Source organism: Pseudophryne corroboree, chromosome 1 (assembly GCF_028390025.1).
Source record: "Pseudophryne corroboree isolate aPseCor3 chromosome 1, aPseCor3.hap2, whole genome shotgun sequence".
NCBI classification, from domain to species: domain Eukaryota; kingdom Metazoa; phylum Chordata; class Amphibia; order Anura; family Myobatrachidae; genus Pseudophryne; species Pseudophryne corroboree.
The window spans coordinates 536,566,370-536,638,458 of NC_086444.1; the positions used below are offsets into that span (position 1 = coordinate 536,566,370).

A 72,089-nucleotide genomic window follows, 5' to 3' on the forward strand; every position below is an offset into this window, starting at 1 on the left:
AGTGCCCTTGTTTCAGCAAGGGTGTAATGCAAAATTCCAGTGAAAATATTCTTTTATGTTGCTAATTTAGCCAATTTTTTTTATAACATACTGTACTCTTTAAAATAAGTTACAACATACTGTACACTTAAAAAATAAAGTTTGTGATAAATAGCCAAATTAGGGGGTTATTCAGAGATGGACATAGGTCATTGTATTTGATCTGTTTCCAACTCCTCACGTGCTGGGGACCGCCCAGCATGTGTGGCGCTGCTTCACGATGCATCTACAATTTCATTACGGACGCATCAATTTAAGGTCGACCCCAGCATGCGCAGCATGGCTGCGCTGGCAGGGGGTCTGCCATCATTTTGTGTATCAGAGCGGCTGTGTGTAAATTCACGCAGCCGCACGGAAAATGCTTGCGACATTAGGGCTGGACTGGCCATCTGGCACTTCTGGAAAATGCCAGAAGGGCCCAATGGGCTGGTGGTCTGGTCTGGTCCACAGAGAGCACGGAAGGCTGCACTCAGCGCAGCTCCCGGCTCTCTGGTTTGTCCCCCGCTGCCGCCGCCACTGCAAGTCGTGCCCCGTTGCTAAGCAATATGGGGGCGTGCTGTGAGTCCATGCCTCCTAACTTGTGACACACCCCCATGTGCAGTGTCCGCACGCCATTTACATGGCGCCCGTGCCCCCTTTCTCATGCGCATGTATTTCTCGTGCGCACGTATGCCCCCTTTCTCGTGTGCACATATGCCAGGGCCGGATGGAATCCCCAGTCCATCCCTGTTTGGCCACCACAACCGTGGAATTGCAAAAAAAAGCCACCCCCAAACACCCGCCACTGTCAATCACCTTGCAGCCACATCCCTCCAGTATGTGGCCACGAGATATTATTTTCTCACAAGGAAGGTGTTTTGGTTTACAATCTCTTGCATCTGCCAAATGGGAGAGTGAGATGAATTTGATAGTCGTTATGTTCATCTGAGATGCAATTGCTTCGCAAGTGCAGGGAGGAGTTGGTATGCACCTTCTCCTACATTTGTATTGCTAACCTGTAAGCAGCTTTGCATTTGCAATGCTTAATGAATCAGGCCCTTACTCACATAATATATGTGAATTTTTCAAATAATTTAGTTTAAAAAAGATTAATAATAATAACAATTTTTATTAATTAATTAAGTTATCTTTTCTGTAGTTAAAGAGCGAGTAATAAAAATAGATTGTGGGGGGGATTCAATTACCCATGAAAACTTTTCATGGGTAACAAAGGGAGGTCGCCTCGGGCATTAGTGCTTGTGGTTATTCAATTGCACTCCCTTTTTCACTCGACAACCTTGTTAATGCCCATTAAAGCAGCGTGTTAATGGGAATTAACACAGGTTAATGGATGTTAACACACAGAATCTGTGAAAAGTTCATTGATTTGTGTGTATACAGGGTCATGACACCCGTTAAACCACTAGTAATCAGGGATTTTTTTTTCTAGCTGCTGAGCAGATGAAAAAAAAAGCCCTGATAACGTATGGCTTTGGGGCTAATTGGAAAGCCCTGGGGGATCAATTAGCCTGCAATAATTTACAGAAGGTAATTTAATTTCACTGCAATTTACAGTAGATTTCAGTTTAAACACTCCCCACCCAAATCTAAGGTGGACATTTACTAAGCAGTGATAAGAGCGGAGAAGTGAGCCAGTGGAGAAGTGGCCCCATCAACCAACCAGCGTCTCTGTATCATTTAATAGTATACAATTATAGATGTTACTTCAGTGCTGATTGGTTGCCATGGGCAACTTCTCCACTGGCTCACTTCTCAGCTCTTGTCACTGCTTAGTAAATGTCCCCCTTAATCTCTCTGCACATGTTACATCTGCCCCACCTGGAGTGTGACATGGTTTTGCCCAGTAGCTTGCATTATAGCTTTGCTTACAAACATGAATCAGGCCTTCTGTTGGAGTGTACTGAATACCAGTGTTACAGTGAGTGCGCAATAACATATCACAGTATTGTTTTGCTATTAGATTACAATATCTCTTTATCATGTTAATGTTAGTTGGATAATACTACACATCCTCCAATTGCACAAAATACATCCACCAAGCAGATTGTGAGTAGGGAAAATGTGTTTTTAAATTGTGATTATGCCTTGAAATAACTATCTGCATTTCGTAAAGAATTATAATTTAACAGTTGTTTATATATAATCTTGAAATGATATAGCACCCATATTGTATTTTTTTTATATACTGTAATTATACTGAATAGTTATGTATTAACAGTATTTGTATTTATATTCAATTGTATCTGATTTTTGACTGAAAGAACCATTCCTCTAAAACAGTGCTTGCACAATTTTTGGGATAGTGGAAATGTATTGTGAGAAGTTTCCTTGGCTAGTTGTTTCTCAACACGTCATTTGCACTTTATTGCTACATTATGAATTCATAGAATTGGCAAGTTCTAATGGAATAATCTATGAAGACTGAACTAATTATAGAATTTGGACTTTACTTTTTTGAGGTAATGTCTTATAAAATACAAAATGTTCTTGCAATAAAGAATAACAAAAACCTGTGAATAAGATGCCTGGGAGAAGGTGCTTGCCGCAATGGCTCAATGGGCATAAATATTGGATGGGAATAAAGAACTGATTGGAAAGCACTTTGTGATTGTGATGGTAAAAGTGTTACCACAAATTTTGTTAAATGACTTCCCATACAAGGAAAGTCTAAACTGGCAGGGGTTTCTACTGGCAATACCACTGTTATCACCAGGAGTAACCCTTTGATGGGAGGAAAAGCCTGAATGATTTATTAGAAGAAATTGTGATTATCTGCCACCTTATTTATGTGTATTGATGGTCTTGTGTTATGTGGCACCCAATCATAGCTGCCACGAGCTGTAGTGTGACTTTTGTGCCCCTTCCCCTGCTGAATGCATCCCTGACTGGACACTATTAAACTTACAGCAGGGATAGTGCTACCTTTGCATTGAGTGCTGTGTCTGGCATGGGGACACTGACCAATAAGCAAATGGCGTATTGATCCCAGAGAGAGAGAGACAGCTTGTGCTGTGGCAGTTGCAGCCGTCTTCAGAGACAGTTGGCAGTTGGGCAGCAGCCATCTTAAGGTCCGTACACACTGGTCGATATATCGGCCGTTCTCTTGAACGGCCGATATATCGCGGGACCGTCGGCTAGTGTATACGGCCGATACGTCTGTGAACTCCGTCGTTCACAGACGTATCACGTCGGCCATGCAGCACAGCCGACGGCCAATATATCTACCGATATATTGGCGCGTCGCTGTGTGTGTACGGGGCGGTCGGCCGACCACCCGTACACATGCTGCGGCGGCTGGCGGTGATTGACAGCTGAACTGGGCGGGTGTGTGTACACGCCCGCTCAGTTCATGACGTCAGTCCCCGACGGATTGGGCAGTGTGTATGCTGAACACACTGCCCGATCCGTCCATAGATATATCTGCAGATCAATTGAACTGCTGATATATCTATTAGTGAGTACCCACCTTTAGATGGACACAGAGCAGCAACTTGGAGCAGAGGCAGCTGCTGGTATGTGACAGGAGTGCTGTACAGCTTATGAAAAGGCAGATTCTATTCCTGGTGACCGGAGATCTTCATTGTAGCAGCCAATCAGTAATATCAGCCTCCTGTGGGGATCCCACTGCTTCCACTGTTGTTGGCTGACAGGTATCTGACAGAGAAAAACAGTGATGGGCTCTACTGACTGTGTAGCTGGAAACTAGGCCACGCAGCCTATCCTCCCTTTTGAAGGACAGCCCTGGAGGTAACCCTTCTTTGGAGTAGCTGATGGTGGGAGGAGCAGAGACAGTGTGTTGCTGCAGCTGCAGACAGAGGTCAGCATATGATGGTTAATTGAGGCCAACCTAACCCTAGTAACACAGGTCGGTAACACTGCTGCACTAGCCACACATCACAAGCTTCCTCAGGGATAAAAGACAGTTCAGCTGCTTACATTGTATCTTAGCTCAAATGCTACAGGCAAGTATAGTTTTGGAATATAAAGCTGCATAAGTACTTTATAAATGCAAATCCAATCAGCAGCTAGTTTTATCCAAGGACATCATTAATTGACTACAGTTGTTAATCTGCAGTTAAAGGAGCATCAGCATTGCAGGGAACATAGCGATACAGTACTTCCTCTCTCTCGACTCGCAATTTATAGACGTCACTGTCACACAGCTATACAGGGAAACTGTCAGCTAAGGACAGATACTTTTGTCACAGAAGTTATACGCAGGTAGTTACAGGGTAGGAAGACTGTCTGACTGGCCTTGCTCTTTGTATTTCAGTCAGTCTAGTCCTGCAAGAGCTACACATGTTATAGAAGACTGTGAACTTTCAAAACTGTGATCACTGAATAAGGAGCTATAGCTATTATGACTGAGTTCTGCAACATGAACTATTTAATGGACATAAACAAGTACATGGGTCCTCACTAGTAATGCAATATGTATGTTATTACTTTTGTTGCTGTTTTTAGTTCGTTAAGATTGTTGGTGATGGATAATACATTCTGTAATGTTTTGTGGTAATGTGTATTGCATGCACAAAGTGTTATTATAAATTGTGATAACTACTTCTAAGCTTTACAGTAGAGAAAACCTGTAAATTTTAACTTTTCACGTGATACTTACCCCAAGTGTCACATTGTGGCTGTATATTGGGGGTAATTCCAAGTTGATCGCAGCAGGATTTGTGATAGCAATTGGGCAAAACCATGTGCACTGCAGGGAGGCAGATATAACATGTGCAGAGACAGTTAGATTTGGGTGGGTTATTTTATTTCTGTGCAGGGTAAATACTGGCTGCTTTATTTTTACACTGCAAATTAGATTGCAGATTGAACACACCCCACCCAAATCTAACTCTCTCTGCACGTTATATCTGCCTCCCCTGCAGTGCAAATGGTTTTTCCCAATTGCTAACAAAAATCCTGCTGCGATCAACTTGGAATTACCCCCATTAAACAGCCAGTCCTGGGGATGCAGGGCAGAGGCACATACGGGGAAGGTGCAGAAGGACAAATGGGAAATAGGACAGTGGCACAGCTGGGAAAGTAGCTAGAAGCAAACTGGTAAAGGAAGCTGAGGCACATGGGCAGGAGGCATCAAAGGCAAAGATGAGGATTGGACAAAAGGTCACATGGGTGGGGGGTCAGAGGCACAGCTTAGGGGTAAGGACGGAGAAGAAGCATAGCTTGTGAGGGGAGCAAAGGTTGGGAATGCGGGGCAGCGGCACACATGTAGAGGGAGATATTTAGCTGGGAAACGTCTGCAAAATGGAGGTGGAGACAGAGGTGGTCCGGCTTATGCCCCCGTCTAAATCTGTCTCTGCATCCCTGATGATTTCAGTCTGACAGGGGTGCCTGCCAGATCCATGATACCAGACAGTAACTGCTTCTTCTTCACAGGCAGACATCACTCAAATCAATCACCTGATGAATGTCTGACTGACTGCTGAGGTACAGAGATAACAGGATACTTCGCCTTCCTTCCCTTCATAACTACCTGTAGACTGCTACTATGAAGGTTTTGGGAAAGAGATTAAATTGAAATTGCTAGAAACACTTTTAAAAGGTACAATGAAAAAATATTTATTTAATGCATTTTGTGATAAAGATGGTTCATTTTTCATCTGGATAATGTATATATAGTACTAACTAGAGCATGGCTTTATATATACAGGGCATCTTCTATGTTATTGTGCACCTTCTCCTTAGGGATTCTCACTTTGCTTCTGCATTATCAACTATATATCTTGTTTATATATATTGTACATGCACGACTCTATATAAACTACAGGCACATGCCAATTATCAGAGCAATGGGGAGATTTGCTCTTTCAATAATTTTCACTAACATTTTGTCACGATCCTTGTTACAGGACACCATTATTTACCTTTCAGGTGTCTCCTGAGGCTGGCTCAGCGTTCCAGGGCCGGGTCTCAATCATGCTGCTAAACATCCTTACTTCATATCTCCTCTCTGCCAGTCCGCAGACACTGTCACAAGGAACTCTTATAAGTGGAATGGCGTTTCTAGCCCATCACGGCCTCTGCCGCCATTACTGCACTCTCAGCACTTGGATGGCTCTGCATAGCGTCTCCTGTCAGCCGCGACCTCCGCTGCCATTGCTGCGCTCTCAGCGCTTGGATGGATCTGTGTGGCGTCCCCTGTCAGCTGCGGCCTTTGCCGCTATTCAAAGCACTAATAGGTCTGTGCGGTGCCTTTCGCCCGCTGTGGCCTCTACCACCGGCTCTGTGTGTTTGCTGTGCAGCTTATCATCCACTGTTCCCTGCGGCCGCTTCCGCCATTGCTGCCAAATCTCCATATGGGATTACAAACCAGGTTTCCCTCCAAAGACCAGTATGGGCGCAGCCATGTTGGTTCTGATCACATGACGCTATTTCCACCAATCTACAGCATCGCTGAGCTCTGCCTGATTGCTGATCCAATCCCTGCACTGCTGAGGGTATAAAAGGACTGATTCTGAACCAGGAAGTTGTCAGTGCTTTGGTTGTCATTACCAGTGTATCCTGTCTCTGCTCTCTGTGATTACTATCTGTGTTCCAGGTATTCCAGCTCCTGTGTCTTCAGTTCTTCAGAGACCCGCACCAATCACCACCCTGCGGTGCCTGCCTGACTCCATAGTATCCTCATTGCCTTCTGCTTTTGGCAGTGCTCTAAAACACCGGCTTCCAGCATTTGGCTCCCAGTGGTGTTTAAGCTTCCTGATGTCATCAGTGCTCCGCCATCGTTTCCCTAATGTCTTCAGTGCTCAAATCATCTGTTCTTCAAATTCATCAATCTCTAGCGTCACCAGTGTCATTAAACTTCTCTGCTAACACTGGTTCATCTGCACTTCATCAACAGTTCGTTACCGGTTCCATCCTGCAAAACCGGCAGTCTACGTGTACTACTCACTCTGCAGCACGTTCAGCCTCTGTACAACATCTGCTGACCAGTTCCAGCTTTCATCTACCATACAGCACCTAGGTGATGGTAAAAGGACTCTCCATCTCCTAATCTCCCAAGCTAGCCTTGTGCGGATACCACACCTAAGGGAATACTAACTTTTGCTGTCTCTTGTGGAACTGTGTACTGTTTTTAATCATTTCTCATATATCTCTGCAACTGCTGATGTACCATCAGAACTGTGTTCAATAAACAAACATTCATTTTATCCTTGTTGTCGTGGTCACACCTTCGGGCACTGGTGGTACAAGTCTGTATGTCTAAGAGTCCTATTCTACTGTCCAGATTTATATTCACACCAGCCCCTACAACTGAGGCTGTTTCAGGTCAACCCCAGCCCTCAGTTGTGACAGTAAGCTATGACCAAATGAATCCGGCCGGAGACCAAGATCAAGCGACCGGGCTGAGGCAAGAACATGCAGCCCGCCTTGAACAGCTGGAGGCTGCACTATGCCATGTGATTCAGTGTCTCCAGGACCTCTCCTCTAGGCTGGATTATATACAAACCACCCTCCGTGGATCAGGGGGGTCCAGTGTGCTGACTGCAGTACCTACAGTGGTAACCCCACCCACCATACCCATTTCTGCTCCATGTCTCCATTTACAGACTCCAGCGAAATTTGACGGGTCTCCAAAAGCCTGCAGGGGATTCCTCAACCAGTGTGAAATTCATTTCGAGTTACAGTCTGGCAGTTTCCCAACTGACCGCACCAAGGTTGCCTACATTATCTCCCTCCTCAGTGGCTCCGCCCTTGATTGGGCATCACCCTTATGGGAGAGGTCGGATACTATGTTGTCCTCTTATACAGACTTTGTGGCAACATTCAGGTGCATCTTTGATGAGCCAGGTCGTGTAACTTCAGCCTCTTCCGAGATTCTCTGACTACACCAGGGGTCACGAACTGTTGGACAGTATCTAATACAGTTCCAGATTCTGGCATCAAACTGTCATGGAACGATGATGCTTTATATGCAGCCTTCTGGGGTGGCCTATCTGAACGTATCAAGGACGAGCTCGCTACCAGAGACTTACCTCCAACGTTAAACAAGCTCATCTCTCTTTGTATTAAAGTGGATCTGCGGTTCCGTGAAAGGGCAGTTGAGCGAGGAAGATCCACTTTTACTAAGTCTTCTACTGCTCCTCCTCCTCCTCGTCAACCATCTCCGCCCAAGGACGAACCCATGCAGATAGGTCACTCTTGTCTATCTCCGGCAGAGCGTAGAAGACGTCTTTCTGAGCGCCTTTGTCTATATTGTGCTGCACCATCTCACGTCATAAATGCTTGTCCCAAGCGTCCGGGACAACTTCAAGTCCTAGCTCGTCCAGGAGAAGACCGGCTTGAGGTAGCGAATCTCTCCTCATCTTCAAGTGATTGGAACCTCCCAGTCTCGCTCCAAGTGGCCCAGCGCACTAGGAACATTATTGCTTTGTTAAACTCAGGAGTGGCTGGGAACTTTATGACTGAGGAATACGTCAAGAGGTGATCCCTACCCACCGAAAGACTTTCGTCTTCCATATCCTTGACTGCCGTGGATGGCAGTAGGATTTCTGATGCAGTCATTTCCTCTAAGACTCTACCTGTCCGTCTGAAGGTAGGAGCTCTTCATTCAGAATTAATTTCCTTCCTGGTGATTCCAAAGGCCACTCATCCCGTGGTATTAGGCCTTCCATGGCTTCATTTGCATAACCCCCAGATTGATTGGAGGACGAACTGTATCCTGGCATGGGGGCCCTCCTGCTCCAAGACCTGTCATTCCAAAGAACTTCCAGTTCATACTTTGTCTTACAAATCTATCGATGTTCCACTTCCACTGCACAAAGATTCCACTAGTGCTATTCAAGATTGGCCAATACCTACAACCCTCAAGAGTGTCTAGAGATTTTTGGGATTTGCCAATTATTACAGGAAGTTTATTCGAGACTTTTCCACCATTGTGGCGCCTATCACTGCCTTTACCAAAAATGGTGCTAACCCTTCCAAGTGGTCTAAAGAAGCTGTTTAAGCCTTCCATCTATTAAAGCAAAGGTTCATCTCAGCTCCGCTGTTGAAACAGCCAGATACCAACTCGCCTTTCACCCTTGAGGTGGATGTCTCTTCCATTGGAGTGGGCGCGGTCCTGTATCAAAGAGCCAAAGATGGTCATCTGCATCCTTGCGGCTTCTTCTCCTGGAAGTTTTCCCCTGCTGAGCGCAATTACGCCATTGGTGATCAGGAATTGTTGGCTATCAAGCTCGCTCTGGAAGAGTGGAGGTATTTGCTAGAAGGATCTTCCCATACCATCACGATTCTTACAGACCACAAAAATCTTCTGTATTTGAAAGGTGCACAATGTCTCAACTCCCGTCAGGCCAGATGGGCACTATTTTTTTCTAGGTTCGACTTTAAACTCCAGCTCTGTCTGAGTTCACAGAATCGCAAGGCTGATGCCCTTTCCCGCTCCTGGGAGCAAGAAAATTAGTCTGAGTCAACGGACAAGCATCCTATCATCAATCCAGTGGAATTCTCCATGGTAAGGATGGACTCTATGCCCCCATCAAGGAAAAGTTTTGTAAAGCAGGCTCTAAGGAAGAAGCTCATGCATTGGGCACACGCTTCCCGTTTTACCGGACATGCGGGCATCCAGAAAACCCTTGAATTCATCTCTAGGTCCTACTGGTGGCCAACCCTGAAGAAGGACGTTACTGAGTTTATTGCTTCCTGCCCAAAATGTGCTCAACATAAAGAGCCTCGCCAGTCACCCGCTGGGCAACTGGTTCCATTATCTGTTCCTCATCGTCCGTGGACCCATTTGTCAATGGACTTTATTACGGACCTTCCTACATGTAACAAGTTTAATACCATCTGGGTGGTAGTAGACCGGTTCACCAAGATGGCTCATTTCATTCCTCTTACCGGTCTTCCGTCAGCTTCCAAGTTGGCTCAAGTGTTTATTCTGGAGATCTTCAGACTGCATGGCCTCCCCAAGGAGATAATTTCTGACAGAGGAGTACAATTCGTAGCCAAGTTTTGGCGAAGCTTATGTTTGGCCCTCCAAGTCAAATTAAAATTCTCCACAGCGTATCACCCCCAGACGGCAAAGGAAAATGAAAGAACAAGATTGTCTTTTGTGTTGGTGCACTTGAAAGAAGAGATATATGTATATATTACAATGTAATGATTATTTGGTTAAAACTTAACTTTTATTCTTTATTTATTAAAATATCCTGTTTCATGAAATATAAACATGCATATGTAAATTTAAATCATTACATTTGATTACAATATCATATAGGCTCACTGTGTTGTTATTCCATTATATTGTATTGCTGATTATTATAACTCAATGAATGATTGGTAAATTAAAGTTTATCGTTAAGATTTTAATTCAGGGGATCATTTGTTCTGTGTCTATTAAATATTGTTATTATATTATCATTGCACACAGAAATGTACCTGCTGGAATATGCTGATATCCTTTTGTGTAAAGGAAAAGAAGAAACATGTTTCCATACACCACGTCTATTATGCAAACATATGATATGTCTATTGTCTGCTGACAAGGTTTTTAGATTCCTGTGGATAATTTGATTGGGAGTTCCCTGCAGGGATATATTTTCTCACAAATATTCCACAGTACCATCACACACCTCGTCTAATACACAGACTAGCTCCTGCTAAGGGTCATATGTAGTACCCTAATTGTATAGACCTATAATATATCTATTGTCTGCTGACAAGGTTGTCTGGCTACTGTGAAAGATATATACCTTTTGTGAGTCCCCTTCAGGGGTATATCTTCTCACAAATATTCCACAGTCCAGTCTCAAGTCTTGTCTATTACACAGACTGGTTCCTACTAGAAATAATGTGCAATATTTTAGTGATCAATAACCTTTTAATTCAGGCCACTGTTAATCACACATAAAAGATTCATATCATATTCCTTTATATAGGAACTATCATATAGGTTCCAGAAGGAAAGTTTGCTGACAGTGGGTTGGAGATATATACAGTTTCTTTATCATAAATTCCGTATCTGATTCCGGACATCTTATATATTCGTGTGTGCGTATATTTATTTTTCCAGACTTTAATTGGATCTCTTATTGTAACTCAAATAAGCATATGTAAATGTGATACAAAAATGTACTGGTCAGTGAGAATAGGAACACATGAATACCTGGGAGAATAACTCAGCATAGTTTAACTATGTATCTTATACCCCTTTCACATCGCACTAAAAACCCGGTATCGACACGGCAATATGCAAAACGGGTCAGTATGCGATGTGAAAGCTCCTTTGGTGAATTAGCGGGTCGCCTGACCCGGTAATTCAACCCAGTAAAAAAGAAGGGTAATTACCGGGTTGATTACCGGGTCAGGCGCAGTGTGAATGGGAGCCGTTCCGATGCGACACGGCTCCCATTCACAGCATAGGGAGAGGCGGCGCAGGAGATGAGCTCATCTCCCAGCGCTGCCTCCACCCCCGCCCCTGCTGCTTCTGCGCCCTCCGCTGCTATGGCAACCGACCCGGTATATTGCCGGGTCGGAAAGCCAGCAACGGAGCGCAAATGCCGGATCCCACCCGGTAAGTACACGTTTCTCTTACCGGGTAGGATCCGGCATTTGCGATCTGAATGCAGCATAAGTATTTGTCACAAGGGCCTGTGTTTTAAATTGATTCTCTGTTGATACATTAAGTAAGATTCCTGTATTTGTTACACAGCAGTTATAACTAAAGTATCACTTGTGTTCTGTGTTATACCGGGCAGCTGGTACGGAGTAATAGGAATAATGTCAGTGGTTAATTGTTGGTCATAGGGATCTCAGTTACACAATGATCCTCTGTTAATATATTGAAGCCGGATTCCTGAAACAACTGTACTACAATTATAAAGGAAAATACCACTTATGTTCGGTTTTTCAATGAACACACGGTACACAGTGACAAGGGTGATTCTAATAAATTTAAATAGAGACACCCATAAATTATAGGCTGTTTCAAGTTCAATTAGGTAGATATTAAGTGTGTCTCTTATATTCCATATCACACTGCTGACGTCATAACATCTGCTGCTTCTATTACACTGCTCTTAAGGATACAGATATCGCTATCTGCTGTATTTGAGTTAGCAGCTGATGCGCAGTGATGAAAATAATACTATTGAGTTGGAATAGAGACACACTAAAATCACATGTTGTTTCAAATTCAATTAGGTGATTATAAAATGTGCCTCTTATGCTCCATATATTACAATGCTGACATCCTACTTTCTGCTGCTCATATAATACATATGGTTCCTATTGGTATAGGTTTTTCCAATATATCTCTTATTAGTCTAATATAGGTTGTTCCAGTATGTCTCATACTAGTCACATGAGTTACAATCCCCTTTCCCCAATCATTGTCAAGTGAGTTATATTATTTCATATATTAGCATTTCATTGAACAGTGAGCCTGAGAAACGCCGGCGTGCACGTTTCACAAACAGGCTTCGTCAGGGCGAACCAGATTGCTGCAATCAGTAAGGATTTAAGAATCCACATAGCCAATAAGAGTGAGTGTACAGGTCATCTGTTTACTCTAACCAACGGTACTCCGTCTTGGGCTGTTGCTCAGGGTGCCAGGATATGTAGTTTTATTTCTCTCCGGTCACGTGTTTTTTATCCAATGACGCGACTCCTCCATTCTCTGGCTGGTTACCAAGTTACCGTCGCTGATCACATGGTGCCTATGCGCTCTCGGGAAATGTAGTTTTTACTTATTACTCTTTCTCACTCAACGTTATTCTTGTATTTATGTTTATATATTTCTATTAAGAGATGCTAGCTCTTAACTATTAACGTCATGTGAGTCCTGAAGGTTATGGTGGTAATGTGTATCTCGTCATTCATAATTATAAATACATATCGTAATCTATAATATGTAATACTATACATTAGTACTATTTCAGTATGTAACTTGTGAGTTGATGTGATTAATGTGTCGAGAGTGAAATCATTCTAAAAGTGGATAAATAAATAATAAAGAATGATTAAGAAGATTGAAAAAAACAGTGAGGACAGTGAGTATATTGTCATTATAAAGTCATTATGATGCACTCAATATACTCACTGTCCTCACTGTTTTTTTCAATCTTTTTAATCATTCCTTATTATTTATTTATCCACTTTTAGAATGATTTCACTCTCGACACATTAATCACATCAACTCACAAGTTACATACTAAAATAGAACTAATGTATATTATTACATATTATAGATTACGATATGTATTTATAAATATGAATGACGAGATACACATTACCACCATAACCTTCAGGACTCACATGACGTTAATAGTTAAGAGCTAGCATCTCTTAATAGAAATATATGAACATAAATACAAGAATAACGTTGAGTGAGAAAGAGTAATACAAGTAAAAACTACATTTCCCGAGAGTGCATAGGCACCATATGATCAGCGACGGTAACTTGGTAACCAGCCAGAGAATGGAGGAGTCGCGTCATTGGATAAAAAACACGTGACCGGAGAGAAATAAAACTACATATCCCGGCATCCTGAGCGACAGCCCAAGACAGAGTACCGTTGGTTAGAGTAAACAGATGACCTGTACACTCACTCTCATTGGCTATGTGGATTCTTAAATCCTTACTGATTGCGGCAATCTGGTTTGCCCTGACGAAGCCTGTTTGTGAAACGTGCACTCCGGCATTTCTCAGGCTCACTGTTCAATGAAATGCTAATATATGAAATAATATAACTCACTTGACAATGATTGGGGAAAGGGGATTGTAACTCATGTGACTAGTAGGAGACATACTGGAACAACTTATATTAGACTAATAGGAGATATATTGGAAAAACCTATACCAATAGGAACCATATGTATTATATGAGCAGCAGAAAGTAGGATGTCAGCATTGTAATATATGGAGCATAAGAGGCACATATAATAATCACCTAATTGAATTTGAAACAACATGTGATTTTAGTGTGTCTCTATTCCAACTCAATAGTATTATTTTAATCACTGTGCATCAGCTGCTCACTCAAATACAGCAGATAGTGATATCTGTATCCTTAAGAGCAGTGTAATAGAAGCAGCGAATGTTATGACGTCAGCAGTGTGATATGGAATATAAGAGACACACTTAATATCTACCTAATTGAACTTGAAACAGCCTATAATTTATGGGTGTCTCTATTTAAATTTATTAGAATCACCCTTGTCACTGTGTACCGTGTGTTCATTGAAAAACCGAACATAAGTGGTATTTTCCTTTATAATTGTAGTACAGTTGTTTCAGGAATCCGGCTCCAATATATTAACAGAGAATCATTGTGGAACTGAGATTCCTATGACCAACAATTAACCACTGACATTATTCCTATTACTCCGTACCAGCTGCCCAGTATAACACAGAACAAAAGTGATACTTTAGTTATAACTGCTGTGTAACAAATGCAGGAATCCTACTTAATGTATCAACAGAGAATCAATTTAAAACACAGGCCCTTGTGACCAATACTTAGATACATAGTTAAACTATGCTGAGTTATTCTCCCAGGTATTCATGTGTTCCTATTCTCACTGACCAGTACATTTTTGTATCACATTTACATATGCTTATTTGAGTTACAATAAGAGATCCAATTAAAGTCTGGAAAAATAAATATACGCACACACGAATATATAAGATGTGCGGAATCAGATAGGGAATTTATGATAAAGAAACTGTATATATCTCCAACCCACTGTCAGCAAACTTTGCTTCTGGAACCTATATGATAGTTCCTATATAAAGGAATATGATATGAATCTTTTATGTGTGATTAACAGTGGCCTGATTTAAAAGGTTATTGATCACTAAAATATTGCACATTATTTCTAGTAGGAACCAGTCTGTGTAATAGACAAGACTTGAGACTGGACTGTGGAATATTTGTGAGAAGATATAACCCTGAAGGGGACTCACAAAAGGTATATATCTTTCACAGAAGCCAGACAACCTTGTCAGCAGACATTAGATATATTATAGGTCTATACAATTAGGGTACTACATATGACCCTTAGCAGGAGCTAGTCTGTGTATTAGACGAGGTGTGTGACAGTAGTGTGGAATATTTGTGAGAAATATATCCCTGCAGGGAACTCCCAATCAAATTATCCACAGGAATCTAAAAACCTTGTCAGCAGACAATAGACATATCATATGTTTGCATAATAGATGTGGTGTATGGAAACATGTTTCTTCTTTTCCTTTACACAAAAGGATATCAGCATATTCCAGCAGGTACATTTCTGTGTGCAATGATAATATAATAACAATATTTAATAGACACAGAACAAATGATCCCCTGAATTAAAATCTTAACGATAAACTTTAATTTACCAATCATTCATTGAGTTATAATAATCAGCAATACAATATAATGGAATAACAACACAGTGAGCCTATATGATATTGTAATCAAATTTAATGATTTAAATTTACATATGCATGTTTATATTTCATGAAACAGGATATTTTAATAAATAAAGAATAAAAGTTAAGTTTTAACCAAATAATCATTACATTGTAATATATACATATATCTCTTCTTTCAAGTGCGCCAACACAAAAGACAATCTTGTTCTTTCATTTTCCTTTGCCTTTCAGTATTATTGTCTTAGGCAGCACCCCCAGTTTCTAGATTTGAATTAATAATGACATGAATAATTGGGGATAAACTCATAATAAAACTTGTGCAGAAGTATATTATCCCACCACCCTATTTCCTCCTCTTTCCCTTATGAATATCACCCCCAGACTAATGGCCAAACTGAAAGGGTGAATCAGGACTTGGAGGCCTTCCTCCGAATTTATGTATCCTCCTTCCAAGATGACTGGGTTAAACTTCTTCCCTTGTCCGAGTTCTGCCATAACAACCAATACCACTCATCATCCTCTTCTACGCCATTCTTCACCAACTATGGATTTCACCCTAAAGTTCCAGAATTTCAACCGCTTCCAGCAACTTCGCTGCCAGCAGCTGATATCACTCTTCGTCAGTTTTCAAATAACTGGAAGAATGTCCGAGGGGCTCTACTCAAGGCATCTTTTAGATATAAGAAGTTTGCAAGATTCTGGATTCACGCTTCCGTTATGGTCAACTTCAATACCTGATCGATTGGAAGGGCTATGGCCCTGAGGAATGCTCCTGGACCAATGCTTCAGATGTCCATGCTCCTGCATTGGTTCGGAATTTCCATTTCAAGTTCCCTCAGAAGCCAAAGAAGTGTCCTGGGGCCACTCCTAAAGGGGGGGGGGTGCTGTCACGATCCAGGTTACAGGACACCATTATTTACCTTTCAGGTGTCTCCTGAGGCTGGCTCAGCGTTCCAGGGCCGGGTCTCAATCATGCTGCTAAACATCCTTACATCATATCTCCTCTCTGCCAGTCCGCAGACGATATCACAATGAACTCTTATAAGTGGAATGGCATTTCTAGCCCATTGCGGCCTCCGCTGTCATTACTGCACTCTCAGCACTTGGATGGCTCTGCATAGCGTCTCCTGTCAGCCGCGGCCTCCACTGCCATTGCTGCGCTCTCAGCGCTTGGATGGATATGTGTGGTGTCCCCTGTCAGCTGCGGCCTTTGCCACTATTCAAAGCACTAACAGGTCTGTGCGGTGCCCTTCGCCCACTGTGGCCTCTACCGCCGGCTCTGTGGGTTTGCTGTGCAGCTTATCGCCCACTGTTCCCTGCGGCCGCCATTACTGCCAAATCTCCATATGGGATTACAAACCAGGTTTCCCTCCAAAGACCAGTATGGGCGCAGCCATGTTGGTTCTGATCACATGACACTATTTCCACCAATCTACAGCATCGCTGAGCTCTGCCTGATTGCTGATCCAATCCCTGCACTGCTGAGGGTATAAAAGGACTGATTCTGAACCAGGAAGTTGTCAGTGCTTTGGTTGTCATTACCTGTGTATCCTGTCTCTGCTCTCTGTGATTACTAACTGTGTTCCAGGTATTCCAGCTCCTGTGTCTTCAGTGTTTCAGAGACCCACACCAATCACCACCCTGCGGTGCCTGCCTGACTCCATAGTATCCTCATTGCCTTCTGCTATTGGCAGTGCTCTAAAACACCGGCTTCCAGCATTTGGCTCCAAGCGGTGTTTAAGCTTCCTGATGTCATCGGTGCTCCGCCATCGGTTTCCCTAATATCTTCAGTGCTCAAATCATCTGTTCTTCAAATTCATCTGTCTCTAGAGTCACCAGTGTCATTCAACTTCTCTGCTAACACTGGTTCATCTGCAATTCATCCACAGTTCTTGTTACTGGTTCCATCCGGCAAAACCGGCAGTCTACGTGTACTACTCACTCTACAGCACGTTCAGCCTCTGTACAACATCTGCTGACCAGTTCCAGCTTTCATCTATCATACAGCACCTAGGTGATGGTAAAAGGACTCTCCATCTCCTAATCTCCCAAATTAGCCTTGTGTGGATACCACACCTAAGGGAATACTAACTTTTGCTGTTTCTTGTGGAACTGTGTACTGTTTTTAATCATTTCTCATATCATATCTCTGCAACTGCCGATGTACCATCAGAACTGTGTTCAATAAACAAACATTTATTTTATCCTTGTTGTCGTGGTCACACCTTCGGGCACTGGTGGTACAAGTCATCTGTATGTCTAAGAGTCCTATTCTACCACCCAGATTTATATTCACACCAGCCCCTACAACTGAGGCTGTTTCAGGTCAACCCCAGCCATCAGTTGTGACACATTTCAACTAACTAGGTCGGGGTCTGGTATCCAGTAATAAATCCAGACTGAAATATGAGACAAAGCATCCCTTGATGCTGACTGGGACATAACGGGTGTGGCTGAAAAGATGCATGGAGATGTTGCATCCTATGGGAGTGTCGCAGGCATGTCGCTGAAAGCAGTTGAATGCAAAATGCCGAACAGCTCACAATTAGGCCATGCTCAGATGGGGGATCCGTAACTGTAACAGGACTGGTGCAAGTTTTGATGATGCGACTGATGGTGTGTCTAAATTAGAGATGTGCGGCTGGCACTTTTCATGTTCTGTGTTTTGGTTTTGGTTATAATTCCACTCTTGCGTTTTGGTTTTGGCTTGGTTTTGCCAAAACCACCCTTTCGTGTTTTGGTTTTGGATCTGAATGATTTTTGAAAAAAACATAAAAACAGCTAAAATCACAGAATTTGGGGGTAATTTTGCTCCTATGGTATTATTAACCCCAATAACAATCATTTCCACTCATTTCCAGTCTATTCTGAACACCTCACACCTCACAATATTGTTTTTAGGCCAAAAGATTGCACCGAGGTTGCTGAATGACTAAAAGCTAAGCGACAGAAGTGGACAGCACAAACACCTGGCCCATCTAGGCGTGGCACTGCAGTGTCAAACAGGAGGGCAGATATAAAAAAGGCCCCAAACAGCACATCATGCAAAGAAGAAAAAGAATTGCAATGAGGTAGTTGTATGACTAAGCTAAGCAATACAAACAATTGGCCCATCTAGGCGTTGCACTTCAGTGGCAGACAGGAGGGCAGATATAAAAAAAAGGCTCCAAATAGCACATCACGCAGAGAAGAAAAATAATTGCAATGAGGAAGTTGTATGACTAAGGCAAGCTACAAACAATTGGCCCATCTAGGCGTGGCACTGCAGTGGCAGACAGGAGGGCAGATATAAAAAAAGGCCCCAAACAGCACATCATGCAAAGAAGAAAAAGAATTGCAATGAGGTAGTTGTATGACTAAGCCAAGTGACACAAACAATTGGCCCATCTAGGCGTGGCACTGCAGTGGCAGACAGGAGGGCAGATATTAAAAAAAGGCCCCAAACAGCACATCATGCAGAGTAGAAAAAGAATTGCAATGAGGTAGTTGTATGAGTAAGCCAAGTGACACAACCACCTGGCCCATCTGGTAGTGTCACGCAGTGGCTGAATGTCGAGAGTGGGCTGCAATTGTTCAGTCCACTGACAGCATCTCCAGCACGCTCCAGTCACTTTTAAAAAAATTCTGCAATTGCTGGACTAATACGGCAGTACCCCAGGACTAATACACCAGTACCCCTGGACTCATACAGCAGTGTCACACAGGGTGGCACTTTTCAAAAACTACGCCCCAAACAGCACCTCATGCAAAGATGTCGAAGAGGAGCAATGAGGTAGCTGCATGACTAAGCCAAGCGACACAAACAATTCCAACTGGAATTATACGTCCAAATCACTGGAATTATATGTCCAAATCACTGGAATTAATTGGCAAAATCACTGGAATTATACGTCCAAATCACTGGAATTAAATGGCAAAATCTTGCTATCGCCTGCCTAGTGAAGTGGAATCTAGATGGGATTTGGTAACGGGGACACAATACCTCCATCAATTGTCTAAATTCCACTGCACTAATGGCGGATACCAGACGAACCTCTAACACCAACATAAGTGTCAAGGCCTCAGTTATGAGGGCTTCCATCGCCTTGTGAAGCTGAACCACTAGTCATGAACATAGGCCAGGGCCTCAGCCGTTCCTTGCCACTCCGTGTCTTAAATGGCATATTGGCAAGTTTACGTTTCTCCTCAGACCATTTAAATTTATTTTTTGGGTCTTTTTACTGAACTTTGGCTTTTTGGGTTTTACATGCCCTCTACTATCACAATGGGCATCGGCCTTGGCAGACGACGTTGATGGCATTTCATTGTCTATGTCATGGCTAGTGGTAGCAGCTTCAGCACTAGGAGGAAGTGGTTCTGATCTTTCCCTATTTTATCCTCCAAATGTTTATTCTCCATAATTTTTCTGGAGTTATATAACACAATATGCGGCACAACAGAGTGTACCCCTACACCTCACAGGGCAAAGCCTGTAAAAATTATTTGGATTAAATATTAATAACCCCTTTATTTGGAGTAAATAATGTACAGCACAGGACAGCACCACTGAATTTATATGGCAGCACCACTGGACTGGATTTATACAGAATTATATGGATTTATATGGAATTATACGGCAGGATAACTGGAATTATACGGCAGTATTGCGAGAATTATACGGTAATGTCACAGGAATTATACGCCAGTATTCCGAGAATTATATGGCAATATCACAGGAATTATACGGCAATATCATAGGAATTATACGCCAGTTTTCCGAGAATTATACGACAATGTCACAGGAATTATACGCCAGTATCACGGGAATTATATGACAGTATCACAGGATTTATACGCCAGTATTCCGAGAATTATACGGCAATATCACAGGAATTGTACGGCAATATCATAGGAATTTTACACCAGTCTTCCGAGAATTATACGGCAATGTCACAGTAATTATACGCCAGTATTCAGAAAAATATACGTCAATGTCACAGGAATTATACGCCAGTATCACAGGAATTATACGGCAATATCACGGGAATTATACGCCAAAATCACGGGAATTATACGGCAGTAACATTTGATATATGGCAGTAGAGGACACCACCACTGTGACTGGTCACTGGACTGATGCTGCACAAGACACTTCCCCTGGTCTAATGCAGGACAACACAGCACCACTGAAAGGGACTTATTCAGCTACACTTGATATATGCCAGCAGAGGACACCACCACTGTGACTGGTCACTGGACTGATGCTGCACAAGACACTACCCCTGGTCTGATGCAAGACAACACAGCAAAAATGCAAGGGACTTATACAGCAGCCAGCAGCACTGGGGACATATAGCAGCAGAGGACACCAACACTGTGACTGGCTGTACTGATGCAGCACAATACACTGACTACAGTGATGAGCGGATTCGGTTTTACTCGGTTTTACTCGGTTCTCATAGACTACACTGGACTGGACTGAGCAGCACAACACAGCACAAAACTCACCACCCCACTTTCCCGCCCCCACACTGACACTGAGGACGGAGACACGTCCTCTCACTACACTCTCCGAGACTGGAGTGAAAATGGCCGTGACGCGCGGCTTCTTATATGGAATCCAAATCCCGCGAGAATCCGACAGCGGGATGATGACGTTTTGCCTTGTTCGGGTTTCCGAGTCAGACGGGAAAAGCCAAGCTGGGCTCGGACCCAGACTCGAATGGTGAAGTTCGGTACAGTTCGGTTCTCTGAGAGCCGAGCCCACTCATCTCTAGTCTAAATATGTACTAGTTGTATTTCAGCATCTGCGGATGCTGACTTGGGTGCCTCAGCCCTTTCACAAACAGGCATACATTGTACACTAGGGAAGGGCTTTGAAATGGCATTAGCATAAAAACACAAACATGACTACAGCCAAAGAGACAACTGTGGCTGCTTCTGTATCTGACTCAGAAATGGACCCATTAGCTTCAGTGAGTCACAGGGAGGATAAGAGAGGGTGACATAGGGTGTGACAGCTATAAGCATAGGCAGGTGCAGAGGAGGTTTCCAGTTGCCCAGAAACCCCCGCACTCCAGCTTCTTCTACCAAGTTTTCTGTGTGTGAGTCCTCAATCAGTGCACTGTACCAGAGAGTATCTATCAGGAAGAAGAGACAGGAGCCTTACCATGAGGTGGGAGATGGTGTGCTTAGAAAGTGCAGTATTGGTTCTATTAGGTGTGTATTTATTATAATATTTTAACCTTTTCCTGACCATTTATCTTATTTATAATATTTAAATATGTTTGATACAGTCTATCCTATAGACCATCTATAGTGTTAAATGTTAATACTTTATTCCATGTTCTGCAGAGTGGGAGATTGTGGATTACATTTGGAATCTCCCCTCTAGAAATCCTGCGTTTGCCACTGATAAGCATTTTTATATTATATAAGACATGAAAATGATGCCGGGATATCTGGCCAATGGCACTCACCTTTCCTGTGCCTAATTACCTCTCCATTATGACCCTCCACTTACCTTAATCACTTGCCGGGTGTGGTCACATCCAAATGTATTATACCAGGCTGGGATGGTCACATCTGATGCAACCAGTCAGAAATGCCCTCTGTGCAGCTGCTGGAAGGCAATTTTTCCCATTGCCTGCAGTGCTGCCGATCACGCTAAACGGGCAGCCCGGCAACACCCCCACCCGACCGCTACATATAATAGCAGCTGCTGGGGAAATGTAAAAGATGCAGCCCCACCTTCCTTCTTTCTCTGTGTTCACCCTGCAGATTTTCCTCTGTAAAAAATGTGAAGTCGCAATGGTTGCGATGTCCTGATCATTAGTCGACCAATATATAGGTTATTGATGTTCTGGAAAATCGATATTTTTAAAAGTGTATTTTTTATACAAAATAATGTGGGATAAATTTTAAATATTTGTTATTAACCAAATTTAATTATAAAAATGCCCCAACTATTTCTGAGCATTTTTTGGAAAATATATTAGCCAGTTAAGTGGTTACTGTCTCTTATGTTCTTCTATCTCTCTTCTACTGTATCTCTGTTTGTGTACTTACAATTTCCCTTGTACCTCGTGTCCCTTTAACTTTCAGTAATGTCTCCACTGTGTTTCTTCACCACTATCTTGTATTTTCCATGTTTCTTTCTTCTTACACTTATCGGTTTACTTTTGCTGTTCACTCCCCCATGTGCCCCATCCTTATCCGGATAGAAGACGGAGATCTCCACTGTCTCACTGGACTTTTTAAAAGCCATGGTTATACATTCAAATTACTCTGATTGCCATAGGATGAACTATCATATACAGTATACAGACTCTTGTTCTTGTGATTCTTCACAATAGGAAGTGTAAGCTCTTTCTAGAGATGAGCGGGTTTGGTTCGTCGAGATCCGAACCCCCCTGAACTTCACCTATTTTACACGGTTCCGAGGCAGCCTCGGATCTTCCAGCCTTGCTCGGTTAACCCGAACTCGCCCGAACGTCATCATCCCGCTGTCGGATTCTCGCGAGATTCGTATTCTATATAAAGAGCCGCGCGTCGCCGCCATTTTCACTCATGCATTGGAGATTGAACGGAGAGGACGTGGCTGCGTTCTCTCCCTGAAAAGCTCCGTAATCTGGGTTCAGTGTGCTGCAAATATCTGTGCTCAGTGTGCTGCAAATATCTGTGCTCAGTGTGCTGAAAATATCTACGTTCTCTGCCTGAAAACGCTCCATATGTGTGCTCAGTGTGCTGCAAATATCTGTGCTCAGTGTGCTTTATTGTGGAGACTGGGGACCACCAGTATAATAGTAGTACAGTACAGTAGGCCATTGCTGTATCTTGCAGCTCTGTGTCACTGCAAGTATCCATTCCATATCTGTGCTGCATTTTTGTGAGCAGTATATATAGTATTACAGTGCAGCATTTTGGTGACCAACAGTATATAGTTGTACAGTAGGCCATTGTTGTATCTTGCAGCTCTGTGTCACTGCAAGTATCCATTCCATATCTGTGTTGCATTTTTGTGAGCAGTATATATAGTATTACAGTGCAGCATTTTGGTGACCAACAGTATATAGTTGTACAGTAGGCCATTGGTGTATCTTGCAGCTCTGTGTCACTGCAAGTATCCATTCCATATCTGTGCTGCATTTTTGTGAGCAGTATATATAGTATTACAGTGCAGCATTTTGGTGACCAACAGTATATAGTTGTACAGTAGGCCATTGCTGTATCTTGCAGCTCTGTGTCACTGCAAGTATCCATTCCATATTTGTGCTGCATTTTTGTGAGCAGTATATAGTAGGACAGTGCAGCATTTTGGTGACCAGCAGTATACATATATAGTACAGTACAGTAGGCCATTGCTGTATCTTGCAGCTATGTGTTACTTCTAGTATCTTGATCAGTGCTCAATATCTGCTGCATTGTTGTGACCAGTATGTATACTGTACTGTGCGACGTGTGTTATACACCTGGTGATTACTGATTATACATCCTGTAATCTGTACTGAGCGATGTGGGAGATACACCTGGGGATCATACACCCTATATACTGTGCTGTGTGACGTGTGTTATACACCTGGTGATTACTGATTATACATCCTCTAATCTGTACTGAGCGATGTGTGATATACACCTGGGGGTAAATTTACTAAGGTGGGAGATTTTTAGAACTGGTGATGTTGCCCATAGCAACCAATCAGATTGTATCTATTATCTTTTAGAAGCAGCTAGACAAATGTTAAGTAGAATCTGATTGGTTGCTATGGGCAACATCACCAGTTCTATAAAACTCCCACCTTAGTAAATTTACCCCCTGGTGATTATACACCCTATATTATCATTATTATTATTATCCTTTATTTATATGGTGCCACAAGGGTTCCGCAGCGCCCAATTACAGAGTACATAAATAATCAAACAGGAAAACAGCAACTTACAGTTGATGACAGTATAGGACAAGTACAGGGTAAATAAACATAGTTACATCAGCAGATGACACTGGAATAAGTATCAGGTGGCAGAAGACTGCTGATGTGGTACAGTTAAAGATTATTAAAGTAAGACAAAGGATAAGCACATGAGGGAAGAGGGCCCTGCTCATGAGAGCTTACAATCTAAAGGGGAGGGGTACACAGACATGGGTGACACAGATGGCGTACATAGAGAACGTGGAACAGAGGGTTAGGATGAGATTTGAAAAATGTCATGAGCTGGTTGGTTGGTACTTTATTTCCGTCCACTTTACCTCTCTCCAAGCCTTAGACCCCTAACTGAGATGGTTCTGGTGAAAGAATGGCAAGATGTTGAAAGTAGTTGAATGTGATGAATATTGAGGGCAAAGCAAAGTTAGACTGTTGAAATGTTGGGATGATGTGGAGGGTATAGGATGATTGTGTAGAATGAGATGGATTGTGTGCTAATTAAATTGGTTGGTTGAAATGTATAGGAGTGGGATGTGAAGAGTAAATGCAGTGACTGTGAGATTTTGTGGCCTGATAGGGATTGTGAAGACTTAATGGGATGCAGGGACCTGTTGTGCTACATAATTGCTCAGACCTTCAGTGTTATAGACTGCATGTGTATATTCCAAGTAAAGCATAAATTTGTGAATCAGCTATCTCACACCAAGATAGTGCTGAATTAGCAGCTAGCCATTTGATGGCACACCATAACTGTACTGCACAAAGAACATGTCCATTAAGGCTTCTGGATTAATGTTTATCATTTATTGCTATTCAGTAATCTGCTAATATGATATGCACCGTGGCATTGGGGGCCTAATTTTGAGTTGGACACTGCTCTGACAGTGTTTGAATGTGCATGGACTGAGAAGCCCCCTTTGGGCATCTTTAGATGTAACCATTGGTCACGCCATTGAAACTTGCACCAGCCCATGCTGCTCATGGCATACCCATAAAACAGAACATCTCTATACCTACCACATAGCCACCTCCCTGCCACCAGCCAGGATTGACTATTTTTTTTTTACATTTCTGAGACCAAGGATATGTATAATATCCGTCCCAACTTTTGAAAACCTGGCTCTTCTTCACTGCCACTTTGCTATACAGACTTGCAGAGCATCCCTTACAGAGTGGTCCCTCAACCTTCTCTTCCACCCATGGGACTCTGCGGCCCATGGGTGCGACAGCGGGACAGTGGGCAAAAACTGGGACTGTCCAGTTAAATTTTTGATGGTTGGGAGTATAGATACTCTGGATGCATGCACAGTGTGACTTACACAGATGCATAAAAGAGAAACATAGTTCAACTACATCCGACATTGACATAGCATCAGACTCAGAATCCACCCCGTGTGTTTTTTCATGTACCTGTATTCATTAAGTACTTATAAAGCCTGACTCCCAGTGACTGCCACTGATTATAATAGTATTATACAGTTCTGTAACTGGTGTGGAATGCTTTTCAATAATTTTGAAAAAAAGTTTTAATAGGTTGTTTAAAGATGTAATACAGTAATCATTATTATCAGTCATAACTAGAGATGAGCGGTCTCAGGTTTCAGAAAACTGAGCTCACCCACACTTCCAGGCAGTCAGGCCATGGCTCAGGTTTTCCCATCAGTCTCAGATTCCAAATTGTCCCCATGTCACCATCCCAGCATCATATCTCATGGGTTTTAGATTCATTCTAAGTCCCTACAGCAGTGATTTGGAGGCATTTCAAACAGGACTATGACTCCACAGTTTGAGTTGTCATTTGTGAAAAAAGTTAACAAAAAGTTTGTCTTTTTTATACATCTTGTGTTTTCAATAAAGCTCAATACATGCCGTGCTGCACTGCAATCATAAATTTAAGCACTGGGAGTCAATGTGGATCACAATCAGTTGATAGAAGAGCAGGAGCAGCAACCAAGTAATAGTGGAAGACCTAAAACCAAAACATGAAGTTAATAAGGATCCAGAACCAAAACACGGAGGTTGGTGCACATCTGTTTTCTATAAAAACATGCACATAACATAATAACAAAGTTTTTTTTACTGCTCTTTCATACTAACATTAACAACTTTTCTTTTCTTTTTTTTCATCTTGGCCCGGCGGCTTAGTGCGGACCCTGCTCTCCCGTCCCCATGCAGGGGCATAGCGGCTGACCGAGAAGACATCACTCCGGGCTCTCTCTGCTGTCATCATCACAGTGGGTAATTGTGTATTTGCACAGTCTCATTCTATATCACTCGGACACTGTTTATTTACTTATTCAAGATTCCACATCATTTAAAGATCATTGGAACTGTCACGTGCAGCTATAGATGTAAGACCTTTTTTTGGGACTTTGTTTCCACGGATTAAGTGAGTTCATTTTTATTTTTCTGTATACAGACCTGCAGTTCACTTTTTAGTTCACTATTAATGGTACCGATTCCTTTCTAATCATTGGTAGTCCGCATCAAACAGCATTAGGCACTCTTTGCATAGAAAGCACCTTCTAATTCATTAATTACCAAAGCTCAGGGGTATTCTATTTGAGCAGATTATTATGTCATATTGAATTGTTTTTATTATACTCCCGGGAGAATTGTTGTAAATACTTTTATTACAATAAATTTTCATATTTTTTCGATTGTCAAGCGCAACCTGGTTTTTCCTACTCCTTTTGCAGGAGCAGAAAGATCATCAGAAATGATAGCTAAATGTTCTCCTCTGACAGAGATGGTATCTAGGAAGTCATAAAATAATAACAAAATGTGTTAGAAAAGACTTTCAGGCAACTTATACTATAGGGAATGAATTTAAACAATGGTCTACTGTTATCCCAATGAGTTTGTTACCCTGAGAAGTATCTACTGCATATTGCTTTTGAAGTTTATTGATATGTGCGTTGAAGGTTTTGTAGGTAAAGGAAGTGGTTGGACAAGCCCTTGATTAGATTGTTGAGATTTAACATAATTTGCATTTGATGTTCTATCTTGGGTAGATTGAAGGGTAAACTCCAAAATTCATGGAAAATAAGAGCAAGGTAGGGTTCTCTTATTGAGTAACTAGAGATGTGATTATTAATTCAAGTGTTTTACATGTAATAAAAGAGTCAATCTGCTTTGATATTTCAGGGTCGAAGGTGATACTTAATTATGAAATGACAATATTACAAGCTACTGGACTTTTGTGAAGTGCAAAGTTTCTATGATCTGTGTAGACATTGAGGGGAGAAGGGATGCATCAAGAATATTTCTCCACTTTTGCGAGCCAGGTTTCATGACTAGTAGTTCTCTGCACCACTAAAGAAGACGAACTTGTGGAAGAAGTAAACACCCTTGTGGTTCTAACCTCTGCCAGCTTGGTCAGTTACATTAAGTAATAAGCATCTTTTTATATAGAACCATGTTTATAGTACAACACAATATTATTACAGTTTTTCTAACTGTTTTGCTGTTTGACAAAAGGTTACTCATATTCTTTCTTTTACATCTCCCATTCCCTTGCCTGAATGGATTGTATGCCTGTCAGCTAACTGGCTTGAAATTCCCTGCCAGGTGGACAGCTTTGATGGCTAAGAGGTGGCGTTATGCCCAGTAAAGCAGCTTTCAAGCCTCGAGCCATGAGGATGAGCTCTCAGTCCTTCTTATGCTCCAGCCTAGTTTAATATGTTAACAGCACATACCATGAAATATTGCATTTTTTTACATGGAAAGTTTTCAATATCAAACTATTTTCTGAGCTTCAGTATTACAATAGGGATGTTTAGTGAGCTATTTTATTCATGTCTTAACTACAGCAGTCAAAATGCAATTGTCTTATTATTTGATTTTGGTTAGATTTCCACACCACTAATTTATCATGATTTTTATTATATCTCCTTTTTGACAGCTGTCACTGGCATGTTTATTTATAAAGGCAGGGTAGCAGACGAGCAGTCCCCTCTGAGGCCAATGTCAATGTTAATCTGAGATCAGGCAACCCTATACACAATCAGACAATGTATTTACTTTTACATAGCTTTTGCATTTGTTATGAATGTATACTAGCAGGAAAAGTGGTATTTAAATTAAAACAAAAAACATACAAATATTTTTTTTTACAAAAATATATGTGGTAAATCAGTAATACATCATTTGGCATATGATTTCATTTGAAAAAGAAATCAAATTAGTTAATTATTAAGATCAAAAAAAGTACCAAGAAATACATACATACTTGCAAAAAAAATAATAAATAAACTTGATAAAATGGAAGGTTGTCAGGAAAATGAAATGTTATCATAAGTAAGAAAAATACTACCTCAACTATTAATCCTACTATGGGTGATACTATTGAAAAACCTTGAGAAATATTTGGTGAATTATTTTCACATTTTAATTTTTCTAAAGATTTTGTGTACAGTTATTTCTATGACTAGTTTACAATTTTTATTCAAAATGTATTTTTGATTTTTAGATTTTTACTCAAGCACCTACAAAGAGTTGCCAGCTGCCTGCTGTGGCTGCTGAATTCAATGGAAAGCAAAGACTGCATTTCCCTTCCTCATTGTTGGTGGTTCAGTGCTTTTGTTTGTTTTTCGCTTATTTAAAGTTGTTTTGTTTTTGTTTATTGAACTTTTTGGACCTTGTAAAAAAAAATTAATCTTTGAATTCTGTCTATTTTGACTCAATTTTGGAAGAAAAAAAAGAAAAATGTTAATTGATTGACAAAGTGAATAATGCCACGCAAAGTGAAATAGCAATATACAGCAGCATAAATTCCTTACTAAACACAATTCTCTTATTTGTATTTACTTATTCACCTTTGTTTTGTTTCTCTACCCATTTGCTTGTGTAATTTAGACACAATGAGCTTGATTTAGAGTAACAATTTTACAACAAGAACATTTTTGTAAACCTTTGACTGCAAAAAATGAAGACTTACTCTATATCTTAAGATTACTGCAACTCAAAATACAGATGCGGCTACACCAAGTGAACACATTGAGCTGTAAATATAAGTGCAAAATGCACTTAAACGCAAAGCAACATTTTAAACGGCTTGCTGACCTGGTTGAATCACAAGATGCTTTCAGCTCTCTAAGGGTGTCATATGCACTACTTTATATAGCCAGGATAAAAAACAGTAGCATAAGCGACACATCTCCAGGAGAAAACAGCAGTACACTATAAGCTATTTTGACAGTCCTAGTGGTAAACACTAAAGTTTCAATACCCGGTTAATACAAAATATAGTATTTAAAACCCTTAATTCTTCATGATGAGTTGGACTTTTCATCCACATATACATTAAAACTGCTGACAAAAAGAAATAATGAAAAAACAAACCTTTTCTTCACAAGTACTTATCCAGATGGTATTTGCACAAAGCTGGGAAAAGGTCTCCAGGAAGTGATTAAAACAAACCAGGTAGCAATGTGGGAATCCCCCTTCTCCCCTCCTGGCACTGCAACATTTAGGGCATCAGTTTTTGAAATATAAGAGTACTCTCTTTCAAACTCATGTCCCCATAAAAGCTATTTTCTGGTGATCTTTGTCATCACTGGATAGCTACTAGTACACAACAAGAAAATTATGAAGTCAAGGGATGAAAGGAGATCTCCCACATCTTGGTTTCCATCATTTCAGGGGCACCCAGTGGCACTGAGAGGAGGGGTCTGGGCAGGGGTGGATTGGCCATAATGTTCACAGTGCAGTTCCCCAGTGGACTGATGTGCATGTGAGGCCTATTTTGTTTGTTGACATGTGAGTGGTGGTGCTACCACCATGGTTACATGGTATAACTCTGGTGCTGCCCATGTGAGGCCACTTCTATACATTTTCCCAGGACCACTTTCAGTTCACAATCCATCCCTGGGTCTGTGCCTTTTGGAGGGGTCAAGGGGCCTGGGTCCTGCTGCCCAATCCGCCCTTACCTTCACTGATGTACACAGCTGGGAGCTGTGATAGAGAAGACACTGCTGCAGTGGCAGCCTCTCTCCTCAGCGTAGCACACCCTGCTGCTCACCCGGTGCCATCCCAGCACATGCGTCACACCTCCCTGTATTGGTCACGCCCCCCTCTGATTACCTGGTGCCAGCTGACCTGTACCTGGGGGAACCCAAATTTCAATCATGGAATTATCCCCATTGAAATGGTGTAGTCTACAGACAAATTTCACTTGAATACTATATGTGTCCTATCACACTTCCCCATATGGGGACAACCACGTTTGAAGAGCAGAGTTCCATATATTAAGTGATGTGGCCTTTAAGTAGCTACCACTGTGAAAAACATTTTTTTTCTATAGCTGTGAAAAGGCACTGAATGTACTCTGCGTACACCACACAAGGCCAACCACACATGTGAAGGCACTCTTGATTCAAAATAATAATAATAATAATAATTATTATTATTATAGTAATATTATCAGTGAGTTTCATCAAGATTCTCTGAACCAACCAGCTACCAGTAATCATTACTAGTATGTATTTTGCACCAAGGATCATGTACTCAAATGTTATAATTCTCCTCACAGGCAGAAATTCTTCTTTTTTTTTTTGTCTGCATGAAACGTAGTTGCATTGAGATATCCTTTACTTGAATATTTAAAAAATATTGATGGTCATTCTGACCCGTTCGCACGCAGCGGTTCTTCGCTGCGGTGCGAACGGGTCTGGAATGCGCATGCACGGCATGCGCATTGCGCACACGTGATGCTTACAGAGAAGAAAGTGGTCACAGCGGCGACCGCAAAGAAGATGGACAGCAAGAGGGAGTACCAGGGCGTCAACCTACTGTTTGCTGCCATTTTCGGGGATTGGTAAGCAAAACGTAGGCGTGTCCAGGAAATGGAGGATGGAGGAGTGACGTCAAAGCCGGGCCCATCATCGGTAGATCGATCGCACAGGGTAAGTAGGTCTAGGGCTACTCTTGTTTTGAGTGAAACTTTTTTAGCATAGCAGGGCTGCACAAGCGATCGCAGCCCTGCTATGCTAAAATACACCCCCCCCATAGGCGGAGATTAGTTGATCGCACCAGCAGCAAAAAGTTGCTTGGTGCGATCAACTCGGAATGAGGGCCATTGTGTACATATGAAAAACAAGTATGAAAACATATTTGTATGAAAACAAAAAATTTGTTTATGTCCAAATCTACATTAACCCCACAGTGTGTAGACGCAGTTGAGTACTAATGCAACAGTTATCATTAACTTGATGACCATGATTGCCATATATTTACTTACATAAAAAAGAATGAATAAATAAACAATGTTATGAGTTGAACACTGTAGTTACATACTGTAAGCTATAGTTTGCTCTGGCATTTAACTACTGCCATGGGCATGCTGGTGCTTACTAAAATTGGACTTACACTTAAATTCAAGTTCTATGTTCTCAAGAGTGGGACAAACACCACTGCAGAGACGTTGGGTTAATAACGCAAGTATGGTTTTTCATGCACTAAAAACTTTTCTTACTTTATGAACATAGTTAGATTAAGGGGGGGGGGGGGGATCAGGGCCGGAGCTTCCACTAGGCAACTTTAGGAATCTGCCTAGGGGCGCCGGGACCTGAGGGGGCGGCCTGCTACAGCTGCCTGAAAAAGGTTGCATGGTCCTACCTTTCACAGCCGCTGCAATCCCCAAAACTTGTATCTTACAGTAGCCACGACTGCTAAGCTCCCGTATTGCAGCCTCCAGCTCCACCTCCATCCGACACAGGCAGTAACTTTGACAGCTTCTGGAGTTCTGGCTGGGGGTGACATGAAGCACTGCTCTTCATTCCAGGCTCTTTCACAGACTACTCAGTCCCAACTCTGCACTGCAGCCTGCAGGTAAGGTGGCTGCACAGTGCATTTTCTGCATTGATAAGGAAAGAGGGCGAGAGCAGCAGTGTGGTGAGGGGGGAGATGAGGAGCAGGCATGCACACAGTCTGGGGGGATGATCAGCACCATGCACACAGATGGTGGGGGGGATAGAACAGCAGACATTTAACAGAGTAGGGGGGAGGGGGTGAAAGCAGCATACCTTTCATCTGAAGGGTGGGCAGGGGGTAGGGGCAGTAGGCAGAAGTTTTGCCTAGGGTGCCGAGAAACCTTGCACCGGCCCTGGGGGGGGATGCAGAGCATACTGTACTCTGGGCCCCCCTCTGTCAGGGGGCCCCCCCATCCAGAGCACACTGACATCACTGGCTTTTCCTCTTATGCAGCAGCAGAACCAGGCAGCCAGAATGTGAGCAGGACAGTATGCAGTGCAGGAAGAGATACAAACACAGAGTCCTCCTGAGTCCTGTGTGTAAGTAGTACAGAGGCTGCTGCTATTTTTGCATGTGATAAGATAAATTATAGATTTTATTTTCTATGTGTATTTTAAGGTTGTTAAAGTTGTCTTTGTTCCACTACAAAGACAACTATTTTATAAAATGTTCTACAATTAGGTGGAGCTATAAACAGTACCAAGGCATTATTAAACTATTAGTTTAAATCTAATATACACCATTGGGCTACATTTAATATACCCAATCCATACATCCTAACATGACCCATTCCAGGAGGGACAAAATGCTCTCTACTTGGACTTCCTTCTTAAGTTATGATTGCCATCACCTGTGTTGAATTACCTTTCTTATCAATTAAATAGTTCAACACAGGTGACTACAATCATATATTTAGAGGGAAGTCCATGTAAAGAGCATTTTGTCCCTCCTGGAATGGGTGATGTTGGGTGGTATGCACAATCTTATATACAGCCCCCTTCCTCCTTCCACTGGGGCCCCCCTGTTTAAAGTGCCCCAGGCACCCCCAAGGCTTAATCCAGCCCTGTTTATGAAGGAAGGTACACACTGTGCTTTCATACTATTGAATACATTGATGCAGAGTGGTTATTTTACTGGAAACATCAGATATCTTTTAATTATCTGATGGAAACATCTTTTATTACAGGTTCAGTATCCCATATACAAAATGCTTGGGACCAGAAGTATTGTGGATATGGGATTTTTACGTATTTTTTAATAATTGCATACCATAATAAGATATCATGGTGATGGGACCCAAGTCTAAGCTCAGAATGCATTTATGTTTCATATACTCATAATACACACAGTCTGAAGGTCATTTTAGCCAATATTTTTAATAACTTTGTGTATTAAACAGTTTGTGTACACACACACAATTCATTTATGTTTCATATATACCTTAGACACACAGCCTGAAGGTCATTTAATACAGTTTTTTTTTAAACTTTGTGTATTAAACAAAGTTTGTGTACATTGAGCCATCAGAAAACAAAGGTTCTCTATCTCAGTCTCAAAAAATTCTATATTTCAGAATATTCCGTATTTTGGAATATTTGAATATGGGATTCTCAATCTGTATCATATTCTCAAATGCTTTTAAGGGGTATATTCAATAAGAGTCAGAAACTGTCATCTTGTCGGAAAGACGGCAGTTTCCGACTGGAATAGGTCGGAAGGGGTTTCCGATCTATTCAATACGGGCAAATCTTTTCCAACAAGTCGGGAAACCCAACTTGTCGGAATGCTGTCGGAAAGCAGGTGGATCGGCGGAATACCAGCTGATCGGCCTGCTGCTGGCAGAAACTGGGCCAAATCTGACAGGTTTTGGCCCCCTTTCCGACAAACTCAATCCGACTTGAAAACAAGTTGGATTGAGGTGAGGAGACAGGGAGTGGCGCGGCGGGCTACAGGGATCGAGGATGAGAGGTACTTTGACGGCTGTCCCCTCCCAGGCACATCTCTCCGTGCAGTGCCTACCCCGCTGCCTCAGACATCACCCCCACTGCCAGCTCTGGCTGCTGATCTCAGCTCCCCCGCTGCCCGCCACACTGTTCCCACCGCCGCCCGCCGCTTACTGTTCCCCCCGCCGCTGCTGTCAGCACACCCGGCAGCCGCTGGCAGCAGCAGCAAGTCAAGACACAGGGAACGGCCAAATCCGACAGTCGGATTTGGCCGCTCTTTGAATAGGGGTTGTCGGGTCCATTCCGATAACTGCATGTCGGAATGGACCCGCTCTTATTGAATATACCCCTAAGCCTCAAGTGTTGAATGTGACTATAGTACAACTTCTACTTTTCAGAGATATAGATATGAGGATGATGGCCTTAATTGAAGTACATACTGTATGTATGTATCATGCACTTGCCTTTTAAGAGTGAATAATTTAACCACATAGCAACCTATCTCCAATGCCTTGATTTGAAGGACTGCATTTTACATTGGATGAGTGGGTTTAGAGCATTCTCCTTGTGTCTCATTCACTATCATTAGATTTTGAGATGGTGAAACATAACAGTCCACTATAGATTGGTTGCACATTGCCAGTCATTTTGCACCTCATGGTAGGTCATCTGTTGTGAGATCTATTCCCTCTTTCGATTATTACATGGTTAGTGAAACTAGCAATGTCCTACTGTTATATTAAATAGGCACTCTACAAGGCTGTCTGTATTTGTCAGGTTTGTAGAGATTAATGGAAAGTGTGTCAAACTAGAGACAGTGGTGGGAAATTGATAATTCATAGTTTTCTGTATGGAGTTTACTAAAATGAGTTAAAATGTCAGCTTTACCAGTAACTTGTAGCTCAGAACTGTATATACACTGTGACAAGAACACTGGGATAGTGTTTGAGGGCAGGTATGTTTGTCCCAGGTTCTTGTCTTACATGTATTAGAAAAATGAAAACTTCTAGGAATATGTTTTGTTTTGTTAGAACCTTTTCAGTTTGTTGGAAAAGCTGGGTAAGGGCCCTGCAAGAGAGATGGGGCAAGTTCCAGACATTGGGCCCAGTTCGGGTCTTTGGCCTGACAGAAGGCTAATCAGGCTTTCTGCTGTGTAAGAGTGTTATAGAGCTGCTGGCCTGATTAGGGTGTGCAGACTGCCTGGGAAGACTGCAGGATCTCTGTGAGAGAAACACACTCCTGATACAAGTGAGCTATACAGTGCTTACTGGAGAACTTTGTGGTTTTTGTTTAGTGATAGTTAGGAACATCTTGTGTTTAGTTAGTGCCGGACAGGCAAGGTATTTTCTTTTGGTGTTTGTTTTATTTTCTGTATAATAAAACTGTCTGGGGCCAGTTGTACCAGAAACTGGACTTGTGTTGTTACTCAGCTGCTGCGTGCTGCCATATACCCCAGGAAACGGCACCTTGCACCCTTACAGTGTTACAACTTGGTGGAGAATGCGAGCATGCCGTTCTGCGCATAAGTGAAAGCAGCAGCTTTGTGAGGCCTGCAGAAAACGGTGGTTATTGCAGATACAGCCCAGTGTGAAGTTACTGAGACTCGCCCTGAGGATTTGATATATGTCCTGGGTGAGAGCAGCTACAAAGCCGCCTGAAAAATCTGTCGACATGGAGGAACTGCTTAAAGCCATGCTGCAAGCTACAGCGGCTCAGCAGGAGGCCAACAGACAGCAGCAGGTGGCAATGGATGAAAGTTGGAGACTACAGCGAGAGGCCTTAACAGAAGTGGTGCAGAGCCTTACAGCCCGGATTGGAGATATGGCCGTCAGTGCTCCGACCAGCTCTAGTTCTATATGGGCCAGTCACTTCCTGCAGAAAATGACAGAGGCTGATGATGTGGAGGCCTACCTGACCACGTTTGAAAGGATTGCCGAGCGTGAGAACTGGCCGAAAACACAGTGGGCCAGCCTGCTGGCACCTTTTCTGTCAGGTGAGCCCCAAAAAGCATACTTTGATTTAAGCCCTGCTGAGGCTCGGGACTATGATAAACTAAAGACTGAGATCCTGACCCGCCTGGGAGTCACGATGTCAGTACGAGCACAACGGGTGCACCGTTGGGTGTACGCCATGGAGAAGCCGCCTCGCTCCCAGATGCACGACCTTATTCAGCTAACTAAAAAATGGTTACAGCCAGAGACATTAACTGGTCCCCAGATGGTTGAAAGAGTCGTCATGGACCTCTACTTGAGATCTTTGCCCATGGTCCTGCGCAAGTGGGTGAGCCATGGAAACCCGGGTACTGCTGACCAATTAGTGTACATGGTAGAGAGGTATTTGGCAGCAGAGGAACTACTGATGACCACCCAGCAACCCATAGATCCTCGACAGCACCCTTCAGTAAAGACTGGTAAGACTCTTCCGTGGGAAAACGTTGCTGGGCGGTTAAGAGAACGCAAGGCTGGAGAGACTGTAAACACTGGCCCTGGAGACAGGCCAATGGGGCTAGAACGGTCTATGCTGCCCAAACGGGTTGATAATCGTGTGGTTAAATGTTTTAGGTGTGGTATGCCAGGTCATGTTATTGCCAATTGCCCAGTCACGCAAGAACCCATGCAATGTGATGCTGTCTTTGAATGTCGCAGAATGTCTTTCTTTGCTAGGTTAGCCTGTACTGTGGTACCTTCACCTGAGCTGGAAAAACAAATCTGTGATGTGTTCTTAGAGGGTAACCGGGTAGAGGCCTTGCTAGATTCAGGAAGTTTAGTTACCCTCGTGAAAGCTGGGTTAGTGAACCCCTTAAAGGTCCAGCAAATACCTATTGGGGTAACTTGCATACATGGGGATACCCAACATTATGTCACTGCTGAAGTGAATATAGAAACTTGTTGTGGGTCAGCAATTGTTAAAGTAGGACTGGTCCCCACCTTGGTGCATGAGGCCATAATAGGGAGGGATTTTCCTAATTTTTGGAAACTGTGGGAATCACGGTTATCAACAGATGTGAGAAGTAAAGAGTCAGTTGATAATACCGGTGATTTTATGGATGTACGTGTATCTTCGGAACTTTCTGACCCTTTGCCTTTTGCTAGTTTGGCTGGGGAAGTGACAGATGGGGAATCCAGTGAGGACCCTCTTGCTGGGAACAGAGACATAGTAGTTAGAACTGAAAGTGTGCCTGACCTGGAGGTAAAGAAGGATCTGTTTGCGTCTGAACAGTTCAAGGATCCTACCTTAATAAAGGCTAGAGAGAATGTTAAGGTTGTTAATGGGGAACCTGTGGTACCAGGTGACAGGGTTACATAACCCCACATGGCCATCTGTAATGAGCTCTTGTACCACATTGTCAAAAGGGGTGAGGATGTGGTGGAACAGCTGGTAGTTCCCCAGCCTTATCGGAGAACGGTACTAGACTTAGCGCATAGTCACATTACCGCAGGACATTTAGGGGCAGAAAAAACCACTGAAAGAATTTTACAAAGGTTCTTTTGGCCAGGGGTTTATAAAGAAGTGTCTGAATATTGGGGGTCATTCCGAGTTGTTCGCTCGTTATATTTTTCTCGCAATGGAGCGATTAGTCGCTAATGCGCATGCGCAATGTCCGCAGTGCGACTGCGCCAAGTAAATTTGCTATGCAGTTAGGTATTTTACTCACGGCATTACGAGGTTTTTTCTACGTTCTGGTGATCGTAATGTGATTGACAGGAAGTGGGTGTTCCTGGGCGGAAACTGGCCGTTTTATAGGTGTGTGCGAAAAAACGCAACCGTTTCTGGGAAAAACGCGGGAGTGGCTGTAGAAACGGAGGAGTGTCTGGCCGAACGCTGGGAGTGTTTGTGACGTCAAAGCAGGAACAAAACTGACTGAACTGATCGCAGTTGCCGAGTAAGTGTGGAGCTACTCAGAAACTGCTAAGAAGTGTCTATTTGCAATTTTGCTAATCTTTCGTTCGCAATTTTGATAAGCTAAGATTCACTCCCAGTAGGTGGCGGCTTAGCGTGTGCAAAGCTGCTAAAAGCAGCTTGCGAGCGAACAACTCGGAATGAGGGCCCTTTTTCTTCCTGTCCTGAATGCCAGTATCATGCCCCTAGACCCCATTTCAGGAGCCCACTAGTTCCCATGCCTATTATAGAGGTCCCGTTTGACAGAATAGCCATGGATCTTGTGGGGCCCTTGTTAAAGTCTGCTTAGGGCCATCAGTATATCCTGGTAATTATGGACTATGCCACTCGATATCCTGAGGCTGTCCCTTTACGCACTATCACAACCAAGGCGATAGCTAGGGAGCTGGTGCAGGTTTTTAGTAGAGTGGGAATACCAAAAGAAATTTTGACTGACCAAGGTACTCCATTTATGTCAAGGATCATGAAAGAATTGTGCAAATTATTTAAGGTCACTCACCTCAGGACGTCCATCTACCATCCCCAAACTGACGGGTTGGTGGAAAGGTTTAATAAAACATTAAAAAGTATGTTAAAAAAGGTTGTTGAGAAAGATGGGAAAAACTGGGATTGTTTGTTGCCCTACTTGTTAATGGCCATCAGAGAAGTTCCTCAGTCCTCTATGGGGTTTTTTTCCATTTGATTTGTTGTATGGTAGACACCCCAGAGGGTTGTTGGACATTGCCAAAGAGACATGGGAAGGACAGCTCACTCCTTATAGAAGCGTTATTGAACATGTAACACAAATGCAGGATAGGATTGCAGCCATGGTACCTATTGTCAGAGAGCACATGGAACAGGCCCAAAGTGCTCAACAGAGGGTATATAACCAGAGTGCCACGATACGGGAATTTGCTCCTGGAGATAGAGTTCTTGTTTTGGTACCCACTGTGGAAAGCAAATTCCTAGCTAAATGGCAGGGTCCATTTGAGATTAGTGAAAAAGTGATTGAGGTTAATTACAAAGTATACGAGCCAGGAAAGAGAAAACACGAACAAATCTACCATGTTAACTTAATCAAACCCTGGAAAGATAGGTTGTCTCTGTCAGCGGAGCCTTGCCCTTCGGTGTCTTCACCTCGGTTGCTTCCCACAGTAAAGGTGTCAGAGACATTATCAGCTGATCAGAACAATCAGGTTAAAGAATTTCTCATCCAAAATAGGGAGATATTTTCAGAGCTCCCTGGCCGAATGACCATAATAAAACATGACATTGTCACAGACCCAGGGGTCAGGGTTCATTTAAAGCCATATAGGATTCCTAAAGCTCAGCGAGAAGCTGTTTCTAAAGAATTTAAAACCATGTTAGAACTTGGAGTCATAGAGGAATCTAACAGTGAGTGGTCCAGTCCCATAGTTCTCATCCCGAAGCCTGACGGTAGCATACGCTTCTGTAATGACTTTCGTAAGTTAAATGAGGTGTCCAAGTTTGACGCATACCCCATGCCTCGTGTGGATGAGCTTATAGAAAGGCTGGGAACAGCCAGGTTTCTCACCACATTGGACCTGACCAAAGGTTACTGGCAAATACCTTTATCTGATAGCGCAAAAGAAAAAACAGCCTTTTCGGTTCCGGAGGGGCTGTACCAGTATAAGATGTTACCCTTTGGGTTGCATGGGGCTCCAGCAACCTTTCAACAGGTGATGGATAAAATTTTGAGGCCCCATAGAAAATATGCAGCTGCCTATTTGGATGATGTGGTAATTCACAGTACAGACTGGGGGTCCCATTTGGTTAAAGTACAAGCAGTACTGGACTCAATCAGAGAGGCAGGGTTAACTGCTAACCCAAAGAAGTGCTGCCTCGCAATGGAGGAGGTCAAAAACTTGGGCTTCACCATAGGCAGAGGTCTAATTAAGCCCCAATTGAATAAAATTGATGCTATTCAAAACTGGCCTCGTCCAGTGAATAAAAAACAGGTAAGGGCTTTTTTGGGAATAACTGGGTACTATAGACGGTTTATTCCCAATTTTGTGACCACAGCGGTGCTGTTGTCAGACCTTACCAAAGGGAAGCAGTCAAATATGGTGAAATGGAACCCTGATGCAGAGAAAGCATTCCAAGCGTTAAAAGTGGCTTTGTGTTCACAACCGGTATTGATAACACCAGATTTTTCAAAAGAATTTGTGGTACAGACAGATGCCTCAGAGGTAGGGATAGGCGCTGTGCTGTCCCAAACCAGAGATGGGGACGAACACCCTATCATTTATTTGAGCAGGAAACTCAATGAGCATGAAAAAAGGTATGCCATTGTGGAAAAGGAGGCTTTGGCCATTAAGTGGGCACTAGATACCTTGAGATATTACCTCTTGGGTAGACAATTCAGACTAGTGACGGATCATGCCCCTTTAAAATGGATATATGTAAATAGAGGCAAGAATGCTTGTGTAACTAGATGGTTTCTAGCGTTGCAGGATTTTAAGTTTACTGACGAACATAGACCGGGTACACAATTAGCCAACGCAGATGCATTGTCCCGCATCTTCTGTTTGGGGGCTATAAGTGTTCCGGCCCCTAGGTCGAAACAGGGAAGGGGGATATGTGACAAGAACACTGGGATAGTGTTTGATGGCAGGTATGTTTGTCCCAGGTTCTTGTCTTACATTTATTAGAAAAATGAAAACTTCTAGGAATATGTTTTGTTTTGTTAGAACCTTTTCAGTTTGTTGGAAAAGCTGGGTAAGGGCCCTGAAAGAGAGATGGGGCAAGTTCCAGACATTGGGCCCAGTTCGGGTCTTTGGCCTCACAGAAGGCTAATCAGGCTTTCAGCTGTGTAAGAGTGTTATAGAGCTGCTGGCCTGATTAGGGTGTGCAGACTGCCTGGGAAGACTGCAGGATCTCTGTGAGAGAAACACGCTCCTGATACAAGTGAGCTAGACAGTGCTTACTGGAGAAATCTGTGCTTTTTGTTTAGTGATAGTTAGGAACATCTTGTGTTTAGTTAGCGCCGGACAGGCAAGGTATTTTCTTTTGGTGTTTGTTTTATTTTCTGTATAATAAAACTGTCTGGGGCCAGTTGTACCAGAAACTGGACTTGTGTTGTTCCTCAGCTGCTGTGTGCTGCCATATACCCCAGGAAACGGCATCTTGCACCCTTACAGTGTTACAACTCATACAAAGATTAATACAAATTGCAGATGAAGCACAACTGAACTTGCTATAAGGCAAAGTAGTGGCAACTCGCAATCAGAGCCCTTTTATTCAGGCTAACTCGCACACAGATGTACAAATGTCAAACACCAGATTGATCAGTTTACACTAGCAATTTAGTTTTATTACTTATAGGAATTTTAATTATGTGAATACGCGTAAGATGCTTATTTTGAGTGAAAAAAAACAACACTCAGCATGGCCAAGTCACATGGGACCTGGAACGGCAAGAGGAGGTATTTGGTGCAAATGAATCAGCATTAAAAAAGGACTCAGCTGTATGTGACTAGATTAAAGACCAAATAAACACTATAATGCACAGGTTATATACAAAAATGCGCTTAGACACTAGGTACAGTGAATATAGTTACAAATAGTTATTCAGAAAACCTCACAGTTTTTGTCAATTGTTTCATGGAATTTTCTCCACTCCGATGGCACATAAAAGAAGGAAAACAAGAAAACAGAAATTTCCAATGTGTAGTAGTTCTTTAGGACATCGTCAGAGTTATACAGTGGGAATGTGGGATGTAAATTATCCCCTCCTCCGTGTCTGTGTAAAATATTCTGGGACCACCCAGAAAGTGTATCAGTACGAATAAACCAAATGCTCACTTCTTGCTTACTTCGACAAATGTATATTTGTCTCAAAGTCTCTCAAAGATTTACTCTCAAAGATTCCTGATGTCTGTGAATGTTCTCCAAGGTACGGAACATGGGAAAAATACATACAAAACAAATCCAATGTGTAGTATTTCTTAGGCACCCGTTACAATGGGTATGATGGATGAGGGAAGAAATGGAAAAATAAAAATCAATCCCTTATTGCTTTGTGTCTTTTATAACATCAGCACCCACGTGACAGATGCCGGCGTCTGTCACGTGGGTGCTGATGTTATAAAAGACACAAAGCAATAAGGGATTGATTTTTATTTTTCCATTTCTTCCCTCATCCATCATACCCGTTGTAACGGGTGCCTACGAAATACTACACATTGGATTTGTTTTGTATGTATTTTTCCCATGTTCCGTACCTTGGAGAACATTCACAGACATCAGGAATCTTTGAGAGTGAAGTCTTGCTCTTAGAAGTTTGAAAGATACCTTTATAGGAGTCCACATACATTTGTCGAAGTAAGCAAGAAGTGAGCATTTTGTTTATTCGTACTGGTACACTTTCCGGGTGGTCCTAGAATATTTTACACAGACACGGAGGAGGGGATAATTTACATCCCACATTCCCGCTGTATAACTCTGACGATGTCCTAAAGAACTACTACACATTGGAAATTTCTGTTTTCTTGTTTTCCTTCTTTTATGTGCCATCGGAGTGGAGAAAATTCCATGAAACAATTGACAAAAACTGTGAGGTTTTCTGAATAACTATTTGTAACTATATTCACTGTACCTAGTGTCTAAGCGCATTTTTGTATATAACCTGTGCATTATACATTTGTTCATTTTCCGGTCGATAACTCCGGAACGTATACTTATTTGCAGCATTGACATTTCCAGCGCAGGGAGGTATTACCTTTTTTTCTGTTAAATAAACACTATGCCCTTTAATCACAGGAAGTAATCTATGTTTAGAATGTAAATGTACAGGTACTAAAGTTTTTAGTAAAGTCTCCTTAATTCATTTGAGGATTGAAATGTTCCATCCTAATTACATTGCATGGCACACTTATGCTCTTTGGTTCTAATTCCACTTTCGTGTTTTGGTTTGGCTTGGTTTAGCCAAAACCACCCTTTCGTGTTTTGGTTTTGGATTGGATGATTTTTGAAAAAAAAAACATAAAAACAGCTAAAATCACAGTATTTGGGGGTAATTTTGCTCCTACGGTATTATTAACCTCAATAACATTCATTTCCACTCATTTTCAGTCTATTCTGAACACCTCACACCTCACAATATTGTTTTTAGGCCTAAAAGTTGCACCAAGGTGGCTGTATGACCAAGCTAAGCGACACAAGTGTGCGGCACAAACACCTGGCCCATCTAAGAGTGGCACTGCAGTTGCAGACAAGATGTCACTATTCAAAAACTAGTCCCCAAACAGCACATGATGCAAAGAAGAAAAAGAGGTGCACCGAGGCTGCTGTATGACTAAGCCAAGTGACACAAGTGTGCGGCACAAACACCTGGCCCATCTAGTAGTGGCACTGCAGAGGCAGACAGGATAGCACTTTTCAAAAACTAGGCCCCAAACAGCACCTCATGCAAAGATGTCGAAGAGGTGCAATGAGGTAGCTGTATGACTAAGCCAAGCGACACAAACAATTCCCACTGGAATTATACGTCCAAATCACTGGAATTATACGTCCAAATCACTGGAATTAAATGGCAAAATCACTGGAATTAAGGGGTCTATTTACTAAGCTTTGGATGGAGATAAAGTTTCTGGAGATAAAGTACCAGCCAATCAGTTCCTAACTGCCATGTCACTGGCTGTGTTTGAAAAATGACAGGAGCTGATTGGCTGGTACTTTATCTCCAGCGACTTTATCTCCATCTAAAGCTTAGTAAATAGGCCCCTAAATGGCAAAATCAGTGGAATTATACAGCAAAATCACTGTAATTATACGTCCAAATCACTGGAATTAAACGGAAGTACCACTGGACATTTACGGAAGTTTCAGACAGGATGGCACTTTAAAAAAATAGTCCCCCAACAGCACATCGTGCCAAGAAGTAAAATAGGGCAATGAGGTAGCTGTATGACTAAGCTAAGTGACACAAGTGTGCGGCACAAACACCTGGCCAATCTAGGGTTGGCACTGCAGTCCCACTGCATTAATGGTGGATACTGGATGCACGTCTAACACCAGCATAGTTGTTATGGCCTCGGTAACCGTCTTTGCAACAGGGTATATATTATATTATATTATATATATATATATTGCATATGGAACTCGACACTCTGTGCTTTAGAAGTCAACTCGCCCTGAATATCGGGGTGTCGGACCCGTTCATTTGAGGAGTCCCGTGAGTGCCGCTTATGATTGTTTGGTTATATATATATATATATATATATATCAGTATCACTGTACTGGATTTATACGCCAGTACCACTGTAATTATACGGCAGGATCACTGGACTTATACAGCAGGATCACTGGATTTATACGGCAGGATCACTGTAATTATGCGCCAGTACCACTGTAATTATATGGCAGGATTACTGGAATTATACGGAAAATTCACTGGAATTAAATGACAAAATCACTGGAATTATACGTCCAAATCACTGGCGTTAAATGGCAAAATCACTGGAATTATACGTCAAACTCACTGGAATTATACGTCCAAATCAATGGAATTAAATGGCAAAATCACTGGAATTATACGTCGAACTCACTGGAATTATGGCCCTCATTCCGAGTTGTTCGCTCGCAAGGCGATTTTAGCAGTATTGCACACGCTAAGCCGCCGCCTACTGGGAGTGAATCTTAGCTTCTTAAAATTGCGAACGAAAGATTCGCAATATTGCGATTACACATCTCGTAGCAGTTTCAGAGTAGCTTCAGACTTACTCGGCATCTGCGATCAGTTCAGTGCTTATCGTTCCTGGTTTGACGTCACAAACACACCCAGCGTTCGCCCAGACACTCCTCCGTTTCTCCAGCCACTCCCGCGTTTTTTCCGGAAACGGTAGCGTTTTTTCCCACATGCTTATAAAAAACGGCCTATTTCCGCCCAGTAACACCCATTTCCTGTCAATCACACTACGATCGCCTGAGCGAAGAAAAAGCCGTGAGTAAAAATCCAAACTTCATAGCAAATTTACTTGGCGCAGTCGCAGTGCGGACATTGCGCATGCGCACTAAGCGGAAAAACGCTGCGATGCGAAGAAATTTTCCAACTCGGAATGACCTCCTATATGTCCAAATCACTGGAAATATACGTCTAACTAACTGGAATTAAATGGCAGTACCATTGGACATATACGGAAGTGTACGACAGGATGGCACTTTAAAAAAAATAGTCCCCAAAAAGCACATGATGCAAAGAGGAAAAAAAGGTGCACCGAGGTTGCTGTATGACAAAGCTAAGCGACACAACCACCTGGCCCATCCAGTAGTGTCACGCAGTGCCTGAATGTCGAGAGTGGGCCGCAATTGTTCGAGTACCCCAGGACTAATACAGCAGTGCCCCTGGACTCATACGGCAGTGTCAGACAGGATGGCACTTTTCAAAAACTAGGCCCCAAACACCACCTCATGCAAAGATGTCGAAGAGGTGCATTGAGGTAGCTGTATGACTAATCCAAGTGACACATACAATTACCACTAGAATTATACGTCCAAATCACTGGAATTATACGTCCAAATCACTGGAATTAAATGTCAAAATCACTGGAATTAAATGTCAAAATCACTGTAATTATACGTCCAAATCACTGGGATTAAATAGCAAAATCACTGGAATTATACATCCAAATCACTGGAATTAAATGGCAAAATCACTGGAATTATACAGCAAAATCACTGTAATAATACTGCAAAATCACTGGAATTATAGGTCCAAATCACTCGAATTAAATGGCAAAATCCCTGGAATTATACGTCCAAATCACTGGAATTAAATGGCAAGTGAAGTGGAATCTAGATGGGATTTGGTACCGGAGACACAATAGCTCCATCAATTGTCTAAATACCACTGCACTAATGGCGGATACCGGACGCGCGTTTAACACCAACATAAGTGTCAAGGCCTCAGTTATGAGGGCTTCCATCATCATGTGAAGCTGAACCACTAGTCATGAACATAGGCCAGGGCCTCAGCCGTTCCTTGCCACTCTGTGTCGTAAATGGCATATTGGCAGGTTTACATTTCTCCTCAGACCATTTAAATTTATTTTTTGGGGTCTTTTTATTGAACTTTGTCTTTTTTGGATTTTACATGCCCTCTACTATCACATTGGGCATCGGCCTTGGCAGACAACGTTGATGGCATTTCATCATCTATGTCATGGCTAGTGGCAGCAGCTTCAGTACTAGGAGGAAGTGGTTCTTGATCTTTCCCTATTTTATCCTCCAAATTTTTGTTCTCCATTATTTTTTTTTTAGTTATATAACACAATATGCGGCACAGTGATGGCTGATGGCCAGGACACTACCACTGGCCTGATGCAGGACAACACAGCAACACTGTAAGGGACTTGTTGTTGTTGTTGTTTTAGTTTGTTATTATTATACGGCAGCAGTGGACATATAGCAGCAGCATATACCACTGTGACTGCCTGGTCACTGGAATGACTGATGGCCAGGACACTACCACTGGTCTGATGCAGCACAACACAGCAACACTGTAAGGGACTTGTTGTTATTATTATTATTATTATTATTATTATTATACGGCTGCAGTGGACATATAGCAGTAGCATATACCACTGTGGCTGCCTGGTCACTGGAATGACTGATGACCAGTACACTACCACTGGTCTGATGCCGCACAACACAGCAACACTGAACTGATGCAGCACAATACACCACCACTGAACTGATGCAGCACAACACAGCAGCAATAGACATATGGCAGCAAGAGGACACAAACACTGTGACTGGACAAATACAGCACAAGACACTACCACAGAGGACACTGAGGACGGAGACACGTCCTCTCTCTACACTTTCCAATGACAGAGTGAAAATGGCGGGTACGCACGGCTCCTTATATGGAATCCAAACTCCGCGAGAATCCGACAGCGGGATGATGACGTTTTGTCTCGTTCTAGATTCCGAGTCAGGCGGGCCTGGCTTGGAACCGGACTCGAATGGTGAAGTTCGGTATGGTTCGGTTCTTTGAGAACCGAACCCGCTCATCTCTAATTGTAAGACATAAATATTTTATAGACAAACTATATTTTCCTTTCAAAAAGTGATCACGCATTTACCAAAATATCTCATTCTGTAAGTGACAAATCTTATATACGTAAAACACTTTAGTTGAGTCGAAAAAAGGCCAAGCGACTCAACTATGCACAAAAACATAAAATCTGGGGTGCAGAAAAATGGCATTAGGTGCTCTCTAACGATGTGTCAAAATTTTAAATATCTGGTTGTAACAGAAGGTAGTTTGTTCACTGAAGGGCTGGAGAGCAGTACAATAATATGTATCTGCAGGCAACAGTGAAGCATGATGGAGGTTCCTTGCAAGTTTGGGGCTGCATTTTAGCAAATGGAAATGGGGATTTGGTGAGGATTAATGGTGTTCTGAAAGCTGAGAAATACAGGCAGGTCCTTATTCATCATGCAATACCATCTGGGAGGCATCTAATTGGATCCAAATTTAGTCTGCAGCAGGACAACAACCCCAAACATACAGCCAGTGTTAAGAATGATCTTCATCTCATCATCATTGAGTCTCTCTGGGATGACAGGAAGAGACAGAAGGATTTGAGCAAGCCTACATTCATAGAAGATATTAATTCTCCAAGATGTTTGGAACAACATCCCTGCTGAGTTCCTTAAAAAAACTGTATGCAAGTCTACCTAGAAGAATTTATGCTATTTTGAAGGCAAAGGGTGGCCATGCCAAATAATGATTTTATTTAGATTTCTTAGATTTCTCTTCTGTTCATTCACTTTACATTTTGTTAATTGATCAAAATAAACTATTAACACTTCTATTTTTGAAAGCATGCTTACTTTGCAGCATTTTTTCCACACCTGCCTAAATCTTTTGAACAGTACTGTATATATCCCCACTACCACACCACTAAGCCCTTCTTAGCCCTCCAGTCTCTCCCTGTGTTAACTTTTCTCACCTCCATTCACATCACACTAAACTGTTTACTTGCCTTGCCCACCATCTGATGTTTCCCTACTTCATTCAAGAGCTTGCACCATCACTAAACTATCTTCATCTCTATCCTCCAAGTTAATCTCACCTCCATTTACAGCAAACCTAATAATTTCATTCGCATCTTGCACACTAAGTCAGTCCCTCTCCCCCGTGCCCTCTGGAATGCCATATTTGTCTGTAACAAACTGATCCCTACCCATGATCTCTTCATCTCCAACTCCCTGGATTTCCTTGCCATCACCAAAACCTGGATTTTCCCCTCAAGCACCCCTAGTGATTTATAGTGAATTCTGGGCTAACACACTTTATAGAGCTTTATTATGTCTCCGGTTTAACAGCGGAGTACGTACTGATGTCATAACGGTATGACGCTTAGTCAGGTATATTCTGTCAGTTCCGGTATGAATGGTCAACCATGTTATAGTCGACAGTCATTAGGTCGACCACTATTGGTCGACATTGACATGGTTGACATGGACACATGGTCAACACATGAAAATGGTCGACACATGAAAAGGTCGACATGAGGTTTTTTTACTTTTTTGGTGTTGCTTTTTGCGTAAAGTGACAGGGAACCCCAATTAGTGCACCACGTCCCCTCGCATGGCTCACTTCACTCGCCATGCTTCAGGCAAGGTGCCTCGCTCCACTACCACCATGCTTGGCACAGATTACCGTTCCCAATCGTAGTCCACGTGGATCTTAAAGTATGGAAAAGTTCCAAAAAAAGAAAAAAAATTGAAAAACCCATGTTGACCTTTTCATGTGTCGACCTTTCATGTGTCGACCATTTTCATGGGTTGACCATGTGTCCATGTCGACCATATCAATGTCGACCAATAGTGGTCGACCTAATGACTGTCGACCATAACATGGTTGACTATCTGAACGGATACCTATTCTGTCAACCTATACTGCCATTAGCTATATTTATTTAATAGAGACATAATCTTGGGAACTTCCGGCCGCCTGCATTTAAAAGGAATATAATATGAAATGGTCACTTATCCTTGATAAAGATGCCAGAAGCATTGAAACGCGTCATAGAGAGTGACCAGGGTCATATATCTTCTTTACACAGCATCTGGTTCATGGTCTCAGTCCCCTTCTATTGTGGTGAATATGTCAACTGACCGTCAACTAACCGCATTTGCTGATAAAAGTGTGGAGTAGCGAGGAAAAGAAACCTTGATGTGCATATACACAGCAGGCTTACATGTAAGCATTGTGTAAGCAGTTATTCATTATTCCACACCGTGGTGATTTTCCAGTGGAGCTGCGGGGAGCACATGTTGGGAAGAATTTGGTCTATCTGTGTGGCAGAAATATTTCTTCCTGTGGAATACTGGACACTATCTATGTACAAACTGCCTATGCAATATTACACTATTGTATTTTCTTCTGTATTTCTTGCATGGTAAATTCTGCTTTGAATCAATAACCTAAAAGGAATCCTGGTTGGATGAAAACCCTATGGAACATTGGTAGCTATACAAACATATTATTGAAGTGCAACTGTTTATTTGATGTTTGTTTTGCATTACATTAGATTGGGGTATAGGTGACCCTTGTTATCAGATAACTTGCCGCTTTGATTTTGTCAGCGCCAAGGAATTCATCCTGTTTAAAGTCTTTTAGATTCCCAACCTGTGACAAGACTGCAGTAATGCTATGATTTTTTTCTGTTTTAATCAGCAGAACAACATTGTCAATTGGAGCTGCGGTTGAGCAGAGCCTTGGCTGCTGTGCTGAGTGGCAATGGCCAGTATGACTAACACTCACAGCCTGCATCTGTGTGGTTCCACCTCTTAGCTGGTGCTGATGCTAGATAGTATTACTTGTCTTGCTCAGCCACTTTTGAAAATTCAAACACAAAGGTTATCCTGCTGCTTTTTGGGGGATCCGTGACCAGTAGATCTTTCAGATGACGTAAGATGAAGGTATATTGGGATTAATGGGGTAAATGATAGTAGAAACTGGAAAGGTATCCACTTGACCTAAACTCTAGGTTTCCATCCATAAAGAAGCTGCTAATAAAATGTACAAATATATATTCAAATATTCACATAGTTCTTATAGATGTTGAGATGTTTGACATTCTGCTTGCAATGTTGTGGAGTTAAGTGCAGGCTATTAATTATTAGCGTAATGTACATAATAAGCTGTATAGTGTCAAAGTCAGAAAAATTAGAGGCTGACTGTATATGTTCTCTACCTTGACTTTAGAAGTATGCTATATTTTGTAGCACCCCCCCTTCCCCTCCAATCTCCACAACCCCCTTCAATATTGCAACTTTATCTTGTAAAGCTAGTATTTTGGACCCATCACAAAGACAGAAAATTATTTATCCTCTACGGGATGACTGGATTCAATGTATATTGGTTTAATATAAGTTTTATATTGGGCTGACAAATGGGTTAAAATCAGTTTGGTAATGATGTCAATACAGATTAGTGATGGACCATTTCCAGGGAAAACTGTGTCACTGAGTGGGCTCTGTGTATCATTGTATATGTGTTGTATGAGTGGGTTGTACCATGTGACAATGTATGGCAGACATTGGCTATATCCTGGTAGTGGTGTGATACATTGTTATGCACAGAGTACACCACCTGTCTGTGCATCAGGGACACACTGGATATTATAAGAATATTTCTAAACATAGATATTAGTATTATGAACTCATCAGTCACCGGATCCCTAGCCTTCGCACCAACCTTCTCATCTCTGCCCCCAACCCTCAGTCTAGCTCTAGTTGTCTCCAAGACTATAGATATGCACTGAACCCCTTGTTTTGGTGTAGGTTCTAATTCATCATAAGGTTAAGGTTTTAACGGAACCGCCCTTACGAGTATTGGTTTTGGATCTGTATCTTTAAAAAATTGATAAAAACAGTTAAATCACATAATTTTAACTTTTTTGTTCCAAAAGTATTATAATCCTCAATATCTTTCATTTACAGTCATTTACAGTGAGTTTTGATCACTTCACAGCTCATAATATTGTTTTCACTAACATTGGCCAAAGGCTGCGGTGAGCTTGCTGATTACTAAGTGACAGAGCAGTAGCACAAACACACACATGGTATTGACAAAAAAGAAAAGATGTGCAAGATGGACATGTCCTTGGGCCCTTCCACCCATCCTTATGTTGGATATTAAAAATTACATGCACAGTTTAACAAACCAAGCACTTCAGCGACAGGGTCAGATACTGTTGTGGCTGGAGTGCTTGGTATGTTTGGGCCTTCACAAAACAAACTACCAGTGGACTTAAGGCAGCTAATAGTGTTGTTGTCTATGATGAGCTTAAGGCAGCTAAGCTAACATTGCTGTCAATTATCTCTACAGAGGCAAGATGCTATCATCATTATCATCCTCACCCTCATCCTCATCAGTGTTTACATCATCTTCACACAATATTAATCCATCCCCACTGGAATCCACCATTACAAAAGTCTCTATACTTCAACATATTTGTTGGTAAAGGTCTTCCTCATGGAATTTGTAGTTAATTTTGATGAACATCATCTTTTCCACATTCTGAGGAAGTAGCCTCCTATGCTGATGCACACAAGGTTTCTGGCTGTGATGAAAACTCTTTCTGAGAACACAGTGGAGGGTGGACAGCTTAAATGATAAGTTATGTTGAATTACATGGTTTTGTAAAACTGAAAATGCTTGGGTCGATAAAATGCTCTACTCCTAGGTGGCATTCTAGCCACAAAGTGTGGTCATCCTAGCTCAATATCAAACAGTCCCATAATTATCTCAAAGTTTCAAAATTGCACTTAGATAGGCAGTTCTGAAGTGTACACTATTCCTGTGCCAGGAGTGACACCTAATGGACTCAAATGCAACACAGACATGACTAAAAACCAATAAAAGCCAAAAATTGTGTATTTGGTGTTTGATATACAGTACTTGGAAATGTGCTTAATTTTACATTGATTTTGTAAAAAAAAATCTTTAAAATTTCACCTGCAGCTCTTAGTCAGAAAATATCCAGGATCCATCGCAATGAGATGGCTGCAATTCGGATCCCACCTGTGCCCAACCCAAATGTCTGAGAAATTTCTCTCAGAGGGCATTTTAATTAGTTACCATGTTCTTTGCTCTTTTTATAGTCTTATTTAGTTGTGAATTGAGGTATTTCTTCTCAGGATTTTAGCATATTGCATATTGTGCCATCTCTGTTGAAAAAGCCACACACAGAAGGCTGCTGTTACCAGTTTGACTGTTCTCTCAACAGTCTGAGTGTGGCAAGGGAACATCTACAAGTCTGAAGACCTAAATCTTGTGGGGTCGGTAACTGCAACCTTTAGTTCCTTGTTAGACATTTTTTTAGAATTGGAGGAGAGGCCAAACTTATTTTCAGTCAATAACATCCACAAATTCATTAGCTCTAAAATGTAGCTGTGGAACTTGAAACTGTTGAACACTCCTTTCATCATGGGTAGCTCTATCTTGAATGATCCTTTCAACTGCCAATGCCCTGATGTCTTTGCGGTCATCGAAGAACATACCTACAAGAATGTTTTTTAGATACAATGAGAAAGCATTGTTTTTGGATGACCTTGTGGACTTTAGCTATCAATGGAGCAGACAAGTAGATGGACCTCCAGGTATGTATGTTTTCGTGAGTGATTTTCCAATCTTTTTTCATTGATAACCATAATTTTGCAAATGCTTGAATGAAATATTTTCTCAGTGTTTGCAGGATGTTACAGGGTCACAGAGTTTTCCCATACAAGTGTAGGATACGGTTCCGAGTTATCAGCCATCTAGAGTGATTCAACTTCCCTAGATCTCTGTGTGCCAGATCTTCTGGCACTAAGCTAGCTGAAATGGCTATTCTTGATCAGTACTTAGATCAGATGGATCTATATCAGGTAGTTCTGCTCTAATTTTATGAAATTTCACAACTGGCTTTGTTTCACAGTAAGATAGCATTTTGACAATGGATCCAGCAAAATTTTCTGTGCCAGTTGTTTCCCCATCTAAAAATCTGAAGAGATGACACAGAAGCAATTTGTTGAAATGGAGAAGACATATTTGCCCTTGGAGGTTCCACCTCAAGCGACACTAAGTGTTAGCTTTGACAACTCCTAAATTTCCCGTGTTGACATTGACTGGTTTCAACAAAATGGTCAGTTTCACATCAGTATTCAATGAAATTAGTAATGCAAAAGCTCATAAAATGTCTAAAATTGATGTAAAATTAAGCACAATTTCTAAGTTTATCACACACCATTTTCGGCTCATATTGGTTTTGAGTCATGTTTGTGTTGCAATTTGAGTCCATCTGGTCGGCACAGTGCCTCTCCTGGCCAAGGAATAACATGCACTGCAGGATTGCCTAAGTGAAAGTTTGAAACTTTGAGCCAATTATGGGATCCTAAGCTTTTGAGCTAGGATGAGAGTTTGGGGCAAGAATATCACCTAAGGGTAGAACATTTTCCATACCCAAGCATTGTCGATTTCGCAAAACCATGTACTTTGACATATCCTATGGAGAAATGCAAAGCGAGTTTGTCCAAATTGTCTTTTTTCCTTCCAGTAGTCCAAGGGACTGTCTGAGATGCCTATTTGTACACTGTCATTCTATGAATGGTGACCATACTGTATCAGATGGAGTTACAGTAGAGGTGTCACTAATTTTGGCCAATTCTTTGATACCCAACCAGATGTCAAAATGTTGTGTTGATTCTTCTGTATCATCAGTGGGTCTATTGGGAAAGCTAAAAAAAATTCCTGGCAGCAGCAGTTGGCAGAGAAACTGAAGGAGGGGACCATGTCATGTCATGTACCACTTTTGCTGACAATTTGCTCATGAGGAGCTTTTTGCATCTCTTAAGATCTGGGTCAATTGGAAAGTAAGACATGAAATATGACTTAAATGTAGGATCTAGCATGGTCACAAAAATGTAGTGATACAATTTCAAGATATTGGCAACCCTTGTATCCTGGCAAAGTGAATAAAGGACTTGATCTACAAGTCTGACATACTCAGCAGAATTGCTTCATTTCATCTCCTTCAATTTCTTGAGCTGCTTTTCCAAAAGTCTAATTAGGAGAATCGACTGATTTAACCTGGCAATGCCTGAACTCACTTCATAGGTGACTCCTTCAAATGGTTTCAGAACCTTGCACAACATGGAAATAATTATACACTGCACTGGACTAAGGTAATTCCCCCTACTCTCCCAATGTCATGGCTTGCTGTGTATGTTCGGAAGGCTTTTTTGCTGTTCTTCCATCTGGTGATGCATGTAAAGGGTGGAATTCCACCTTGTTACGACCTCTTGCTTCAGTTGGTGTCAGGGAAAATGTAATTGTTCTTGAGTGCCAAAAATGTCTTAAAATTTTTTGGGCCACAGACAACATCTCCTGCACTCCCGTCATTTTTTGAAAAAGACTTTGTACCACCAAGTTTTTTTTCACTCCCTGCTACAAATTATTGTGTTTATAATATTAATGCACATAAGCCTGCCTCTAAACACACTCATGTTTCACACAAAAACAAAACTTTTTTTAAATTGACAACTTCACACTGTGACTCACATGACTTATATTATTAACGTGGCGTTACACCTGACTCTGAAAACACACCAGTTTTAGATTTTTTTTTATTTTGTATATTTGTTTTTTAGACACTGCTGAAAATCACTACACTTATATTATAGTAATTGTGACAGGAACAAGTGTGCACCAATAAAGGGTTAATGCTGCACTGTGGGCAATGACAATAAAACATCAGTGTGCCTCAAGGTTTAATGCTTTGCTGCACTGTGGGCAGTTACAGCACCATGTGCACCAGTTATTGCTGCCCTGTACTAGGACCTTTGGGCAGCACCATGGGCAATGACAAAAAAATAGAGATGAGCGGGTTCAGTTCGTTGAGACCCGAACCCCCCCGAACTTCACCTATTTTACATGGGTCTGAGGCAGCCTCGGATCTTCCCGCCTTGCTTGGTTAACCCGAACGAGGCCGAACGTCATCATCCCGCTGTCAGATTCTCGCGAGATTCGTATTCCATATAAAGAGCCGCGCGTCACCGCCATTTTCACTCGTGCATTGGAGATTGAACGGAGAGGACGTGGCTACGTTCTCTCCCTGAAAAGCTCCATATCTGTGCTCAGTGTGCTGCAAATATCTGTGCTCAGTGTGCTGCAAATATCTACGTTCTCTGCCTGAAGAACTCCATATCTGTGCTCAGTGTGCCGGCAAATATCTATGTTCTCTGCCTGAAAAGCCCCATATCTGTGCTCAGTGTGCTGCAAATATCTGTGTCAGACTCAGTTCTAGACAGTATCCTTATCATCAGTGCTCAATATCTGCTGCATTGCTGTGTGACCAGTATATACTATATATATATTATATATAGTAGTACAGTGCAGCATTTTAGTGACCACCAGTATAGTTGTACAGTACAGTAGTCCATTGCTGTATCTTGCAGCTCTGTGTCACTGCAAGTATCCATATCTGTGCTGCATTGTTGTGAGCAGTATATATAGTAGTACAATGCAGCATTTTGGTGACCAACAGTATATAGTTGTACAGTACAGTAGTCCATTGCTGTATCTTGCAGCTCCGTGTCACTTCAAGTATCCATATATGTGCTGCATTGTTGTGAGCAGTATATATAGTAGTACAGTGCAGCATTTTGGTGACCAACAGTATATAGTTGTACAGTACAGTAGTCCATTGCTGTATATTGCAGCTCCATGTCACTGCAAGTATCCATATCTGTGCTGCATTGTTGTGAGCATTATATATAGTAGTACAGTGCAGCATTTTGGTGACCAACAGTATATAGTTGTACAGTACAGTAGGCCATTGCTGTATCTTGCAGCTCCGTGTCACTGCAAGTATCCATATCTGTGCTGCATTGTTGTGAGCAGTATATATAGTAGTACAGTGCAGCATTTTGGTGACCAACATGATATAGTTGTACAGTACAGTAGTCCATTGCTGTATATTGCAGCTCCGTGTCACTGCAAGTATCCATATCTGTGCTGCATTGTTGTGAGCAGTATATATAGTAGTACAGTGCAGCATTTTGGTAACCAACAGTATATAGTTGTACAGTACAGTAGTCCATTGCTGTATATTGCAGCTCCGTGTCACTTCAAGTATCCATAGCTGTGCTGCATTGTTGTGAGCAGTATATATAGTAATACAGTGCAGCATTTTGGTGACCAACAGTATATAGTTGTACAGTACAGTAGTCCATTGCTGTATATTGCAGCTCCGTGTCACTTCAAGTATCCATATCTGTGCTGCATTGTTGTGAGCACTATATACAGTAGTACAGTGCAGCATTTTGGTGACCAACAGTATATAGTTGTACAGTACAGTAGGCCATTGCTGTATCTTGCAGCTCCGTGTCACTTCAAGTATCCATATCTGTGCTGCATTGTTGTGAGCAGTATATATAGTGATACAGTGCAGCATTTTGGTGACCAACAGTATATAGTTGTACAGTACAGTAGTCCATTGCTGTATATTGCAGCTCCGTGTCACTTCAAGTATCCATATCTGTGCTGCATTGTTGTGAGCAGTATATATAGTAGTACAGTGCAGCATTATATTGACCAACAGTATATAGTTGTACAGTACAGTAGTCCATTGCTATTGATATAATAATATTACTGGCATATAATTCCACACATTAAAAAATGGAGAACAAAAATGTGGTGGGTGAAATAGGGAAAGATCAAGATCCACTTCCACCTAGTGCTGAAGCTGCTGCCACTAGTCATGGCAGAGACTATTCAATGCCATCAACGTTGTCTGCCAAGGCCGATGCCCAATGTCATAGTAGAGAGCATGTAAAATCCAAAAAACAAAAGTTCAGTAAAATGACCCAAAAATCTAAATTAAACTTGCCAATATGCCATTTACGACACGGAGTGGCAAAGAATGGCTGAGGCCCTGGCCAATGTTCATGGCTAGTGGTTCAGCTTCACATGAGGATGGAAGCACTCATCCTCCCGCTAGAAAACTGAAAAGAGTTAAGATGGCAAAAGCACAGCAAAGAACTGTGCGTTCTTCTAAATCACAAATCCCCAAGGAGAGTCTAATTGTGTCAGCGGTTGCGATGCCTGACCTTCCCAACACTGGACGGGAAGAGGTGGCTCCTTCCACCATTTGCACGCCCCCTGCAAGTGCTGGAAGGAGCACCCACAGTCCAGTTCCTGATAGTCAAATTGAATATGTCACTGTTGAAGTACACCAGGATGAGGATATGGGTGTTGCTGGCGCTGAGGAGGAAATTGACAAGGAGGATTCTGATGGTGAGGTGGTTTGTTTAAGTCAGGCACCCGGGGAGACACCTGTTGTCCGTGGGATGAATATGGCCATTGACATGCCTGGTCAAATTACAAAAAAAAATCACCTCTTCAGTGTGGAATTATTTTAACAGAAATCCGGACAACAGGTGTCAAGCCGTGTGTTGCCTTTGTCAAGCTGTAATAAGTAGGGGTAAGAACGTTAACCACCTAGGAACATCCTCCCTTATACGTCACCTGGAGTGCATTCATCAGAAGTCATTGACAAGTTCAAAAACTTTGGGTGACAGCGGAAGCAGTCCACTGACAACACCAACTCCCTCAGTGTCAATTTACTTCTTAAACAGGAACACCAATAGTCCTGCAGGCCATGTCACTGGCAAGCCTGACGAGTCCTCTCCTGACTGGGATTCCTCCGATGCATCCTTGAGTGTAACGCCTACTGCTGCTGGCACTGCTGTTGTTGCTGCTGGGAGTCGATTGTCATCCCAGAGGGGAAGTCGGAAGACCACTTGTACTACTTGCAGTAAGCAATTGACTGTCCAACAGTCCTTTGCGAGGAAAATGAAATATCACAGCAGTCATCCTGTTGCAAAGCGGATAACTCAGGCCTTGGCAGCTGTGTTGGTGTTAGATGTGTGTCCGGTATCCACCGTTAATTCACAGGGACTTAGAGAATTTCTTGAGGTAGTGTGTCGCCGGTACCAAATCCCATCTAGGTTCCACTTCTCTAGGCAGGCGATACCGAGAATGTACACAGACGTCAGAAAAAGAGTCACCAGTGTCCTAAAAAATGCAGTTGTACCCAATGTCCACTTAACCACGGACATGTGGACAAGTGGAGCAGGGCAGACTCAGGACTATATGACTGTGACAGCCCACTGGGTAGATGTATTGCCTCCCGCAGCAACAACAGCAGCAGTGGCACCAGTAGCAGCATATCGCAAACGCCAACTCATTCCTAGGCAGGCTACGCTTTGTATCACCGCTTTCCATAAGAGGCACACAGCTGACAACCTCTTACGGAAACTGAGGAACATCATCGCAGATTGGTTTACCCCAATTGGACTCTCCTGGGGATTTTTGACATCGGACAACGCCACCAATATTGTGCATGCGTTACATGTGGGCAAATTCCAGCACGCCCCATGTTTTGCACATACAATTAATTTGGTGGTGCAGAATTGAAAAAAAAAAATGACAGGGGCATGCAAGAGATGCTGTCGGTGGACCGAAGAATTTTGGGCCACTTTTGGCATTCAGCCACCGCGTGCCGAAGACTGGAGCACCAGCAAACACTCCTGAACCTGCCCCTCCATCAGCTGAAGGAAGAGGTGGTAACAAGGTGGAATTCAACCCTCTATATGCTTCAGAGGATGGAGGAGCAGCAAAAGGCCATTCAAGCCTATACATCTTCCTACGATATAAGCAAAGGAGGGGGAATGCACCTGACTCAAGCACAGTGGAGAATGATTTCAACGTTGTGCAAGGTTCTGCAACCCTTTGAACTACCCACACATGAAGTCAGTTCAGACACTGCCAGCCTGAGTCAGGTCATACCCCTCATCGGGCTTTTGCAGAAGCAGCTGGAGAGATTGAAGGAGGAGCTAAAATGGAGCAATTCTGCTAGGCATGTGGGACTTGTGGATGGAGCCCTTAATTTGCTTAACCAGGATTCACGGGTGGTCAATCTGTTGAAATCAGAGCACTACATTTTGGCCACCGTGCTCGATCCTTGGTTTAAAGCCTACGCTGTATCTCTCTTTCCAGCAGACACAAGTCTGCAGAGATTCAAAGACCTGCTGGTGAGAAAATTGTCAAGTCAAGTGGAACGTGACCCGACAACAGCTCCTCCTTCACATTCTCCCGCAACTGGGGCTGCCAGGAAAATGATAATCATTCCTAGCCCACCCGCTGGCAGTGATGCAGGGCAGTCAGGAGCGCAAAAAAAATTCCCAAATAAAAACAGAACTCACACACCTTGAAAGTACAAGTCCCTTCAGCCAATCAGGGAGCGCCACGACGTGGCACTCTCCTGATTGGCTATGTGCTCCTGAGCTGTCAGTGAGGCTGCGCACGGCAGACATACAATGTTGCGCCTATGTGCTCCATTGCATCCAATGGTGGGAACTTTGCGGTCAGCGGTTGACCGAAAGTAACCTCACCGCTGACAGCAAAGTTCCCACGATTGGATACAATGGAGCGCATAGGCGCAACATTGTATCTCTGCCATGTGCAGCCTCACTGACACTACAGGAGCACACAGCCAATCAGGAGAGTGCCACGACGTGGCGCTCACTGATTGGTTGAAGGGACCCTCTTTGACAGAAGTCAGGGGGGGTCCTGGCAGTCGGGGAAAGGGGTCCCATGTGTAAACATGGGACCCCTTTCTGTGCGTGGTCAGGTTTCCGGTTTGTTTTTTTGCCAAGTACGTGGATTACAAGCTCAGAAGAGGACCGATCTACACTGGATTTTTGTGAGTATAATTTTAATTTCAGGTAACCCATGGATTCTACTTGGAGAAGTGGACCGACCCTCATGTGAACATAGGTAAGTATGTGTGAAAGTAGGTGTGCATTTATGTAATAAAGTTGTACTTTCAAGGTGTGTGAGTTCTGTTTTTATTTGGGTATTTTTTTTGTAGTAGTACTACAGGAAACAGCGGGCCCATTTTTCCACCGCATGCTGGTACTTGTGGTTCTCCACGTACCAGCTTGCGGGGGAGGCTTGCTGGGACTTGTAGTACTGCTACATAAAACAATATTCTATTTTTTTCACAAGGCTATCAGCCCCCCATCCGCAGCCCTTGGATGGGGGGGACGGCCTCGGGCTTCACCCCTGATTTAAAGGGTTCCCACTCCTCCAGGGTACCCCGGCCAGGGGTGACTAGTTAGTGATTTAATGCCAGGGCCGCAGGGACCTATATAAAAGTGTCCCCCGGCTGTGGCATTATCTCTCTGACTAGTGGAGCCCGGTGCTGGTTCCAAAAATACGGGGGACCCCTACGCTTTTTATCCCCCGTATTTTTGGCACCAGGACCAGGCGCAGAGCCCGGTGCTGGTTGTTAAAATATGGGGGAACCCCTGTCAATTTTTTCCCCATATTTTTGCAACCAGGACCGGCTGAAAGAGCCCGAGGCTGGTTGTGCTTAGGAGGGGGGACCCCACACAATTTTTTTCTTGATTTTTAACACTTTAATTTTTTTAAAAAGGTGCACAATGAAGCCCTGCACGGATCTCACAGATCCGGCCGGGATTCCTTGTGTTTTGTCAGGCAGTGTTTTACTCATCACTCCCGTAAAACACTGCCTGACATTACGAATCACATCGACATCGGAAAAAAACGAATGTGGAAAACTCGGCAGCTTAGTAACTGACTGTATCAGGATTCAAAAAGTTTCAGTAAAATGCACCCGATACCATTCGAGTTCAAACACCCTTAAAAACGGCTAAAACACGAATATTAGTAAATTTTGGCCCATGTCTCAACCTCGACATTCCAAATGCACCAGATAACTGAACTGCTGAGCATCAGTGGAGGAAATTGCAGTCCAATGCTGACAATTCAAATTCATGATCCAAACCTACAGTGCTTCCCTTTCCCTCCCTACACTGTTTCCCTTTCCCTCTCTAAACAGTCATATTTCAAAACCCTTATCTCCTCCCAGACCTCCAAACCCCGTCATCTCTTTGCCACTTTCAATTCCCTCCTCATCTCTTCTCTCCACTGTCTGCCATTGACTATGCCACCTACTTCACATATAAAATTTAAATCATACAACATATCACATCCCACCAGATCCACAGCATCCCACCCCTCCTTCACTTTCCCCATTATTTTTAGATGAAATCATGACCCTTAGCTGGTCTTCCCATTGTTCCACATGCCCTCTCTTCAATCACTCACTCTCATCAGGAACTGTCACAACTGCATTCAAGCATGCCCTTGTCTCTTCCATTCGTAAGAAACCTACTCTTGATCCTGACACTCTTTATAGCTGCTGCCCATCTCTCTCTTCCCTTTTGTCTCTAATCTCCTTGAGTGTTTTGTACAACCATCTCAGCACCTTTCTTTCCTCTCACTTCCTGCTCACTTTTGTCTTCTCCAGAAGCTGCCCTCACTAAAGTTGCCAATGCTTCCAAATCCAAGGTGCACAAGTTACTGCTTATTTTCTTCAACTTCTCTGCTGCTTTTGACAGTGTAGACCACCCCTCCTCCACTCTCTTGGCCTATGTGACTCTGCCCTCTCATTGCTGTCCTCTCATTACCATTTTTTCTTTGTCTCCTGTCATGACTCCACTTCCCCAATTTGCTCTACTAGTACAGTAGGTGTCCCGCAATATTCTCTTTCTGTACTTCCTTTTTAGGTGAGATCATCAGTTCTTTTGGCTTCAAATATCATATTTATGCTTATGACACTAAGATCTACCTGCCCTACCGTGACCTTTTGCCCCCTTCCCACCCTCCTGAATACCCTCACATCCCAAATTTCTTTATCTATTGACAGCATCACCATCTCCTCTAGCCCACAAGTTGGAGTCTTGGAGTTATCCTTGACTCTCTCTCTCCTTCAAACCACACATCTAGTACCTCTCACAGTCCTGCCATTTCCAACTCAAAAATATGTACAGGATCAGACCCTTTCTCATTCTGGAGGCAACTCATCATCTCATTCATCATCTCCAGACTGGACTATTGTATCATCTTATTTGGCCTTCCTGACTTCCACATGTTTCCACTACAATCTTTCTACAATGCTGCTGCCCAGCTCATCTTCCTCTGCAAATGCACTACATCTGCCCCCTTTCACTCCAAGCTCTGCACTGGCTCCCTTTCCCCTTCAGAACTCAAGACAAACTGCTTACACTCACTTACAAAGCCCTCACCCATTCCTCTTCCATTTACATCACTGACCTCATCTCCTTTCATACTCCTGCCATTCTACTTTGCTCAGGTTCACTACAATCTGCCGGCGGCCGGGCTCCTGGCGACCAGCATACCGGTGCCGGGAGCCCGACCGCCGGCTTACCAACAGTGTGGCGAGCGCAAATGAGCCTTACGCTATCTATTCTCCCTCCAGGGGGGTCGTGGCCCCCCACGAGGGAGAATAAGTGTCGGTATGCCGGCTGTCGGGATCCCGGCGCCGGTATACTGTGAGCCGGGATCCCGTCAGTCGGCATACTGAAGACCACCCCTTTGCTCCACCTATTATCATTGGCTTTCCTCCCGGGTGATTACTTCCTCCTACTCCCTCCTAAAAGAGTTTTCCCATTATGGCCCTTACCTCTGGAACTCTTTTCCTTTCCCTATCACACTCTCCACCTCTGTACAAAAACAGGCTCTTAAGAACCACTTCTTTATTAAGGCCATCCAGCTGTCAACAAAACCCACAGCACTATACTTCTGGCTCACAGTCACTTCCCTCTGTGTCAAATGTCTGCCTCTCCCCATAAGGTGCCTATACACTAGGAAGAGGTATCGCATGCGCTCTGCCACATGCGATACCCCTTCAACTCCCCACCAGCTCCCAGTAGGTCCTGGACTCTCGGTATCGGGAGTCCCAGTGCTTCTATTCACAATGTTCTAACGAAAGATCGCATGTGATCTAATGTTACAGCACCTCATCATAAGCGACAGGTCCAGATCTTACCTACTGAAGGTAAGATCTGAAAACCCTACTTACGACCCACGGGAGCATGCCTTAGATCGGTATCGTAAGTAGACCACACACAGGGGGTAATTCCAAGTTGATCGCAGCAGGAAATTTTTTAGCAGTTGGGCAAAACCATGTGCACTGCAGGGGGGGCAGATATAACATTTGCAGAGAGAGTTAGATTTGGGTGGGTTATTTTGTTTCTGTGCAGGGTAAATACTGGCTGCTTTATTTTTATACTGCAATTTAGATTGCAGATTGAACTCACCACACCCAAATCTATCTCTCTCTGCACATGTTATATCTGCCCCCCCTGCAGTGCACATGGTTTTGCCCAACTGCTAAAAAATTTCCTGCTGCGATCAACTTGGAATTACCCCCACAATGTGATCCACTTTCTCAGGATACATTGGCCCGATTCGTCGATACTGTGCCAAAAAGCACAATATCGTCCCAGTGTATGGGCACTTTTAGACTGTAAGCTCTCGCAAGCAGGGCCCTCTTCTCTTAGGTCCTTTTCCTTTCCTGAATTGTACTATCATCTCCACCCCACTGTTTACAACAACCTTGGGTTCTTCCGCCCTACTGCTTATCTGAGTATTATGACTACTGTAATGTTTATAAACAATGCAAATGTCTTGCAATGTTCTGTAGTATAAGTAACTTTCATTCTTGTTTTGCCCATACTGTTTCAATCTTTGTACCTTGCAAGGCACTGTGAACCTCTTGTGGCACAATACAAATAAGGATGATGATAATAAGAAAATTAAGAAGAAGAAGAATTTTCTGTTCTATTTTGTTTACAGTTTGAAGAAGGTGTAAGTGTTGCAGGGATAATAAGTCATACATATGTCTATGAATATAATAAATGCAACCAATATCATATCTCATGTCATATATTTGATCACATACTGTACTTTAAAATAATTACTGTATATAGTGGTCAATGAGGGTTAAAGAAATAAATGTTGATGCTAAAATGTAAACTAATAATGCAGGTTTTTCACAGTAAGCAGCTGGGAAGTGGTTTAACAACATCATAAGATAGTAATGAAGATGATGTGTAAAAAAAAAGCTTATACTATTCCATTAATATAAATCAGTGATGATTATTGATTAATATGCCTAATTGAGACTATCAGCATATTAGCTTATAGATTTGGCTGAGGTGTAATAACTACAGCCAGGTATCTGCTGCCAATGCCGGTTTTGCTCTGTGTGTGCTGCTCTGTATGTATTCATAACTTCGATTGTTTTTTCTTTTGCATTGAGCATAAATATGTGACATAAGCTACCTGAGCAGAGCATACCATATCTCAGAGATGTGCTTTGCTCTGCATATGTCCAACTTTTGTATTCTCTTTCTCTATATGCAAATTGTGGTAAGTTTAATACTAACTTACAGTACATCATCAATCCCTTATACTCTACTCTAACTGCAACATCTAAAGCTTTATTTTCTTGAGATACTAATTGATCCTCTTGCTACATTATATCCATTTTAAGAATTGTAATAATATTTCCTAGTCATTAATACACTATCCACCTACTAGTCATCACTTACTACTCATTACCTACGCTATTAGAATTCTGGGTGAGTGGGTCACCATCCTGCATCATGCACACTTCATGGTAAGTAGAATCATAATTTTCCCTGGTAGAGATAATGACAGTTGGCAGGTACTATATGTCATATACTGCACTACCTCTACTACTTATTAAACAGAATGGAACTGATTAATCTTGCATTTACAAGAATATTTGTCTACTTATGCTTTCAAAAAATTACCACCTAATTATCTCCCAAAAAAACAATTATCCATGCAAACACAAGAATCTCAAGTAGCTCATGCAACTGCTTTGGATAAAATTGGTTTTTATTTCAATATTAATCTACAAAAATGTATTGGGCTACTCCTTCCTTATTTGCTAATGGATTCAGCACCCAGAAAGCACATTATGCAAATCATAAGTGAGTCGTCATTTCTGACTTCTAGAATGTATTTTATTACCTTATAGTTAGAATAATATTAATGCCCTTAACATTCATAATATTTTATTGGAAGATACCTATGTGTTATTTATTGTGTTGCCAGCACCCATATTATCACAATAAGTTCCTGAATTCTACTTTCCAACAAGTGCTATGGCAAATGTTTTAGGGTGTGGGATTCTAAAACTGCTGAAATTTCAGCTAGTTAGCGGCAAATTTAAAGTAGCAATGTTTAGTAGGGCAAAACCAGATTGTAAATTTGTACTAGTGCAAGGGATCCTGAAACTGATGACATTTTAGCTATTTAGCAGTCAAATTTAAGGTGACAGGTTCAGAATCCTATACACTAATACATAGTACTTGCCAACTTTTGAAAAAGCATTTCAGGGAGATTGTGAAAGCAACAATGAGCTCAGTGTTAAAGTGGACATTTACTGCTGCCTCTGAGCATTGTTGCATTGTTCCTCAGTAAGATATACTTGATGACGAAAAGACACCAATACATTTCAGAGCTTATTCATGTTTTGTGTTCTTCTCACATGTGGTTCCACATAAGTGGCCACAAGAAACCTTATTTAAAAATTCATGTAGCCAATGCTATGGGGATCATTGTGTCTTATAACCCATGCAGGGAAATGGCACTGATGATCCCATTTGATTGTATATTTTTTTTCCAAGTATACAACAGTCAGCTACATAATATGCATAAGGTGCAATCAGGGAGATTGCTAGACTCTTTAGGGAGTCAGGGAGATTGCTACTATTTCAGGGAGTCTCCCTTAAGGGGAACATTCACAGAGCGTTCGCTGCTTAAAATCTAAGCAATCTGACTAGATTGCTTAGATTTTAAGCAGCGATCACTCCGTGTGTACCCCTCACAGCGATAGCGATGCACAGCCCAGCGCATCGCTATTGCTGGTGCTAGATTGGCCTGCATGCAGGCCAGTCTAGCAGGTCGCTAACTTCACCCGCTGGGTGAAATGAGCGGCCCCCCCATCTCCCCCCGCACGCTCAGCACACATCGCGCTGTGCTGAGCGGGGAAGATCTGTGCTGAGCGAACCGCTCAGCACACATCTCTCCCCAAATCGGCCCGTGAATACGGCCCTTAATATTCAGTAGAATTGGGAAGTATTTAATACATTTGGCCATAAAGGGTTAATTTATCAATTAGCATTTACTGTTTTTACAAAAAAATGCTGATTTAGTCCTGTGGTAAAATTGCTGGGTAGGAAAAAACAGAAAATTACATTTTTTTAAAACACAAATAAATACGTATTTTTATTTACAGTATGGCTGCAGGCACACATTTTTGTCCATTTACTTTTATAATATATACCATAATCTTAAGAGTCCATTGCTTCTGTGGACAAACCTAACTCATATTATCTGAATTTACCCAAAAATATTTGAATATCGGTTTAGTTTCTTATGACAAATAATATGATTTTGAGTTGACTTGTAATACCTGATAACATCCAAAATATAATATATTTACAAAATACTCTATCCATTGTCAGACATCTAAATGCAAAGCTAAATGACCATACAGTAACTTTATTTATTTAATTTGAACAAAAATACCCTTGTTTAACAAACATTCTATTATCATCTAGCATACTGTATATCATCCTGACCGATCTGTTGTGATTTCTAAGAAAACAATTGTATTTGTTTGCTTCACAGTTTTATTTAATGCTAAAGGAAAGACCAATTTATTTGTTCATAAAAAATGTTGGCAACAATTTATTGCCCTCGTTTGAGCCATTTGGATACACAAATGATAAATCATACAGGTAAATAGTAATTACATTACTGTATGTTTTTTCTTTCACCACTCTTTCCATAAAATAGGAAAAATGGCAAAACAAAAAAATTATTAAAATTGAAAATCCAACATATTATCATGATATTAGTGTATTGGTAATTATCTTATTACTGATGACTGTTTCAATATCAAATTATGTTATGAAAGCTCCTGGGCCACATTTCTTAACTAACCCGACTGCTACATCAATTGCTAAAATTCAAACTGCAGTAACATTTTTACAAGTGCCATTGTTCACATAAAAAGTACCATAAATTACAAATTAGATATAATCCCAATTTGTTAATCTGAGAATTAAATATCATAAAATTCTTTAAATATAAGACATTTAAATTAACATAAAGTCTTAATTAAGAGCACTTAAAATATTGAACCATTTATTATTTCCATATCTTTATCTATTTATCTACTGATTTTACAAGGTTGGTTTTGCCTTGTAAAGGATTGTTGCTTAAGAAAAAAAAAAGTACCAGTTTGGCCATAATCTTGGAGCTCCGGCTATCTTACACTGCATTACATCCAGCCCACTATGTTTGGAACAGTAGTTAACATAGAGGGATGCATGAGTGTTTCTGCATTGTGGCTTATAGATGATTACGTACCAGTGATGCTATGTCATTACCCTCTTCTAAAATCTTCCACCCTTTCAAGACAACCACTCTACCATCAAATAACAGAGTGGGGAACTTTCATGGACAGCACATGTGCAGTGGGCTGCTTGCATGGGCTGTGTATGGTCAGAAGAAGACATAATCTGCTCTTTTGGTTAATCTATAGAAGTAACTAGTCCCCACCATGATTAATAATAAAAGTGTTTGGTCACAGTACATGGGGAGTGCTTCCAGGGGATCCTTGGTCTGACCATGCTCCTTTCTGAAAATGTAATACCTTTGATGAGTCTTTAGCATGGCATTCATGGATGTATAGCCACACAAAAATGCTGGGAAGTGGGTTACCCTAACTGAAAGGATGGGCTCTTGTTTATTTGTAAACACCCCCATCAATGACTCTGGTTCCTATTTATCTCGACAGCAGCTATTCTAGCAGATTAGAGCGTCAGGGTCTAGGAAATAGTATTCTATATTCTACCAGTGGCAATTTGGTTCATACAGCAGGTCCTCAAAACTGCAAATAGTTTTTTCCTTTTACAGGTATTGCAGTTAGGCTTGGGCTATACATCGCTAATTACTGCCATATTTTTTTACACCTACCATGCATCTTAATATCTTATGTGCTTAACACTGTTTAATAAACTACTCATGGGTGCAAAGTGTATTGTGTGGCAATAGTAATAGAGCTGTAAAGATGTATGGGTGTTATTCAGAGTTGTTAGCAAACCAAAAAAGCACACTAATGGGCAAAACCATATTTCACTGCAGGTGGGCAGATGTAACATGTGCAGAGAGTTAGATTTGGGTGGCGTGTTTTCAAACTGAAATTTAAATTGCAATATAAAAATAAAGCAGCCAGTATTTACAATTCACAGAAACAATACCCAAATCTAAATCTATCTTCACATATTACATCTGCCCCACCTTTAGTGCAACATGGTTTTGCCCAATTGCTAACTTCTTTGGTTTACTAACAACTCTTAATAACCCCCTATGTCTTTAGGAAGAGGATACTAAGAAAAAATAATTAAATAAGGAAATGTCTATAGAAATACAAAAATATATGAAGGAAAAAAATCTTAGTTTTCATAAATAATATATGGTGGGCAATTTAGTACATTTAGCAAAATACACAAGGCGTTTATTAAAACCTGTGTCAGGATTGTCTAATAATTAGGAAAATGTATGTTTAGAAGAAATTGATGAGTGTGTTTTTGTACTAATGTGTAATTTGTATTGCAGTCAAAAGCTTTTAAAAATGATCCCGTATTTTCTCATTTTCAATAGCTGACTCTTCAATGTGAAGCAATAACTAGACTGGTTTAATCTTTTCAGAAGCAGAGACTTGTCTTAACCAAGTGTACTCCTAACATAGCATGATATAAATCCCAATGCATCTTCCTTTGAACTTCTGTAGCTCATTAGTCAGAGGGAAGAGAAAATATCCTATCCCCAATGTAGACAGAAAAATTCTTATTCGGAGCAGAGGAACCCTGTGGTGGAGTCTTCCCATCTGGTTGCTTCATTCTCAAAGACTACCAGAAGGTGCTTTAATGAGTCTTTTGTAGCAGGGGCCACCTGCCACCAAAACCGAGGATCTGTTAGAAAATCATTGCTAGTATCCTAATACGCAAATCACAGAGGGTTGGTGTTAAAATCCATTTTGGTTGGGTCTGGGAAAATGCTAATTGCCTAAATGCTAATTAACACATTTTATCCAAACCCTGGGAAAATGTTATAGATAAACTTTCCGGGATTCCTTTATGAATGCAAATTCATTTATTGTTTTGGGAACAGAAAATTGTGACGTGTTTATGTAGAGGCCACTCAAATGTTAAACTATAATCTGAATATTTATTGACATATACTTAACAGCACGCTAATGTGTGATTCAGAATATTCCATCATCCATAAAATGATTTAATCGGATGATACATGTTTAATATCATTCTTTTCTGTATAAATATATTGTTCTTACTTTTTCCTATCAGTACCTAGCCTTTTTTTCTGAATTGCTTCACTGAGTGCTGCTACTGTATATGGGTCTATATTGTGGCATCATTGCTACAATCACTACCAATTATTTGAGCATAGAACAAAGTAGTTCTTATGGTCTCTTTTACTTAAATTCAATATTAATCAATAAAAACAGGTACAACTGGTAAAACAAATGTCAGTAGAGCTCTCACAGTGACAAAAAAAAAGGAAAAGATAATATTATAGATTCAAATGTGGGCCCACTGTATTCTTTTTCAAAATGTACTACAATTACTGTACATACATAAAGAAATGCAATGAAAACCAATGGCTGGTTTATAGTGCTAGTTTCTACTGGACAAAACCTTAGAACGAATGCAGTCATCCTTCTAGTGATTCCATACATGCTAGGTTACATATTTTATTTTGCTTACACCACTTTGCCAAGAAAACAATAAAGATGAAATATACTACTGTACTAAGGGCCTCATTCAGGTATGTTAGCAAACCAAAAAAGCACACTAACAGGCAGCACTGCAGGTAGGACAGATGTAACATGTGCAGAGACAGTTAGATTTGGGTGGGGTGTGTTCAAACTGAAATCTAAATTGCAGTGTAAAAATAAAGCAGCCAGTATTTACCATGCACAGAAATAATATAACCTACCCAAACTTAAATCTCTCTGCACATGTTACATCTGCCCAACCTGCAGTGCAACATGTTTTTGCCCATTAGTGTGCTTTTTTGGTATGCTAACCAGTGGTGCAAGAAGAAACTTTTTCTTAGTGATACTGATAGTAAAAATGGGCGTGGCCACATGTCATGAGGGGGTGTGGTCACACAAAACTAGGGCAGTGGCTATATGATAATAGGGGCATGGCCACATTATGCCAAACATTGTAATGCCCATAACACATTATGCCACACATCGTAATGCCCATAACACATTATGCCACACACCATAATCCTTATTGCACATTATGCCACACACCATAATGCCCATTATACATTATGCCAGACACTGTAACACCCATTACACATCATGCCACACACCGTAATGTCCATTACACATTATGCCACACACTGTAATGCCTATAACATTTTACGTTCCACACACAAAAATGTCCCTTATAAATTATGCCCCACAGTAAGTCTTCTATTTACTTGCTAGGGTTTCATGGCAAAAGATGCAGCTTTCTGCATCTTCTACTGGCGGCACCAGCATTCCCGGAACTTCTTACTACCGCTATACATGCAGTGGCGTAATTATACATTTTGCGCCCCCCTCATGGCATTTTAGTGCCGCTTACATGCATAATGCCCCCTGTAGTGCCGCTTACACACACAATGACCCTTGCTGTGCTGCTTACATGCATAATGCCCCACTTGTGTTGCTTACACACATAATGCCTTTAGTAGGACTTACTGCCCTACATGTTCATTACCAGGGTTTTCTTGCTCGTTGCCAGGGGTTGCATTATCATTGCGGACAGAGGCCCTGGGCCCTGCGGCGCTGGCAGTGGGCTGGTGGTACTGTGTACCACCACCATATTTCTTAATGTTACTCCATACCACCCTACTATCAGCACTGTTGCTAACATATCTGAATAACCCCCAAGGACCATTACCACTGTCAAGAAAAATTATATTTATTGCACCACATTGATAATTCCCTTTGGTTCCCTAATTGAATGGTCATTTACTTTTATTTCTATGGTGAATAGGGAAGTGGTTAAAATACCGCCAGTCAGGATCCCACCGGTCACAATACCGATGTTGGAATCCTGACAGGCGGTGAAATGCCTCCACCTGAATACAAGCGACACAGGCTATTCTTCCTCTGTGGGTGTCCATGACACCCATATAGGGAGAATATATCCTGTGGCGAGCACAGCGAGCCACCATTCTCGCAGCATGGCAAATGCAGCAAGCCTGCATGGGGCTTTCTAGTGCTTGCCCCACTGCTGGCATTCTGGCAAAGGGATCCTGCTGTCGGCATCATGACAGCTGGCATCCTGTCCGCCGGGCAATCATATGTATTCTGTTGAATATGTATAATACTCTTATATAAACTCCTTGTAGAGTATAAATGGTTCTTTCTGAATAAATATTTAATATTTATACCTTTCCCACTACAGTTTCTTAGATAGACGGGGGTAAATTTACTAAGATGGGAGTTCTATTTAAGATGGGATCTTGTCCATAGCAACCAATCAGATTCCAGGTATATCTTCTAGAAGGTGCTAGATAACTGAGAAGTAGAATCTGATTGGTTGCTATGGGCGACCTCCCTTCTTAAATAGAACTCCCATCTTAGTAAATTTATCTCACTGTCTGAGTTGTGGAACAGGTCCTTTGTTATACTCACCTGGATGTTGAACCAATTAGGACTAGACTGGTAATTGGAAGTAAGGGAATAACTCGAGGGTAAACTGGGAGATTCAAGGGGAACCTTTAAAAGAGTGGAGAAGTTGCCCATAGCATCCATCAGCTTCTAGCTTGCATTTTATAGAATATACATAATAGATGCTAGCTAGAAGCTGGTTGGTTGCTATGGGCAACTTCTCCACCTGTGCACTTCTCAGTCTTTAGAAATTTCAAACATTTATTCCTATAAGACCAAAGAGTTAAATGGAATATTTGTAATTTTTTTTTTATCTGTGTTTAGCATAGTATGAATTGTGATGGAGATGAAGCACAGTTTAATATAATGGCATCAATAGATTCAGGACACAAATAAACCATGCTGTGCTGTCAATATTAGTTGTAAGGCTTAGGCACAACAAACAAGTCTACTGATGAAAGGGTGTTAATCCTATTATCAAACC

At 41.9% G+C, this 72,089-nt stretch overlaps 1 long non-coding RNA gene across 3 annotated transcripts; it reads left to right on the top strand.

Annotated features, from left to right (window-relative positions):
• The first annotated feature begins 3,112 nt into the window (after positions 1-3,112).
• On the top strand, positions 3,113-28,450 carry LOC134914895 (uncharacterized). Of its 3 annotated transcripts, none has more exons than XR_010177386.1 (5): positions 3,113-3,856; positions 5,434-5,599; positions 26,173-26,333; positions 26,461-26,553; positions 27,463-28,450. It is a non-coding gene; the product is annotated as an uncharacterized LOC134914895 (long non-coding RNA). The 3 variants fall into 3 exon arrangements; XR_010177384.1 differs by having other exon boundaries at positions 26,461-26,549; XR_010177385.1 differs by having other exon boundaries at positions 3,113-3,551; positions 26,461-26,549.
• Positions 28,451-72,089: the final 43,639 nt, after the last annotated feature.